Here is a 72,089-nt window from a genome sequence, read left to right as displayed (position 1 = left end):
TTAGTGTGTATTGACCCCCAATTATCTGTTCTGATCACTGCCTACATAAATCAGAACTTTCTTCCTATAACTTGTAGAAATCCATTCTGTTTCTCAGGATAATACTGTCTTTCTGGTCTGTGACCTAACCTACTTATGTTTATATGTTTTCATGGACAGATCTTTCTTTCTCTTCCTCTCCTTGTCTCTCTTTTGCCCTCCCTCCTCTCTTCCTCCCTCTCTCTATTCCTTCCTTCCTTTCTTTTTTAAAGACAGGTTTTCTCAGTGTAGCTCTGGCTGTCCTGGAACTTGCCCTGTAGACCAGGCTGGCCTTGAACTCAGAGATCTGCCTGCCCCTGCCTTCACCCCTGTGTGCTGGGATTAAAGGCCTGTGCCCGGCTCAGATTTTCAATTTTTAAAGACAACTAATTTCTTAGATTTTCTTTTTATTGTTATTGGTCTTTCTGACTCACGTCATGAAGACACATGCCAATCTGAGGATGCCCAAGTAACAGTCTCTCCAGCAGTGGCTCTCAACTTGTGGGTCATGACCTCTTTGGGGGTTCATGTATCAGATATCCTGTATATCAGATATTTATGTTACAATTCATAACGGTAACGAAATTATGAAGTAGCAATGAAACAATTTTATGGTTGGGGTCAGCACAACATGAGGAACTGCAGTAAAGGTTTGCAGCGTTAGGAAGGTTGAGGACCACTGCTCTAGGGAAAGATTGATAACCACTTCAAGTCGCTATGTACGGCAGGGATGCTGTCCCTGGTGTCTACTGTTGCCTCTGCACACATTTTGTAAGTTGCTGTGTTTCCTGTGTCTGTGCTGTGTATCACAAGTCAGGACTTCCATGGCTGTGTCTTAGAAATCCTCCCATGGGGGGCTAGAGAAATGGCTCAATGGTTAAGAGCACAGACTGCTCTTCCAGAGGACCCAGGTTCAATTCCCAGCACCCACATGGCAGCTCACAACTGTCTGAAAATCCAGTTCCAGGGGATCTGACACTTTCACACCAATGCACATAAAATAAAAGATAAATAAATCATAAAAATGAAGAAAAAAATAAAGTTAAAAAAAATCCTCCCATGTGTGGATCTTCTCCCAATTTCCTTAATCTCTCACTTCTCCTCAAGTTCTCATTTTTCTAGAAATCTTAAAAAGCTTGTGTCTACTTTTCATACACCAATGAGACTCCACATCTTTAATTGTCTTTCTTTTTATTTTATTTTATTTTATTTTTTACATACTAATTCAGTTCCCTCTCCCTCTCCTCTCACTCTCCCCATTCCCTATCTGCGCCTCAGAGAGGGTAAGACTTCCCATGTGGAGTCAATGAATTCAATCACATCCCTATGTTAAGGCAGGACCAAGGCCCTCCCCCTTGTGTCTAGGCTGAGCAAGGTCTCTCTTCATAGGAAATGGACTCCAAGAAGCCAGATCATTACTTTTCATTAACATGAGATAGTGAACTTGGAGCTACTGCCTCAGTTGACCTTTGGTGACAGTTGAATGCCTGTCATCTTAGGATCCTGAGTTATGCATAATTGGGCTGTGAAAAGTCACCTTGTACTTTATAGTATGCTTTGAAAACGTGTAAGAGTTTAAAGCCACGATTTTATAGTGAAAGGTTAAGCCAGCCCATGGTGGAAATCAAGGTATATGTAAACTTGTACAGTGTGTCCTGAGCATGCCACCTTGCGTCCGTCAGATGCTTGAATCTCATGTGTGGGGTGGTAACATCAGAAGTTTGGGCTTCTTGTTATACTATTCCACATTTTACTCTGATTATTCCACTATGCTGTGGTGATGGTCTGATAATAGAGGTTCTCTGTGCGGTCTCCTGATCCACACCTTCATTAAGTCTGTAATTTTAATCACATGGTGTTATATCACATTGACATTTCATGTTTGCTCTTTTGTGTTCTCAGTTGGATACAAGTCTCAAGAGCCCCCACTATTCTCCCCTGTATTGCCCAGTATATATTGCCATGAAGTTTGTGGTAATTAAATCCATTAGGTGGGACCTTGAAAGCCCCCATCCCCTTCTGATCTGCATGGTATGTGTATTCAAGGAGCTTCCGCTCTGGTCCAGTCTCTTTGTCCTGAATTCAGGACCTTACCATGTTACTGCCAGTGAAGGATAAATTCCAGCATCTTTGGATTGAAACAACTTCAAGCATCCCTTCTGACAAAATCCCTGGCATGCTGGAATGACTTAGAAGTAATGGTTACTCTGCAAAGGTGACCTGGCTCTGCGTTTGGTTTCGTGTGTCTGTTACATTGTGCGAGTGGAAATAGATGCAAAGCATGGGCCTATTGCAAACATCAGTGTTATGAAGAATATTGCTCACATCCTTTGGTGCACATGCGCACACACTGTTTTTCCCAGTATACTTTAGGGTATAAGGGTACTGGGTCCTGGAGTATGAGCATGTTTAAACTTTTGTAAACAGTTCCCAAAGCTTCTTTGCAAGAGTTCCCACAGACTTATATGTGTGTGCACAAATGATGTGTGTGAGGTCCAGTTCCCACCCACTCACAGCAGTACTAGGTGTTGTGTCTTTTGATAACTCCAGTGAAGGCCTAAATATTAGTGCTTGTTTTTAACATTTCTATGTCTGGGGTTGGAGAGATGGCTCAGTGATTAAGAACACTTACTGTTATATCAGGGGACCCAAGTTCAGCATACATACAAATGTCTGTAATCCCAAGGACTTATAAACCCCTCTTCTGGCCTCTGAGGGTGCACATGCACATAAAAATGTCTGCTGTTTTCCTGCTGACCAGTAGAACTGGCATGCTTCAGTAGACTTGTCAGCAACTTTGGCTATATAGATTTGATCCAGTCAACTGACCTGTATTTCTACGCAGACATGTTTATGAATTTATACGCTTCATTTTTAAGGAAGTTAATTTAGTGGTATTCCTTTAAAGATTAAGTTTTAATTTTTTTTTTGTCTTACTTAAGAAGTCTTTCCAGGCTAGGGAGATGGCTCAGTAAATAAGAGCTCACGCAAATATCATCACAGCCTGCAGATAAGGATAAGGTGTGTTAACTTTGTAGCCTGTCATGGAACTTGATCTTGTAGACCAGGCTGGCCTCAAATTCACAGAGATCTGCCTGCCTCTGCCTTTCGAGTGCTGGGATAAAAGACTTCTACCACTGGTCCGGGCTGGCCTCGAACTCATGTTCCTCCTGCCTCTGCCTCCTTCAGCAAATCCTTCTGGCATGTACCACCACAACCGGCTGTGTGTGTGTGTGTGTGTGTGTGTGTGTGTGTGTGTGTGTGTGTGTTTATGTTCATGTTAGGGAGTGTTCATGATGGAAGTGTTCATGATGTTCATGCATGGAGGCCAGAGGAAGATGCCTGGCTGCTGAATCATTCCAACATGAGACAGAGTTGCTTGCTGAATCTGAAGCTAGGCAGGAACCAGCAAGCCCCAGTGATATCCTGTCACCACCATCAATCCCCTACAGACCTGGAGTTACAGGCATGTGTAACCATACCCAGCCTTTGACATGGATATTGGAATCAAAATGGCCGGCTTTATTCCCATAACATTTGTGTCAAGTCCTGACTGCACCAGTGGGTACCACTGGCCACAGACATGCTGGTTGTTGTTGTACTTCACAGGGTTCTGAACTGGGTAAACTGCTCCAGCAGCCTCCACATAGAACCTTCCAGAAGTATGAAAGCTACCCAGCAGGAAGGAAGCTTCCTTGGTGCAGGAGAATTGTCTATATTCTATCAATCATATTTTAAATAAGCACTGATTGACTAGGCAGGAAGTATAGGTGGGTCAACTAGACAGGAAGTAGAGGCGGGGCAATGAGTACAGGAGTATTCTAGGAAGCAGGAAGCTCCCTCCATAGTTCTGCCCAGACCACTGGAGAGGCAAGATGTAAGCTGCTTCGCCGAGAAAGGTATTGAGCTGTGTGGCTAACATAGATAAAATAATTGGTTAACATAAATTATAAGAGCTAATAAGTAGCCTGAGCTAAGGGCCAATCAGTTTATAATCTTATGGAGTCCTCTGTGTGATTTTCTTTGGGGCTTGCAGGCTGTGGGGTATCGGGAGGGATAGAAACCCCAACAAGCTGGCCCTTCATGTTACACCTCCTGGTCACTACCAACTACCGAGTCGTTTTCCCCATGACAAAGCGTGTGGTGGCTTCAGCAATAGGTCTTACCATCAAATTCTGGTGGGCGAGTCAGAGCAATGGCAATAGACTGTGTTGCTTTGGGAAGTCTCTGGCATAACCCTGGTCAAAAGTTAGGTGGGGAGGTATCTCACGCTGGCACTGGGTGTTTTGTTGTCAATTTATATCTTCTAGGAGGAGCATAATTCTTGCATAGGGTAATTCCAATTAAACTCATATACATGTGTAAGTCTTAAAGACCTTTAGGGTTAGTCAACCCTCCCCAGCCCCTTCCTTGCCTCAGTCTCCCACCCCTCTCCCCACGTAAAAGTCCCTCCCATTATACCTCCTTTCCCCTTCATATCGCTCATAGAACAAAGTTTTTAAAATTGTAGTGAGGTTCAATTTATTTTTCTTAGGTTGTATATGTTTTGGGTGTTTTATTGAACAACTTTCCTTAACCCCAAATTATGAGCTCCCTCACCTAACTTCCTTCCAAAGAAGAATGTCACAGTTCTAGCTCCTATCTTTAAGCATTTGATACACTGAGTTACTTCTTCCATTATTGTTTAGTGAAAGGTATTAATGTAGTTTTAGAATGTTCTGATTTATGATTGTGTTGTTTACAAGTAAAGCTTCGTTCCTTCCTTTTGATGTACACTTATATATTTGTCTTGACTCATAAGCTTATTAGATCAGAACCTCTAGTGAAAACTTGATTTTAAGCTGTGAATGATTGCTGTTTCAGCACAGTCTGAATGCTCTTGTTTTGTTTCTGTGCTGTGGGACAATGGTCTTATACTCTGTAAAGATTTGTCACTTGTATTGGTTTAATAAAACGCTGATTGGCCAGTAGCCAGGCAGGAAGTATAGGCAGGGCAATGAGAACAGGAGAATTCTGGAAAGAGGAAAGGCTCAGTCTATAGTCATCACCCAAATGTAGAGGAAGCAACAAAGACAAGAATTATGGGTTAATGTAAGATGTAAGAATTAGTTAATAAGGAAGCCTGAGCTAATAGGCCAATCAGTTTATAATTAATGTAGGCCTCTGTGTGTTTCTTTGGGACTGAATGGCTGTGGGACCGGGCAGGGCAGAAAACTGCCAACATGGCCGGGCAGTGACTACGGTGGGCAAGAATGTCCCTGAGGAGTTATTACACAAAGTGAACTTGTAAATGTGAGCCACTTAACCCTTCTTTAATAATTTATTATTTGCCAAGTAATAGCATTTATTCCTTCTGTATAGATGCCTAAAGGAAGAAAACAAACTTGTTTTGCCAATTTGCTAAGTGTCGATAGTAATAATCATAATTTAAATTTTTAATTAGTAAATTTGTGGACTGGTTTCATCAAGCATCTTGGTTTGTGCGATGCTGACTGTAAATGGATTCAGTCAGGTTTATCGGCCTGAAAAGGCTGAGAGGCATGCTTAGGACCATGATAAATTAATCATTCTAACACCACCTGTGAGGCCCACAGGGAACTAGGCCAGTCAGGCTTCTCCTGGAAGCACTCTCTCCCATGTGCGTATTTTCTGCAAAACTTCAGAAAATTCACTGTGATGATGTCTCCATCATCAGAGACCACAGAACTCATCATTTCATGGCGTTGTTTCTCCATACCTGTCCATTTTAGGGAGTCAGTGTGTTTAGAGGAGCAAAGAGACGTGTGTTTCACAAACTTCCTGGGTGACATTTTTCATTGGATAAGTTTAGGAATCACGCTAATTCCAGTTTCTTTTATCTCTCCTACCAAATGTTCCATCTTTATAAATTACTGCATTTCCAGGATTTCCTGACCCCAATTATGTTTTATAAAATTTGCTTACATTAAGGTTCACTCTTTGTGCTGTAAGGTTGCATAGACTTAACAAATGCATAATGTTGTATGTTTACCATTATAATATTCCATAAAATAGTCTTTCTGTCACCCCTCCTTTCCAAACTTCTGAGCTTCACTCATTCAACTCCCTTTGGACCTGATTCCCCAACATCCTATAGTTACTTCTTATATTACTGCTAGTATTTGGCTTTCCCTGTGGTTGGTTGTGAGCTGTCATATGTGGCTTTTCTTGGCTGGCTTCTTTCACTTAGCCAATACTCGTTTCATATTAACCTGTGTCTTTTTGTGGCTTCAATGGCTCATTTCATCGCTCAATACTGTTCTGGTGTTTAGACATTATACCACAGCTTTTTACCCACTCACCTCTTGGAAGACATTTTGGTTGACCATGAATAAACCTGCTAGAGATGTTTATGTGCAGGCTTTTATGCAGGGTGCACATTCCCAGGTCCATCTGGTAAACACCTGCTAACTGCTGCACTGTGCGGCAGAACTAGGCTTTGCTTTGTGAGAAACCGCCACACAGTCTTCTAAAGTGCCCTGAACTATTTTCCCAGCCCATCAGCAAGAAATGAAGGTTCTCCATGCTCTTCATTCTCGGGAACAATTGGTGTCGTCTGGTTTCGGATGAAGGCCATTCCAACAGGTGTGTGTTGGTAGCTTGTTTTAATTTGTAATTCCCTAACAACCAAAGATAACAGCCATTTCATAGGCTTTCCTCTTATGCTCCAAGTCTAAACATGATCTCTTTTCTTAGCTGTTAATTTTAAAACTTTATATACATGTTTTGGATGGATGTGGTTAGTGTCAATGGCCAATCTGATACAATCTTGAATCATGTGGTAGATGGGCCTTGGGGTGTGCCTTGTTTTCTTTTCTTTTTTAAAATTTATTTATTTATCTCTCTTTTTTTTTAAAAAAATGGTCTTTTCTCATTTTACATACCAATCCCAGTTCTCCCTCCTTCCCCTCTTTCTGCTTCCTCCATCTTCCCCCACACCCCACGCTCCATCCACTCCTCAGAGAGGTCAAGGTCTCCCATGGGAAGCCACCAAAGTCTAGCACATTGCTTTGAGGTGGGACCAAGCCCCTCCTCACTATATCCAAGATGAGCAAGGTATCCCTTCAGAGAGAATGGACTCCAAAAAGTTAGTACAAGCAGTAGGAATAAATCCTGGTCTTATTGCCAGTGGCCCCACAGTCTGCCCCAGCCATTCAACTGTCACCCACATAGTTTGGTCTCATGCAAGCTCCCTGCTGTCAGGCCAGAGTCAGTGAGCTCCCATTAGCTCAGGTCAGCTGTTTCAGTGGGTGTCCTCATCATGGTTTTGACCCCTTTGCTCATATTCTCACTCCTCCCTCTCTTCGACTGGACTTTGGGAGCTCAGCCCAGTGCTCTGCTGTGGATATCTGTATCTGCTTCCGTCAGTTGCTGGATGAAGGTTCTATGATGACATTCAAAGTAGGAATTAATCTGACTACAGGGCAAGGCCAGTTCAGGCACTCTTTCCACAATTGCTTAGGGTTTTAGCTGGGGCCATCCTTGTAGATTCCTGGGAATTTCTCTAATGCCAGGTTTCTTGCTAGCCTCAACCAAGATAGCTCTTTTCTTTCTTTCCCTCTCTGTTCTTCCCCCATCTTGAACATCCCATTCCCTCAAGTTCTCCTTCCCTCCCCTTCTCCCCTCTTCATTCCCTCTTGCCCTTCCCCCTACTTTCCCAATTTTCTCAGGAGATCTTGTCTATTTCCCCTTCCCAGGGGGGATTCATGATGTTTCTTTTAGGGTTCTCCCTGTTACCTAGTTTCTCTAGGGTCATGGACTATATAGGTTGTTTATCCTTTGCTTTATGTCTAATATCCACTTATGAGGGAGTACATATGCTTGTCTTTCTGGGACTGGGTTTCCTCACTCAGGATATTTTTTTCTAGTTTCATCTATTTGCACGCAAATTTCAAGGTGTTATTGTTTTTTTCTACTGTGTAGTACTCCATTGTGTAAATGTACCATATTTTCCTTATCCATTCTTTGCTTGACAGACATCAATGTTGTTTCCAGGTTCTGGCTATTACTAATAACACACATTTGAGCAAATGTCCTTATAGTATGATTGAGCATCCTTTGGCTATATGCCCAAGAGGGGTATTGTTGGGTCTTGAGGTATTTTGATTCCCAATTTTCTGAAAAACTGCCCTGATGATTTTCAAAGTGGCTGTACAAGTTTTCGCGCCCACCAGCAATGGAGGAGTGTTTCCCTGACTCCACATCCTCTCTAGCATAAGCTATCATTGGTGTTTTTGATCTTAGCCATTCTGACTGGTACAAGATGGAATCTCAGAGTCATTTTTATTTGCATGTCTCTGATGGTTAAGGATGTTTAACATTTCCTTAAGTATCTTTCAGTCATTTGAGAATCTTCTGTTGATAATTCTTTGTTTAGCTCTATACCCCATTTTTAAATTGGATTATTTGGTATTCTTATGTCTAATTTTTTGAGTTCTTTATATATTTTGGAGATCAATCTTCTGTCTGATGTGGGGTTGGTGAAGATCTTTTCCCATTCTATGGGCTGCTTTTTTGTCTTATTAACTGTGTGCTTTGCTTTACAGAAGCTGCTCAGTTTTAGAAGGTCCCATTTATTTATTTATTGTTGTTCTCAGTGTCTGTGATACTGAGGTTATGTTTTGGAAGTGGTCTCTTGTGCCCATGCGTTAAAGTGTACTTCCCACTTTCTCTTCTATCAGGATCAGTGTGGTAGGATTTATATTGAGGTCTTTGATCCATTTGAACTTGAGTTGAGCTTGGTACATGGGGATAGATATGGATCTATTTGCATTCTTCTACATGTTGATATCCAGTTATGTCAGCACCATTTGTTGAAGATGCTTTCTTTTTTTCCATTGTATAATTTTAGCTTCTTTGTCAAAAATCAGATGTTCATTTATAGATGTGTGGATTAATATCCAGGTCTTCGATTTAATTCCATTGGTCCACCAGGCTGCTTTCATTACTGTAGCTCTATAATAGAGCTTGATGTAAGGGATGGTGACGCCTCCAGAAGTTCCTATGTTGTGCAGGATTGCTTTGGCTATACTGGGTTTTTTGTTTTTCAATATGAAGTTGAGTATTGTTCTTTCAAGGTCTGGGAAGAATTGTAAGAATCTGAGTTTTATTACTCAGAACTCATGTGTTTTTTTTTTTTAAGGCGGTGAATGAAACAGTGCTAACATGCATAAAAGGAGATTTAAAGACATAGAAGGACATCGATTGTCTATGTATTGGTAGTTTTCATATTGCTAAGATGACCATACTTCCCAAAGCGATCTAGAGATTCAAAAAACCCTAATCAAGATATCTATAGCTCATTTTTTTTCTGTAGTAGTTAAAACAGTCTTAAATCCACGTGGGTACCTCACCGAGGCTGATATCCTCTCAGCACTAACAGGTACTTGATCTGCCGATACTAAGTCCTCAATACTGCTCCATTTCTCAGGATTATCAGCCAGTTACACTAGGTTATCACACTAGGCCACTTAGTTACGGAATGGGCGGCATTGTGCCTCTAGCAGAATGGACATTTACTCTGGCTACAGATTTATCACTCTTGCACATAGTACTTCTAACAAAGCCAGCATCCACAGACTTACAGAATGCCTTGTGCCGTCATGGTTTTCCCTCTAGCGCTGTTTCTGATCCAGGAACTCACATCACAAAGAATCCAGCATAGCAATAAGCTATATTCCATGACTGGAATGTGTGTTCCATGTTCCTCTCATGTCCTCTCTGTTGCCTTCAGCTGGTTCTCACTAATCTTGTAGGAAGAACACACATCAGACAGGACCCAGGACACCCTATATAACATTTTAAACCTGGGTAACAGAGGTTCTGTCTAGTTACCGGTATTTCTAATTGCTATAAAAAGGCAACTTCCACATCTTTTCACAAGAATCAGTTTAAAAACCTACAAAAGCAAGGAAGGTCATTAGTATCATAGTGAGAATTTGTCTTGACAGCTGTACTTAACTCCAAGTCCCTGTTGCTGCTGAGCATAGGGCTGTTTGGGTCAAGGATGGCTCAGGGATAGTTTGGGGATGTTTCTCTTGATTATATATATATATATATATATATATATATATATATATATATGTTTAAAATTCTCAGCTTTCCTAGAGGATATGCCATCCTGTCTCTCATGGAGCTTACTCTTGCTGAAGTGGAGTTGGGGAGTGGGCAGGTAGGTTTTGGTACCTGGATCTTCCTCAGGTAACTATAGCAACATTTCCCAGCATTTAGGTAGGACTCTACTTTAAAATGGGGTTAGGATACAGGTCATAATGTTCAACATCCTGTGCTCTCATAGAATACAGTCCATCTCAGGCATGTAAGTAGGGGCTGATTAATTATCAATAGGTTGTTATAGAGAGAGTTGGATCATAATTGCATATTTTGTTTGCTTCTCTCTTTGGAGGTAGCCAAAAGAAATCCTTAACAATTGTTTCAGGCTTTCCGAAAATTGTCTTTTAAGGATGATACTGCATGTACTATCTGGAGATGTTGTTGGAACAGATGTTATGAGGCTCTTACATGCTCATATGCCAAGAATGCCCATGTATCCCCCTGGCAGTATCTCAGAAAATCCTCGCACACATTCATAGCACTATAGGGCGTTGCCTTCCACTTGACCCTTCCGTTTTCCTGATTGTTCAATGCACAAGGGTTATTAAGAAGCTGAAAGATGATTATTATGCTCCACTGTGGATGCCAGCAATGTGCTGGCAGATTTTTGCAAACAGACTCAGGAAATTATCGTAGGTTAACGATATAATAGGATGAGGGAGATTGTAGTCTTTGAATACACTAGACTGTTTTACAGAGAGAGACCTGGGATGCTAAAAGGAAGAGTGTATTGCAGAACTTCAGCACAGCCTGTGTGGAAAGCTTCCGTTCACAGGCAACTTAACCTTGACTTTTCAGTTTTTCCGGAGACAGAGTCTCTTTAAAAGACCTAGTTGTCCTGGAGCTCTCTCTGTAGACCAGGCTGAACTCTAACTCAGAGATCCATCTTCCTCAGCCTCCCAAGTGCTGGAATTAAAGACATGTGCTGCGGTGCCTGGACCTTGACTTACGTTAACTGTAGCGCCTCAGTCTCCTCATATGAAAAATGGAGATGATAGTAGCGTTCACTTCCATAGGATTAGTGATGGAATTCAGTAAGAAGGGCAAGGTACTTAGCAAAAATGTCTGACACCTACACTTATAGGCTTAGGGTTTAATATGTATATATATATTTGGTATTTCAAGACAGGGTTTCTCTCTGTAGCCTTGACTTCCTCTATAGACTAGGCTGGCCTCGAACTCAGAGACCCATCTGCCTCTGCCTCCCAAGTGCTGGGGTTAAAGGCATGCATTACCATCACCTGGCTTCAAAATGCGTTTAAAGTTTCATTTACTTTGTGCATGTGTTGAGCTCAGAGGACAGCTTCAAGATTCAGTTCTCTCCTTCCTTCACATGGGACCTGGGAACTGAACTTAGGCCATTAGGTTTGGTGACAAGCACCTTTATTTGTGTGTGTGTGTGTGTGTGTGTGTGTGTGTGTGTGTGTCTGTATTTGAAAGTCACAGGACAGCCTCAGCTGCCGTTCCTCAGGTGTCTTACACTTTCGTTTCCTGAGTCTCTCGTTGGCCTGGGGTTCATCAGTAGGTTAGGCTTTCCTGTCTGCGTGCTCCAGGGATCTGCATGGTCTCTGTTTTCTCTGTACTTGGATTACAAGTATGTGTCTTTGTTTCTGGCCTATATTATTATTATTATTACTATTATTATTATTATTTTAATGTGAATTCCAGGGGATGGAACTCTTATGCTTGGCAAGTACTTTACCAACTGAGCCTTCACCTTGCGCCCTCTCAGTATCTTATTTTAAAAAGCATTTATTGCTCTTGCCGGTGGCTTTCCTACTAGTCTTAGCATCTCAAGGGCCCCAAATCGGCTGTCTTGCTTATTTATCTTTGCATGTCCTGCACAGTGCTTAGCACGTGTTAAGTAGGTGCTTAACAAACATTTGCCAAAGGAATTAAGAGTATACAAAAGGGTTTTCCTTGCGAGGAGCAAAACCTCAGCTGCTGGGGCATAGCATACCACCTACGAGAGAGTATTTATGTTCTGGACCGTAACAACTGTGGAAGAGGAACAGGCTTCTGAGGGAAACCACAGGAGGCTTTGGACAGGTGAAATGTAATTATCCACGCTGGCCCTGAGCCAAGGATTTGCAGAGCCACCTCAGGCCAGGGCTAACCGTGAATGGGGACGATCTTCATCTCGCATCTCTTCTGAAGACTGGCTTCTCTGGCAGTGCAGAGCCCCCGAACAGCTTGCTAGGGCCTGGGGTCACTCACAGGAAAGAGGCGGCAAGGCCCGGTGACCTGGTCGAGCTGGCTAGTTGACCCTCCATCCCCTTTGGTTTAAACATGCGGCCGGGTGCTGGAGAAGCAGCCTGTGATCTTTCAGTCTCTTTGTGCGGCTGCACTGCTGCTTTCCTTCCGGCTGAAGTTAGCAACATGCCTTTGCCTTTCAGAACAAGGACCCCAGCGTGTAAGGATCACTTGACATCATGTTACTGGCAGCCAGTTTCCTCTCTCTCTCTCTCTCTCTCTCTCTCTCTCTCTCTCTCTGAGTTTGTGTGTATGTGTGTGTTTATGCTTATGTCTAAAGCCGGTAAATCTCTCTACCAAAATTACAAAGCAATTCATGCATACATGCAGAGAATCCAAAAGCCTTTTTTGCAGCTGATCATAAATCCCTTTTTGGAAGAAAATGTAGGTTATATAAAAAAACATCTGAGCTGAGACTTACACTAAAGAAGTGTGACTCCAGGGTGAACTCGTAGACCCCTGACTTTACTGCGGGTTGGACTCCTGGAAGATCTACCTGGGAGGGTTTAGGGGCAGCAGAGGCCAGCAAACATAGCAGGGACTCCCGAGGCCCCTGGTTTTTTAATCTAACTAAAGCCACGGAGTCTCTGAGCTTCCACAAGTAAATGACCTTGGAGGTGGCCACAGGAGACAGGCGGGAAGAATGCGGAGGGGAGAATCAGGCTGTCCTTACTTCAAAGCAATCTTACATCTCTTCAGCACCGGGCCTCGCAAGCGTTCTCCAGGCAGGGCTATGCCCAGAGCGCAGCCATCCCCCTAAACAGCAATATTCCTGTATGTTCTACTTTTCATTTTCCTGATTCTCCCTGCGAAGGTCTCCAAGCAATTTACAAACTGCAGGTTGTGTTTGCGATGCGGACCCTTAAAGTTTATCTTTCTCGCAGCTCTTCACTTGCCTTTTGTCTTTTACGAGGGGGATGGAAAAGAGGAAGGAGGGTTGGGAGGCCAGAGCTCATGAATGTATATGAAACCATTATATCCGTAGGGCGAGGGAGGTGCAGGCGCGGGCAGTCTTTACAATGCTTGTCACCCCATCACTGGAAGTGCTTTGCCGCGTTCCCTACAATTGCACAAATTCATTATTTACTCCGTTACCGCACCTCTTTATAAGTCTGCATGGATCCTCTGGGACACACAGCTCGGGCTCAGAGCCGGTGGAATGAAGCTCAGTCCCCTTCACTTTGATGCACCTTACTGCCACTGCAGCCTGGAGGGTTGACAGTGTGCCCACCTCCTTTTTGGAAGGTCAGCTTGTCTGAGGACAAAGGATTTTTAAATTGTGCTCTGTGGAATCCTGGAATCCAGAGTAGGCATAGAGTCCTAGTAAATAAATAACGAAATTGGCCACAGATACACACACTGTCGTTTTTCAAGACACTGTGGTTTCTGGTTCGGTTGTTTAACTTTCTCTGGGGTTAACAATCCATGTCTCCTGCAAGGAGAGCACACGTCCTGAAGTTTCTCTTCAAAGTGGACCACAGACAGGTAGGGAATGAGTAGGTTTGGAGGAGCTGAAGGAGAGCAGGCACTGGGCCAGGTCTGGGAAGGGACGGGGGCTGGAGATAGTGACTGAATGAACTTATTAGAGCATAATTTTCCTCCAAATCTTACACTGATCTAGACCAAGGAAGGATTTTTGTTTTTCCTTTCTGGTGCTGGCAATCAAATTCAGGATGTGCAATATGCTTCGTCATAACTCCAGCCCCAAGGGAGGAATTTTATTAACAGTGTGTGTGAGCGCATGCATGTGCATGCGTGCTTGCTTGTGTGCATGTGTGTGTATATGTGTGTGTGTGTTTAGGCCAGAAGCTAGCAGTGAATGTTTTCTCTAGTAATTCTTCACCTTATTTTTCAGACAGTCTCTCTCTCTCTGTCTCTCTCTCTGTCTCTCTCTCTTCTCTCTTTCTCTCCCCCTCCCCCCCCCCCACTGAACTTGAAGCTCACTGATTTGGCTAAGCCAAAGTTGGCCAGCGAGTCTCAGGGATCCACCCATCTCTTCGTCCCCAGAACTAGGACTGCAGACATGGGCTATGGTGCTCTCAGCTTTTTCCATGGGTACCGGGGATCTGAATTGATCCTCACGCTTGCACGACAGACACTTTACCGACTGAGCCGTCTTCCTGGTCCCTTATCAGCAGCTGTATATGACTCATATGATTAACATCAGAACCCCTGGGCCCAAACAGGGACAAGGGACACCTTTGTGATCCCTTGGCTGACCCTGTCATGCTGTGAGTCTTCTCAGATATGTAACATTGGATCCATTACCCTTGGTTTTAAGTCTACTCTTTCCCTCTTAGTGATGGCTCCTAACCGCCTAACCTGGTTCAAGGGTAGGAGCTTTGAGGTCCTGTCACCTGTGATCTTTCCTCCAGATGAACGCCTACAGTGAGATTGAAGTTAGTAATTGAGTCAGCAAGCAAGTGAATGAGAGAAAGGAGAGAGAGAGAGAGAAATAAGGTGGAGAATGAGTAGAGAAGATACCCATTGTTGGCCCCCCCCACTCTCACGCACACACACACACATGCACACACACACACACACACACTCTCTCTCTCTGTTAATAAAATTTCTTCCTCTATATTATGTATGCCAGAGTTAGTCTCAGTTTTTCTCTTCAGGAACTCACGACACTTGACAACTTGATCGCCACACACCTGGTCGAGTGAGTACACAATAGTCAACGGTTAGCATACTTTACCTAGAAAGGTGGTGACCAGAAAGGCTCACGGAGCAGGTGTCAGCCCTGGCATGCTCGCTGTCTATAGTCACGTGTGTAGCAGATGAACAAGGTCCCCTTTCTCCCTTCACTCCGTCATTTTTTTTTTTAAATAAGCCGAAGCTTAGGGGACAGCGCCATCTCCCTCCATGGGGTGCCTCCCAGCCACTCTATGAGGCTCCCTGGTGGTAGGTGCAGAAAGGCAGGCAGGGAAAGGACAAGCCCCTGGGAGGGGACTTGAGAGAATCTGCTGAGCCTGGGGAGTTCCAGTTGGGAGAGACAGTCTTAAGTAAGAGTTACTGGACTTTTAGAAGAATAGAGAGATAAGCAGAATTTAAGAATTATTACTTGAATTATGTCTGTGATCTCTCTCTCTCTCTCTCTAGTATTTTTCTAAGAGCAAAGTAAAAAGTTCAAATTACTTTTGGCTGCTAGGCTAGTTTACTTGATTGAGGCACCATGTGGAATTGAACTACTTGGGACTCAGGGATTTCATTCAACAAATAGTGAGCGCCAAACGCCGGTGATACAGTGGTGAGCAAAACAGACTCAAATGCTTCCCTTGGGGGCACATTAGAAGAGAAAGAAATTAAGTAAAATAGTAAATTATGTCATATATTGTGAAGTCATAAGTACTATTAAAAGATAAAGCCGAACCGAGGCTCCGAGGGGCTAAGCTACACAGAGCTCCGAGGCAAAGCCTTGCATCCCACTGACAGCCGGGGTGTGCTTGTGAAGTTGTCAGTATGGCTGGCGTGGCTGAAATGAACAGAGTGACGATTGTAGGCAGGGATGTGTGCTTAAGGGGGGGAAAAGTTCTGACCAAAGAGAACTCTAACTCACGTGGGGACCTTTGCTCTTCCTCTGGAGAGCTCTGGGCAGAAGACGGAAATATGACGAAAGTGTTGAAAGAGGAAGGAATGGAAGAAAGGACAAGGTAAGGCGAGAAGTCACCATTGCACAAACCTAGGTTAAAGACAAGAGGTTGCCCATGGATACGGTGAGGAGTGTCCCGATTGCCTGACACTTCCATTTACTGACCAAAGTAGTTAATTTAATGATCATTTCATAAATGGCCAAAGAAATGTTTATTTAGTTCTTAGGGAAACTACAATCTGAAATAAACGGTCATAAATACTTAATGACCATAAGGCCAGTTGCCCCCAAATTCTAAGTGGCCCCAGGATTGGAGACACCAGTGCTTTCCTCTCAGAATCTGCTGAGAAGTACAAACAGGGTTTGATAGGACTGTTCCACGTGACCACCAACCAGGGGCAGGGTCTAGGGCTGAAGGAGTCCCTTCTCTTTCTCTCTTTCCTTCATTCAGGAGAATAGGACCCTTCCTCTCTGACATCTTGTCTTAAAAACCCGCAACCTGATTTCTGCCGTGGACAGAGCAGACTTTGTCTTGGCTTCGAGCTGCTGCTGTGTTTTGACCCCTGCCCCCGTTTTTCTCTCCTTGTCTGGACTTGTTCCATACATTTAAGTTCTCGCTCTGGTGGCTGACTGTTCCCTCCCCGATGTCCCGTATGAGACTCAGGGGTCTTTCCGTTCATCTCCACATGAAACAGTTACACCATAGTCTCATTTCCGTGAAACCCTAAACCACTCTGTGTCCCCGGCCTTCTCTTCCTTTCCTGTGTGAAGTCTTTCCTTCTTAGCCTTAGCTCTCGCACCTCCTTCTAAACTCCAGCATCTCCTTTCTTCTTATATTATCTCCTTTTGTGATGGGCACAGCAGTCACGGAAGTGTCTAGGGAATGGATTGGAAAAGCAGGTGGGAAACTCCTTGTGGAGCAAGGGGGTAGTTCACACTTATCTTCATTATTTTTTTCTACTTTTTATAAGAAGTCGGGGGGGGGGCTGGAGAGATGGCTCAGTGGTTAAGAGCATTGCCTGCTCTTCCAAAGGTCCTGAGTTCAAATCCCAGCAACCACATGGTGGCTCACAACCATCTGTAATGAGGTCTGGTGCCCTCTTCTGGCCTGCAGACATACACACAGACAGAATATTGTATACATAATAAATAAATAAATATATATATAAAAAGAAGAAGTCGGGCACTGAATTTTAGATTTGATCTGAACTGAGTGGAGTAGACCTACCAGCTCTTCTTCCTAACTAGATATTTTCACTTCTTAAATTTTCTTTTAAAAATACCTTTTTTTTGTCCCCCTTCCAACTTGTGTGTGTGTGTGAGCGTGTGCTCGTGTGCATGGGTGCACGTGCACACATGGACCATATGTAGGTAACTGTGTAGAGTTGGCGTTACTGGTGGTTGTGAACCACCCATTGTGGGTGCTGGGAACCAAACCCAGGTTCCTCTGGAAGAGCAGCCGTCATTCTAACTGCTGAGCCATCTCTCCAGCCCCAAGATTTTCAGTTTGCAGATGATGAGTTTTTGCTGCCAGCAATTCAAACTTTCTGGTAAGAAAAACACCCGTGTTTTTGTGTCTGTGGTGGTTCCAGCCGGGCTCCTGGGTTTGAAGACAGTCTCCAGCTGGTGCTGCCATTCCGGAAGACTGTCGAGCCTTTCGGGGTGAAAGATGTGTGGCACCAGGAGCAGGCCTGTGAAAGTCATAGCCGGAGCCTGGTTCCTGGCTACTCTTTGAGCCCACATCGGTCATGAGGAGGCTACACCATGCTATGGGCAGATCCGCTCCCCCACCGCGATGAGCTGTCGTAGCGCGTCTTGCTGCCGTACTCCGTGGTTTGCTCATTACGCGCAGCTAATTTCCTTAGGCAGCCCAGGCGCACCCTCCCAGGGACAGAACCACTCACAGTGGGCTTGGCTTCTTACATCAGCCAGCAGTCAATCAGCAGGCAATGCCCTACAGACGTGCCCACAGGTTAGTCTTATTTAAGCAATACCTCTGCTGAGGTCTGCTTTGCCCAGGTGAGGAACCTAGGATGTTTCAAATTGACAGTAAAAGTAAGCCAGCATTCCATCTGAAAATGCTTCCTCGAGGAGCACATGAGACTCGTAGGGGGCATATATGTGTGCTTTGTATGATGCAGGGGATTAAAAGGAAAAAAGCCCCTTACAAATCATCATTGTACCTATGTTGCTTTTTCAAACTCAGCAGATAATCAACTAAATTTGGAAATTGCCCCTGCAATAGGCACATATGGCCACCAGGTGGCAGGAGAAATCTGTGTTCCGGTTAAGGAGGCCAAATGTGCCAAGAGAATTAGTGAAATAAAATAAATGCTGCTGGTTAAGAGCTTCAGCCGGCTAGTGATTATTAAATAAGCAACAAAGCCTATTTGTAAATCACGGCATCCCCGAATGCTGCAAACATCCACTTCCGACGCCGTGACCATCAAACACAGCTTTAGACGGGCGTGCCTCTCGGCAGCCGGAATCGTGCGCACAAGTCCACACAGATCAAAGTGTCAGTGCTCCTTCTGAAGCTGGGTAGGGACGCTGGGACACCTCCCTCTTCCTGCTCGTTTGTCCTTGAGCCTCCTCTGCTGAACTCTAGGTCTTCACGGGAAAGACTTTTAGATCATGGTTCTAATAACTTTTCTTCTTCACACCTTTAAAAAAAATAGGCTTCTACAATTGCACTAAATACTTAGGACCTTTCCAAACTAATGACTTTAAAATAGTTTGTATAAAATATAAATTATGAATACGTGTAAACAAACATAAATTATAACTTACTTCTGTGTTATATAGTATGTAAAATATGACGTTTTCTGTGTCCTACATAGACTATAGACTGATTGTATAAACAGAACATTTAAAATTCTGGAGTGAAGGAAAGGTGATTTTTTTAAAAAAAGACAATTGAAGAAAGTGCTTAAAAAGAGAAATCTTAGTATTCTAGGCTGCTCTGCAATTTTTACTGGAACTGTGGTGTGTGAGAACTCCCATCTCTCAGAGTCTAGGGTACCATGAAAATGAGCCTGGTACCCGGGGATGCTGAGCAAACTGTTTGATCTACGGCTGCCTTGTCTTTGTTTTCAAACCCCTCTCTGTCCTCATAGACATTTCCCCTAGATAGCAGGAGTCCTTTCTAGCTAAAACTGAAGGGAGAAGAGTAATTTTTTTTTAAAAGAAATCAGGAAATCGCAATTAGGCACGACAGTGTCTGTATGGCAATCTAGAATAGTCTTCCTCCTACAGGCAGGTGGTCAGTGGCATCAGTGGGCATCAAGGACGGTGCCTCTACCTGCTCCCCATCCTTATGCTCTTCAGAGATGCTGGTTGGTGAACAGCACCCCTACAGGTAGGATCTCATGGTCCCCTCAACTCAGGCTGGCAGTGAGTGAGTGAGCAGATTCCCTGAGAATCTGTAGTAGATCTTTCTTAAGAAATGGGATGGCTACCCGGTGGCCACCAGCATCACGCAGAGGCTGGGCCACATGAGTTGCTCTAGGGAGAGCAGTGGTAGTTTCGGGAAAAGGGGGGTAACTTGGAAAAAGAATGTCCAAGATGTGAATTCCTGAAGAGGCTGTGCTCATGAAATCGAAGAGACTATTAAGGAGACCTAAAGGTTGCTTCTTGAATGAAGGCTGGTGCTTCGGCTGTAGGTGCCCTGGGCCAGGAATGATGCGAAGGAAACTTGATGATTGGTGTGTCTACAAGTGATGGTTTGAGAGTGGTCCTCAGGAGCCTGGATCCAAGCGCTTCCTGTGCTACAGCAGGAGCCCTGACTTTATCCTGTGCTTCGGCAGCAGCCCTGACTTCATCCTGTGCTACGGCAGCAGCCCTGACTTCATTCTTTGAGCCTTATATTCACTTCCTTCTGGCTCCAAAACGCTGGGGGACTCGGGATACATCCAAGGAGGGCACAGCAGGAAGCCTTTGCCTATTTGATTCCCTAGCCCCTGGAAGCCCCTAGGTTACTTATTCTTCACATTTTCAGCCTGATGCCCCTCCTTTCCTCTTTTGAATCTGATGATGGGAAGTAAATGATTTGAGAAGATCCTTTCGTCCACTACCCTCGCACCCAGTCTCTGACTATTCCCAGTCTGGTTCTTTCTTGGCCTGGCTTCAGTACTGGACAAATAAAGATAGTTCCTAAGGCTGAGATGCTAGGGAAATCAGTGCAATGTTTCTAGAGGAATTCTGCAGCCCAGGAGGCGTGATGATGTACTGTAGCTAAGCATATTCACCTTCCTCTGAAATAGATCTTAAAAGAGGAGGAGACCTTAAAAGTATCAATTCCTAATAAGATACATGTGGATGCTTTCTTCCATTAAAAGGCCCAGGCTGTTAAGGGGAGGAAAGAGGGCAGGAAAATAAAAAGAGGCATAGAAATGAAAAGAAAATAGTAGCAGGAAAAAAAAAAACATATGTAGGTGTTGGAGACCAGGGTGTTGCTGGCAACTGTTGGCCAGAGAGCCTAGCAAAAGGACTGCAGACTCCAGGATCACCAGCAGACCCTGTCCCAAGAGAATAAGATAGACAGTGCTAGAATTGGAAACCTGGCATCCTCCTCTGGCCTGTACATGCATAAGAGTGTGAGTCTGTACACACACCTGCCCACTCCCTCTGCAATACCACATACACTTGCATGTGTACATTCATATGTACATATGAAACGCAACATGTACATGCTACAGCTTAGCAAGATAGAGCTATGAAATGTGAAATTTCCTGCAGTGACCTCTGAGTTTGCTAAACACAGTCTAGCAATAGATACAGTTGTCATTACAGTCTTTATAGTTGATAAATAAGTACAGATTTTGAAAGTTTTGGCTGCCATTTGCTCCTAGAAGTCCAAATGTTTGCAGGAGGTTAAAGCATAGAGCAGCCCACTGGGAAAATTAGGATGGAAAGAAAAAATATATATAAAAAAAATAAAACTCAGAACGAATAAGATAGTGTGACAGTGACCGAGCATAAAGTGTATGAAAAGACATGTGGACAGTCCTTATCTACGTAATTAAGTTAATATTCTCTCCAATTAGGTCATAAAATACAATTCAGTGGTGTGCTAATATGCTTAATATACTTTGTCAGACTTCACAAACACAAATAAAATGCCAAAATATATTAAGAAAACAGAAAATTCAGAATGAAGCCTAGCACTATAGCCATCATTAAATGAACCATGTAGTCTCAGTTCATCCTGGACTGGGGATGTAGTTCAGTCTGTAGAGTGCTTGTCTTGAGTGCAGAAAGCTTGGGGGGCGTGGTGGTGCACACCTGCGATCCCAGCCCTAGGAAGGTGGAGTAGGAGGATCGGGAGTTCAAAGTCACCTTTGACTATAAATCAAGCATGAAACCAGTCTGGTCTGTGTGAGATCCTGTGTTCAAGCAGTGCTGGACTAGATCCATGATGCTCTGATTGGAAGGTGATCAGGATGACCTTGAGGCCTCTGAAAAGCCATCTCTGGACCTACCCACAGCTTCCAGTTCTTCAGATCTGAGTTGGGGTGGGATGTGGAGTTTGCTGTTGGGCGAGTTCCTACAGGAGGCAGGCGCTGGTGGACCAAGGTCTGTGGAGCTGAGAAAGGAAGGTTTACTACTCGTGAGATCTTGTGTTCTAAATAATAATGTGCAAGCATGCATAGTAAACATGATAGTATATGAGAGCAAACCTCAGCAGCTTTGATATCAAATGTAACAATTTAATAAGTGATTAAATTATCTGAATATTTTAATCAGCATCATTACAGTAACAGCATAAAGACAGAACATATACACTTTCAAGGGTCCACAGGTACATAAAATTTAAACATGGATTTCTACCTTAATAAATATCTCTTTATAGGGATTAAGGTAGAAAAAATACATGATTAAAGTTCTTGGCATATATATTTCATACATGTATATGCATGTATGCGTGAAATGCACATTGGAACTAGAAGAAGACCAAGAACCTAATTTCTGAAAAGCATAAATAGGGGTAGAGACTGTAGGTCAGTGGTAGAATGTTTTCCTAGAATGTGTGAGGCCCTGGGTTCAATTCCAGCCTCAGAAAAAAAGTACAAATCTGCTAATTCAAGGAAATTCAAATAAGAATAGAGAGAACAAGGACAGTAATAAGTATGGGACCTAGTTCTGATGAAGCAGACAAATTGGGGAAAGTATAAAAGGATGACTCAGAACAGTCATAGAAAAGCTAAATATCAGCAGATTAGAAGTCAGTGCATGGGCAACTGCAGCAGTGAGCTAGTTTCTCTAAGAAGTGATTGGGTTCTTGGAAAGAGAATAATAGCAATCAAATCTCACCCTTGTCCCAACTGTGGGCTGGCGGTAATTTTGACTGTTCTGCCCAGACTGACAGGGATCAGAAAATTCCTTTATCATTTTGCTTTTCTAGAACACAGAACCTGGGCTGGAAGACAACTAAAATAAAGCATAATTTCTATATTCTCAACAGTGGTAAATGGAAAGATGGTCCACGGGCTGACATGTGAGTCTTTCTGTTTTGAAAAATGATTTACTTTGAAATCTTCAATCTCTTAAAGAAACAGGACAAACGATGACCCAACAAAACCAAATACTTTATTCCACTTTAAGGAATTTATTGTAATAAGCTTTTATAGCCATTATAATAAGATGTTTTTTCAAACAACCATATAATGGCCTTAATAAATGCTGGAAAAGTGTATTATAAAACATACTGAGTATTGAGTCTATTTTACTAGAAAGTCAGCCTAAACCCTACACGGTGGACATCAGTTGTGATGGTGCTGGAATTCCATTAATCTCGCAAAGTTGTGGGAATGTTTACAAAAGACAGCATCTGGTTGGACCCATTTGCCTAGTATATGGATATGCCTCTGAAGCAGAGCCTGTCAAACCACATGACAAGCCCCTGATTCCCTTCATGCCTTTGCAACAGCTGGCTGGTGCCATCAATGAGTAAAGAAGTAACTCAAGTTACAAAGCAAGCAATGAAGATATTTCTTCCATTCCATGTGGCTTTAGCCAGGGTCCTCTATGGAAAAGCCAACCTTGGGATCCTTTCCTCACAAGGAAAATGAATGGCAAGGAATTTCTTTTGCAGTACACAGGATTCAAGGACATCTGTTTCTGATACACACAGCAGCCAAGAAAACTCAGGAGCAAGAGTTCAGGATAAAAGATGAGGGGTATGAACAGATGCCCTCCACTGTAGAAATCCATACATTACTGATAATGTCACAGAATGTTCTGCAGCTGTCAGGGGTTGAGGCTTTAGGCTGATGTCCTTGGCTATTAAGGGACATAATCACTCAAAAGGTAGATTGATGTTGAGGAATTGATTGGATATGCAAATACAAAAGAAAGAGGTTTAATTATTTTTTTCTTTTGAAGAGAAAGTGGGTATTTATTTAGTGGGTTATGGAGGGGAAAGGGAAGGGGGAGGGGAAAGGGGGAAGAGGAAAGAGAGGCAGAGAGATAGAGATATAGATAGATAGATAGATATATATAGAGAGACAGAGACAGAAAAACAGAGAGGGGTGGGAGAGGAAAGGAGAGGAGCCACGGCAGCAGCCATCTCTTCCAAAGAGAGTCGGGGCAGAGAGAGCGAGGTTTGATTCTTGCCACACACAGTAGACAAAAATTAACTTACGATGTAAGGTGCCCAAGGCAAACTTACAAATTTTCATGCTCTTGGATTTGGCAAAAATTTCTTATAGTACTAGGATAGGCATCAAGTGCTGGGGACGGGGTGTGTCTGGAGTCCCACTTTGATACATTTGACTAGTTCCCTATTAGGTTTTTTGATTCAAAAATTTTCAAAGGATGCTATCAATGAAGGAAAAAGTGAATATAGAGTGGAAAGACATGTCAGGAAGCCATATATCTAATAAAATAATAAAAAGCAAAGTTTAAAATCAGTAGATGATCTAATTGGATAATTTCTCTGAAGGAGACACACAAGTGGTCAAGAAACACAGAAAGAGATGCTCAGCATCATGAATTATCAGGAAAATCAAGGCTGCTGTGAGTCCTTAGAAATCCAGATGTTCAGTTCCTTCATGGCACAGCGGTGCACACTTAGGAAAATAGCAAAAAAGATGGAAACATGCACTCTCCCCAAAAAAGAGGGGGGAAGGAAAGCAAACCACAAAAAGTCTCTCCATTGGAGGCAGCGACCTCCACAGGAGCAGGTATGAGGGAATGACCACCAACGGAACAGGCCTGGACAAGCAATTTCCATGGGAGCAGGCCCAAATGACCTGTGGGATTGCAGAGTCAGAGTGATCTCCAGGACCACCAAGTGACCTCTGGAAATGCCTAGAGACCTCCAGGGTGACTGGAACTGTGACCCCAATTGTACCCCGAGAAACAACCATCTGAGCCTTGGATCCACTGGCACCTGGAAGAATGATCATCAGAGACACAGTCCCAACTACACCAATCAGAGGAAAAGATGGGTAGACAAGGTAAGAACACAGGCAACACCACAAAGAGCAACACAACACCAACAAAAACTAGTGGCCCTATAACAGAAAGACAAGAACACTTCAATACAGATGAAGCAGAAAAAAATGACTTAAAAAATAAAAAATAGGAGAATGTTTGAGGCCCTTAAAGAGGAAATGAAAAGCTCCCTCAAAGAAATGGAGGAAAAGACAAACAAAAAATTGGAAGAAATCAACAAATCCCTTAAAGAAAACCAAGAAAAAGCAATCAAACAGGTGGAAGAAATGATTCAAGACTTAAAAAAATGAAAAAGAGACAATAAAGAAAACACAGACTGAGGGAATTCTGGAAACAGAAAATATGGGAAAACAATCAGGAACCACAAATGGAAGCATAAACGGCAGAATATAAAAGATGGAAGAAAGAATCTCAAGCGCTGAAGATACAACAGAGGAAATAGACTCATCGGTCAAAGAAAACATTAAATCTAACAAAAACTTAACACAAAATATCCAGGAAATATGGGACACCATGAAAAGACCAAACCTAAAAATAATAGGGATAGAAGAAGGAGAAGAAGTCCAATGCAAAAGCCCAGAATTTATATTTAACAAAATCATAGAAAAAAACTTTCCCAACCTAAAGAAAGATATGACTATGAAGATAAAAGTAGCTTACAGAACACCAAACAGACTGGATCAAAAAAAGTTCCCTCACCACATAATAATCAAAACTAAACATACAGAATAAAGAAAGAATATTAAAAGCTACAAAGGAAAAAGGCCAAGTAACATATAACGGTGGACCTATCAGAATTACACCTGACTTCTCATTGGAGACAATGAAAGTCAGAAGGTCATGGTTAAGCGTTATGCAGACATTATAAAGACCATGGATGCCAGCCCAGACTACTATACCCAGCAAAACTTTCAATCAGCATAGACAGACAAAACAAGATATTCTATGACAGAACCAGATTTAAACAATACATAACCACAAACCCAGCCCTACACAAAGTCCTAGAAGAAAAACTCCAACTCAAGAAAGTTAGCTACATCCACAAAAACACAGACAATAGATGATCTCACAGCAGCAAATCCAAACAACAGAAACTAAAATAACAGGAACTAGTAATCACTGGTCATTAATATCCCTAAATATAAATGAACTCAACTCACCTATAAAAAGACACAGACTAATAGACTGGATATGAAACAGAATCTATCCTTCTGCTGCATACAAGAAACACACCTCAAGCTCAAAGACAGACATTGTCTCAGAGTAAAGGGTTGGGAATAAATTTTCCAATCAACTGGACCTAAGAAACAAGTGGGTGTAGCTATCCTAATATCTAACAAAATAGATTTCAAGCTAAAATCAATCAAAAGAGACAAAGAAGAACATTTCATATTTTTCACAGGAAAAATCCATCAAGAGGAATTCTCAATACTGAACATCTATGCCCCAAATACAAGGGTACCCTCATATGTAAAAGAAACACTACAAAAGCTTAAATCACACACTAATTAACTCCACACACTAATTGTGGGAGACTTCAACACTCCATTCTCACCACTGGACAGATCAGTCAGACAAAAAATTAACAGAGAAATAAGGGAACTAACAGATGTTATGACTCAAATGGACTTAACAAACATCTATAGGACATTCCGTCCATACATAAAAGAATGTACCTTCTTCTTAGCACCTCATGGAATACTCTCAAAAACTGATCCCATACTAGGTAACAAAGCAAACCTCAACAGATACAAAAATTTAAATAACCCTATGTATTATATTGGATATTCATGGCTTAAAATTAGAATTCAATAGAACACTAATTTCAGAAACCCAGAAACACATGGAAATTAAACAGTGCTCACCTGAATCACCAATGGATCAAGGAAGAATAAAGGAAGAAATTAAAAACTTCCTAAAATTCAATGAAAATGGCCACACAACATACCCAAATTTATGAGACACAGTGAAGCAGTGTTAAGAGGAAAGTTCATAGCACTAAATACCTAAAGAAGATGGAAAAACCACACACTAGTGAGCTAACAGAACACCTGAAAACTCTAGAACAAAAATAAGCAAACTCACCCAAGAGGATTAAACAGCAGCAAATAATCAAATTGAGAGCTGAAATCTACAAAATAGAAACAAAGAAAACAGTACAAAGAATCAATGAGATAAAGAGTTGGTTCTTCAAGAAAACCAACAATATAGACAAACCTTTATCCAAATGAACTAAAAGGTAAAGAGGGAATATGCAAATTCACAAAATCAGAAATGAAAAGGGGGACATAGTAACAGAAATGGAGGTCATCCAGAGAATCATCAGGTTATACTTCAAAAACATGTACTCCACAAAATTGGAAACCTTAAAGGAAATGAACAATTTTCTGGATAAATATCACTTACCAAAATTAAATCAAGACCAGATAAGCAAATTAAAAAGACCTTTAACTGTTAAAGAAATAGAAACAGTCACCAAAAGTCTCGTAACCATAAAATGTGCAGGGCCAGATGGTTTCAAAGTAGAATTCTATAAGGTTTTCAAAAAAGAACTAATACTAATACTCCTCAAATTGTTGCACACAATTGAAACAGAAGGAACATTGCAAACTCTCTTTATGAGGCTACAATTATTCTGATACCCAAACCACACAAAGGCACTGCTAAGAAAGAGAATTACAGAACAAACTCCCTCATGAACATTGATGAAAAAAATGCTCAATAAACTTCCTCAAACTGAATCGAATAATACATTGGAAAAAATCATCACCATGACCAAGTAGGCTTCATCCCAGAAATGCAGGGATTCAACATATGAAAATCTGTCAGTGTAATCCACCATATAAACAAGCCGAAAAAAGTCTCGTGATCATCTCATTAGACACTGAAAAAGCCTTTGAAAAAAATACAACAGCCCTTCATGATAAAGGTCTTGGAGAGAGCAGGGATACAAGAAACATACCTAAATATAATAAAGACAGTATACAACAAGCCAACATCCAACATCAAACTAAATGGAAAGAAACTCAAAACGATTCCAGTGAAATCAGAAAAAAGACAAGGTTGTCCATTATTCAATATAGTACTTGACATTCTAGCTAGAGCAATAAGACAACAAAGGATATCAAGGAGATACAAATCAGAAAAGAAGTCAAACTCTCACTATTTGCTGATGATATGATCGTTTATATAAGTGACCCTAAAAATTCTACCAAGGAACTTCTACAGCTCATAAACACCTTCAGTAATACAACAGGATACAAGATTAACTCAAAAAAATTAGTAGCCCTCCTTTATACAGATAATAAATGGGCTAAGAAAGAAATCAGAGAAACATAACCCTTCACAGTAGCCACAAATGATATAAAATATTTTGGAGTAACTCTAACCAAACAAGTGGAAGACCTGTATGACAAGAACTTCAAATCTTTGAAGGTTTGAAAAATTGAAGAAAACACCAGAAAATAGAAAGATTTTCCATGGTCTTGAGTAGGTAGAATTAACATAGTAAAAATGGCAATCTTACCCAAAGCAATCTACAGATTTAATTCAATGCCCATCAAAATTCTAGGAAATTTCTACACAAATCTTTTTTTCAGAAGAGGGGGTTTGAGACAAGGTTTCTCTGTAGCTTTGAAGTCTGTCTTGGAACTAGCTCTTGTATACCAGTTTGGTCTTGAACTCACAGAGATCTGCCTGCCTTTGCCTCCCGTGTCTGGGATTAAGGGTGTGCGCCACCATCGCCCAGCCTCTACACAAATCTTCAAAGTACAATACCCAACTTCATATGGAAAGCAAAAACAAAACAAAACAAAAACAAAACCCAGGGTATCCAAAACAATTTTTTTAAAATATTTTTCACGGTTTATTTAACTTTATTTTATGTACATTAGTGTGAAGGTGTCAGATGTCCTGGAACTGGATTTTCAGACAGTTGTGAGCTGCCATGTGGGTGCTGGGAATTGAACCCGGGTCCTCTGGAAGAGCAGTCAGTGCTCTTAACAGCTGAGCCATCTCTCCAGCCCCTCCAAAACAATTTTGCACAATAAATTCTGGAGGCATCACAATCCCGACTTCAAATTCTACTATAGAGCTACAGTTCTGAAAATAGCCTGGTATTGGCCTAAAAACAGGAAGATCAATGGAGCTAGATTAAAGGCCTGGATATCAATCCACACACCTATGAACACTTGATCTTTGACAAAGAAGCAAAAAATTATAAAATGGAAAAAGAAAGCATATTCATCAAATGGTGCTGGCATAACTGGATATCAACATGTAGACGAATGAAAATAGATCCATTATCTATCACTATGCACAAAACTCAAGTCCAAATGGATCAAAGACCTCAACATAAAACCAACCATACTAAACCTCATAGAAGAGAAAGTGGAAAGTACACTTGGACACATTTGCACAGGTGACCACTTTTTAAATATAGCCTCAGTAGCACAGACACTGAGAGCAACAACTATTAATAAATGGGACCTCCTGAAACTAAAAACCTTATGTAAAGTAAAGGACATAGTCAACAAGAAAAAACGGTATCTTACAGAATGGGAAAAGATCTTCACCAACCCCACATAGGACAGAAGGTTGATCTCCAAAATATGCAAAGAACTCAAGAAATTGGCCATTAAAAGAACAAACAATCCAACAAAAAATGGGATACAGTCTAGTGCTCTGATACAAGTTTCTGCCTCTGTTTCCATCAGTTGCTGGATGAAGGTTCTATGGTGATATTTAAGATATTCATCAGCCTGACTACAGGGCAAGTCAAGATCGGGCCCCCTCTCCTCTATCTGAATATGGTTGAGAGTTACTTGGCTGGGACAGACTGAGGGGCCACTGGCAATGACACCAGGATTTATCCCTACTGCATGTACTGGCATTTTGGGAACCTATTCTCTTTGAATGTATACCTTGCTCAGCCTAGATATTGGGGAGGGCCTTGGACCTTCCCCAAAGCAATGTGCCTTACCCTCTCTGAGGATTGGATGAGGATGGGGTGGGAAGGTGTGTGGAGGGAATGGGAGGAGGAGAGGGAATGGGAATGTAGATTGGTATTTTTTAAAAATCTAATAAAAGGAAAAGAAAAAAAATGGGATACAGACCTAAACAGAGAACTCTCAACAGAGGAATCTAAAATAACTGAAAGACAGTTAAGGAAATGTTCAACATGCTTAGCCATCAGAGAAATGCAAATCAAAACAACCCTGAGATTCCATCTTGCACCTGTAAGAATGGCCAAGTTAAAAAACATATGACAACTTATGCTGCAGAGGTCGTGGGGTAAAGGAAACACTCCTCCATTGCTGGTGAGAGTGCAAACTGGTACAGCCCCTTTGGATATCAGTATGGCGATTTCTCAGAAAATTAGGAAAAAACCTACCTCAAGACCCTGCAATTCTGCATTTGGGTATACACCCAAAGGGTGCTCAATCATATCCCAAGGATATGAGCTCAACTCTGTTCATAGCAGCATTAGAACCTGGAAACAATCTAAATGTCCCTCTACTGAAGAATGTATAAAGAAGATACTGTACATTTACACAGTGGAGAAAAATATAACACCATGAAATTTGTGAGCAAATGGATGGATCTAGGAAACATCATATTGAATGAGGTAACCCAGACCCAGAAAGACAAATATAATATGTAGTCACTCACAAGTGACTTTTAGACACAAAGCAAAGAAAAACGAGCCTACAGTTCACAACCTCAGAGAACCTGGACAACAAAGAGGACACTAAGAGAGACATACATGGATCTAGTCTACGTGGGAAGTAGAAAAAGACAAGATCTCCTGAGTAAATTGGGAGCATGTGTAGATCATGGGACAGAATAGAAGGGTATGGGGGAGGAAGAGAGGGGAGGGAAGAAAAATATATAGCTCCATAAAAACAATAGAAAGAAAGTTGACAAATTAAAAAAGCCTTTAAATCAATTATTTTCACAGTAACATTATTCTGACGATTCTGAAGATAGAAACAAGTCAACTGTCTATCTACTAATAAAAAATAAACAAAATATATATTTATACAGTAAGCTACAACTTGGTCATAGAAAGAATGAAGTATTAATACATGATACATATACACTATATCTGAAAATATTATTAAGACTGTCTATTTAGCTAGGGGTGTAGCTTATTGGTAGACTGCTTGCTGAGATCAAGCCTTGGGTTTGATTTCATGTTCACCCCATATTGCTTGATGCCATTTATATGACTTGTCTAGAATAGATAAAAACACAGAAATATAAAACATGTCCATATTGTCTATGTCTATCTAGGGATTTTCTTGGCTGATGAAAATATTCTAAAACTGATTCTGGTAATGGTAGCATGGTCAGCATCGCACTGTGTCTCTTAGTGGGGGAAATATATGACATGTGGGCTCCATCTGAAAAAAATTGTCAAGGAAAAACTAGAATACTTTGTACATAATACTTAGACTCAATTTCTTCAGCTATTTACCATTTCTTACATTAAAAAAAATGTCTGTTTTTCTTCTTAGACATTATAGTTCTTCATTCTCCTTCCATTTGGGCAAATTGATTTCCTGCCAAATCTACCTGTTTTTATTTCTTTTTTCTTTTCTGTGCTGAGGACTGAACCTGAAGCCCTTTTCCTGTGTCCCTTTACTGATCTGTATCCTCAGGGCCACAATTGGTTTCTCATAGCCTTTCCTATTGTTGGAGTATTATGTCATTACAAATACTTTAGTTAACAGATGCAATATATCTTTGGATCTTTCTGTAATGAGTTTAAGGATTGTTTCAAATTTTGTTCTAATTTTGGTGAAAAGTGTTTTTTATGAAATTAATTAAAGAAGCACTTCCCTCTTTCCTCTGCCTTCGAGTACTCTATCCTGTTTGGTAATTGTACTGTTTTGTCATTCTCGGGGTCTATGAAGTACCAGAAACAGGCACTCAGGTTCTGTAAATATGGGCTGGGGTGCGACGCCAGTAATGTTACACTACAAATTGCTAATCCACTGTCAACTAGAGTTTTCTTACCTTTTTCGTAGAAGCTTGAAGGTAAGGATACCTGTTATGTTAGCTAGTCCTTGTTCTGGTTAAACCTTTTTTGCTAGAAAGTTTAAAGGAGATTTCCCCGTGGACAGTCTAGGAAGGCTGAAGTTCCTCAATAGATGTTTTGGGAGGAATTCAAATACAGGTGATGCTCCATGACTTATGATGGGGCTATGTCGTGGTCAACTCACTGCAAGCTGAAATCTGAAAGCATCACAAGCTGAAACTGTGTTTAATGCTCCTAACCAGCCAACACAACAATTTAACAACAGTACGCAGTACACACAACAGTGTGCAGTACACACTACAGAGTATTGGTTCCTCACTGCTAGCATTTTGTGTTAGACTAGGATTTGTGGCCTGGTGCCACCATCCAGGATCTTGAGGGAGGATCCTACTGCATAGAGCTAATCCAGGAGAAGATCAAAATTCACAGTGCAGTTTCTGCCGAATGGATACTGCATGCATGCCATCAAAAAGTTGAAAAATCTTGAGTTGACTGTCAGGGATCATCAGGGACTGTCTACGATGGAAAAGTACCTACAAACCTTCAACCCGTCTCGTGGTAGTAACTGTAGGGAGATGCAACAAGGAGGCTTTCTGTCAGAAATAATGCTGGCTAGGTCAGGTAGATGTAAAATTTCACGGCTGCGTCGCAGCAAAATGAATTTGAGATGCATTTAAGAGGTAGAAGAATGGAATAAAAAAAACAGAAAAGGAAAATAAAGTTTCTATTTTGCTCCAGCAGAAGATATTACAAAGTATTAAAGTAACAGAAAAGTCATAAAAGTTCACAAGTTTGGGGACATTAAAAAGAACAAGAGTAACAAAACTTAAAAGGCAAACATACTTGGGATGCATTTTCCGTGAACGTGACCATGTTGGGGTCACAATGTTTCATGCCTATATGGCGCCTTAGGAGTTACTGTGGTTGAATTTCTTCTTACAGGCTCTGCAGAATGCTAGCTCCCGCTGGACTCCAGGACTGTGGCTAAATTTCTACAAGAAGGCAATCAGCGTACTAGTTGAGAGCATAGCCTGACTGTCTTTAGGCCTGGGTTTTGGGTTCAGCATTACCACTCTAGGTGTGTTACTTAGGCCTGGGTTTTGGGTCCAGCATTACCACTCTAGGCATGTTACCTCTGAGGCACTCATTTTCAGTTTCTTTGTCTGTGCAAAGAAGGAACATGATGATGTCAACCTCACAAGGTGAAAGTGGGAGTAAGAGGAGACACATGACGGAGGTCTTTTAACAATGTCTGCTACATCAACAGAATTCAACAGACGGAATTGGTTTAGCATTTTCATGTTTGTCATGTTCACTGTTAGTTATCGTGACCATCACCACCATCATGCTCCATCATCATCGCCATCATCAGCCTCATCATCACCATCATCATCACCATCATCATAATCATTGCCATTACCACTGTTATTACCATCATCACCATCATCGCCATCACCATCGCCATCACCATCATCATCGCCATCATCATCATCACCATCACCATCTTCACCATCATCATCGCCATCACCATCATCACCATCATCATCACCATCTTTGCCATCATCATCACCATCATCATCGCCATCACCATCATCACCATCATCATCACCATCACCATCCTCGCCATCATCATCGCCATCACCACCATCATCGTGTTACTGTCATGCCTTCCCCATCCATCACTAGCCATAATCATCACCGTAGTTCCATCTGTCACCATCAACGTAGTAACGTCTGTCACCATCAACACCTTACTCACCACATTTGAACCCAGAGTCACAATTTTCTGACACCCAAAGTCTTTTAACCTCTTCAGAGTTAATGAAGGAGGCATCTCCAGAGAAGACCACGCCCATTGGGCCAAGCCGCCCCGTACAATTGGCTATGGGACTGAATTCCCACCACACAGCATGCTCCAGAGAAGTAGCCCCACCAGCTCAGGAGGTAAGGATAGGGAAAGATAGGGCAGAGGGAGGCCAGATATCACACACCCAGACTTTGTTTTGCGCTGACTTCCTCCTTCCTCTGTTGCATCCCCTACTCGATGCTCTACACTGCTGCTTCGATTACTCCACCATGACCCAGGACACTGTGTAGCTGTGACAAGGCTATAAAACCTTTCCCAGTCACAGGCTCCTCACTTTGAATTTGGGATAATAATTCCTCCGGACTCATGGCTGTGATGAGGACTTTAAAAACATACATAATTATGAGAATTAACTTAGTGGCAGATAGATTGAAAGTTCCCCAAAAGTCCAATTTTGAGAGCAGGAGACTTGCTCAATGTCATCTCTTATTGAATCAAGGAATGCCTGTGGGAATCGGGTCCCTGACTATTGTTAGAGTTATGGCCCACTCTTGTGTTAAATATGGAAAGATAGACTGCTTGGATCTGCAGTGTGGAGCCCGGTTCTCTCTGACCTCCATCTTTGCTCTCTTCTCAACGTCCTAGATTGGCTCTGATTTACCAACGGTAATAGGCTTTTGATTTTCCGTAATAGCTTTCTTTTTCCTTCTTCCTTCCTTTCCTTTTTTGTTCAAATTACTTATGACCATTTAAAAATACATAAGTTAAAGAACCAAATCTGACACCCCTCCCCCACATGACAGTTGGCAAAGACTACTGAAAATATGCTAACTTTTAATTTTATGTGTATACTTTTTTTTTTACCTCCCAAAGAAATAATAAAAGAATCATACTTGCAAAACACGTAGTATAGGTCTTCAAACAAGCAATTAGGTTTCTTCTGCCAGATGTCTTTGACAGCACCCAGGAAGGTCAGGACTCCTGGGTTCCCTTCCCTGTCTATACCCACCTTGTGTCTGGACTTTCTGTGTATGTAGGGTCCGGCTTGGATGTGGCCCACCCCTTTGGTACGCTGTTACTGGTGTGAAAACGCACTATAACGGACATTCTTTTTGTTCCAAACAGCATGTTTCTGCCTCAGTGTCTGACGGTGAAGCAGACCTCCTCTGGAAAACCAAGTCTGTCTCTTGTGTAGTTCCTCTGCAAACCCCTCCCACCCTTGCCATATGCTTCCCCCCTCCCCCAGCTAATTCCCATCTTTTGGATGCCATACGGTTTGGCAGAATCTTGGCATGGGGCTCTGAGATCTGAAATTATACTGGGTGTGGCATCTGACCACTCTCCCGGTCTATTCCATTTTACTTTCTGCAGCAACAGGGATGTGCCTGGAAACAGGGGTTTAGATTTGTTCCTCCTGTGGCTAGAACCAATCGCATCTCATTGACATTGACACACTCTCTCTGATTTAAGGGCTGCATTTCAATTCGATGAAGTTTACTGAGAAGGTATTCTGAGCATGTGTTCCCAAATGATATTATTCTTTTGTGCCGGGATTCAAGACAAACCGTTTCAGTAGGAACTGCATTGCACACCCTGTGCCTTGACTTGCTCTCCTCACAGTGCACGGGGGATAGATGGGCACTCCTGAGCTAGCTGACTTGCATTTGCCTGGACCCTCTGCTGCAAAACTCCAGGTCAGCTGAGAAATACCATAGCCACAAGACCAGCTGATCTCTGCCTTCTCTGAATTCTCCCGTCTTTTGCAGCTTCACCCTGGGATCCATGGCATTGTTCTCCTGTGGTATCTCTCTGTCCTGGGCCAAGAAAACACCTGCTCTTTTCTCCTTGTGAAGGAGTCAACCTTTGGCCCATATACAGGCTTCACTAGGCAGCCATCACTCCCTGGTCTCTTCTCGGCATCCACTGGCATACTTGCTATTGTTGATAGCCAAATGCTGGGTCTAGGCAGTGGCCAGGAACTAGTCCACTCCACCCAGCTCTTCATCCATCCCAGCCTTGCTTTGCCCACTCATGAAACATTGACCACATTCCTGTTCTCAGAAAGGTTCTCCTCTAGACCTGGAAGAGGAGATGGGAAAATAAAGGGATAATTACACAGGCATGGGCTAGGGACTAAATTAGAAGGAGGCATAGAATGCCATGAAAACAGAAGCATTGAACCTGGGAACTAAGGAGGGAAGAGGGGCGCATTCCCTGGAATGCACACTCATGAGACAGAGTCTCTCAGTTTATTTTTCTTCCAGTTCCATCTCCACTGGCTTTGCCTTGTACTTTATCGGTTATTGCAACAATGTCCTGCCTTTGTGTGTGGCCACCTTCCCAGGCTTCTGTCTTCGTGACTTTTTTATTGTCATGAAGAGGCACCATGATCAAGTCAACTTGTGAAAGAAGGAATTTAATGGAGGGTTTTCCGTTCCAGAGAGTGAGTTCTTGACTACCAGGGTGGAGAGCATGGCAGCGGGCAGGCAATTATGGCACTGGTGCAGTAGCCGAGAGGTTATATCTGACCCGCAAGTACTGGGCAGTGGCGGGAAAGAGAGAGAGAGAGAGAGAGAGAGAGACAGAGAGAGAGAGACAGAGAGACAGAGAGAGATATGGAGAGAGAGACAGACAAACACAGAGAAAGAGAGAGAGAGAGAGAGAGAGAGACAGACAGACAGACAGACAGACAGAGAGCATCAGAGAAGAAGGAGGAGGAGAAGAAACCAACAGGGACTGGCATGGGCTTCTGAAACCCCACAACCCACCCCCAGTGACACACCTCTTCCAACTAGGCCACACCTCCTAACCCTTCCCACACAGTTCATCAACTGGGGACCAAGCATTCAGACATATACAGCTATGGGGGCTGCTGTCACTCAAAGCATACAAACCCCGTGATTTTGGTGAAATTACTTGGCTTCTGCTCCCACTCTGCTTCCCTGTGGTTGCTGTGGCCACCCCAGTCAGGCTTGCTTCTTCTTGACTGGCTCTTGACTCTGAGCTGCAGACCTGTAGGGCACCAACATCCTTTTGAAATCTCAGCCTGCCCAGCGTAGGACGAGGCGAGTCTGACTCGGGAGGTCGGCTCATCCTGAGCCTGTCTGTTCTCTCAGGTCTCACTTCTGGCTTTTTTTTCCCCCAGATTGGATTCACTTTTAACTGCTCCTCTGCCTTCTCTATAACTATTTACATATGAGCCTTACATATACTTACATATAACTTACATATACTTACATATATATATACATATATATTTACATATAATGCTTTACATATGAGCACATCTTACCTACAGATGTAGCCTGCCACCTGAAGAATAAGCCAGAGTGACCCCCCCAAAAAAAAGTTTATTTTAATCCCCCCTCCCCTTGTGACTCTTCATGGAAGCTCTACTGGGAATCTCTTTTCAATTCCTAGATAATATCTCATGTGGAAGTATTAGCTTGTCAAGGATCGCAACAGACCCTTTTGGGGCTTTTAGACATTCCGATTTGATTTAAATTAAACTTTCAATCTCTCCTCCAATTTCAAGTTTGCCTTCTAATTCTCAGCTTGGGGGGCGGGGCATGGACCCAGACCCAGCTTCCTGCCTCCGGAAGAGCACATAGCCTGTGGTTTCCAGTCGACCCTCTGGGTCTTTTTTCTTCTGATTCACCTGCTACATCTAAATGGCAGCGACGGGTGGAAGGGGAAGCTGAGCTGACAGCTGCTAGTGTCGCTGGGCCAGAGATGCCATGGCAGGAGTCCAGCTGCTCAGTGAGATTCTCAGGGCCCCTTGAGCGGTGAACTCTCTGACACAGAACAGGCCCCTACATGGATAATACATTCTCTACTGGCTACCACTGGTACCTTCCCCCCTCTCCCTGCAGCGTCTCCTTGGGAGGCATTTCTCCAGAGCTTGCTGTAGGAATCTCTAGTCTCAGTCCTCCTGTATGGGGGTCTTTCCAAGATGGCTTTGGCTTAGCCATGTCTGAAGGCCATCTCACCCACCAGTAAATGTCTGTGTAGCTGAGTTCTCACTAGGACCATGCTCCTGGGAGAGTTGGACTCAGAGAGCAAGCAGCTCACTTCTAAGAGGGAGCTTGTGGAAACCCGAACTGACAAGGCCAGCAACTACACCCACGCAGCTGCTGCCACCGCAGCCGCAGCCTATTCGCCTGGATCCTGGGAGTCTCCTGAAATATTCTGAGCTCCAGGATTTGCAAGGATTCTAGAAAAAAAGTACGAGTCAAATGGAAAGGTAGGGGCATGCAACACCTATTGCCTAGGGTAGACCATACCTATGCAATGATGGTAAGACAGGACACAGGCGAGCTGGCTAGAGTGAGGAGCACATGTGTGCTGTATTTGCTCTGTCACCTAGGCCTCAGCCTGTAATGACAGGGAACGCAAGCACATATGTGTATTGCAAATGCATGTGTGTGTATTTGCACATGCGTAGTTGGAGCATGCATTCATGAGTTAATACTTTTAAGAGAAACACTGTGAGTGGTAAGGGTATCATTACGACAAAGAACTTTCTGGGAAGAGAATTTGTATCTGTGAGGTGTGTATGTGAGTGTAAGGGACAGGGAAGAAAAGGGAGGGAGAGAGAGAGAGAGAGAAAGAAAATGAGAAAGAGGAAGAAAGAGAAAGAGAAGGAACATGGGAGAAAGAGAAACAGAAAGGGAAAAAAGAAAGGAAAAGAGGAAGTGAGAGGAAGAGAAAGAAAGGAACAGAAAGGAAAGAGAAAGTGAGAGGAAGAAAGAGAAAACACAAAGAGAAAGCAAGAAGAAGACAAAGCAAAAGAGAAAGAGAAAACACAAAAAGAAAACAAAAGAGAAAGAGAGCAGAGGGAAAGGGAAAGAGAAAGTGAAAAGAACAGAAAAGAAGAGAAAGAAGAGAGAAAGGAAAAGAGGGAGGGAGGGAAGGATGGAGGAAGGGGGATAAAGTGAAAAGACAGAGAAAGATGGGAAAGAGAGCATTCGGGTGAGCCAGGGAGCAGGCCCTGACCTCCTGCACACCTTTACGGGGCTCACACTGTGTCCCAAGGGACATAACTAATACAAGGACTTTATTGCTAATTGTGACTTTGTATCAGTAGACAGGCGCTGCCTGGAGGAGCTGGTGCCTAGGCTGAGGGTCAGAGAACTAGGGAGGGGGCTGCTTAGGGGGAGCTACAGCTGCAGCGGGAGGCACTGTATCAGACTTTGCTATCAGCTGGAGCAGAAAGGGCAGAGGCTGATCCTGGGCACAAGTAATGGGTGCTGTATGACGGCCCTGGCCATGCTTACTTGCGTTCTTGAAACTTTAATAATTTCCAAGTCACCTGCTTCGTTAGAGTCCTGGCCCTACCTGGGTAGCCACCAGTGAGCTTGCTCAATGTCATAGTCCGCCCCTCCCCACTTTTTTCCCCACTCAGTTGCTGGGTCAGCCTGCCCAGAGACATCTTTGCTCTTCCCCTACATCTACAAGGTGGCTGGGAGGCATGAACGGAAACCCCTGGATTTCCTGAGTGGGTGTACTCTGCCCCCTCCTGTGCTGTCCCCACCCCCCTGTGGTCCCACGAGGAATGCTGAACAAGGGAAGAAGCCACAGGTTTGCAGGGGAGCCAGGGTTTGATCTTGACACATCATTTCCTGGTAAAGTCCCTACCTTTGGAGTCCAGGTTCCTCTTAGACCCAGGCTCAATTGTGAGCCTGGCACTAACTGGCTGTTAAGGGCCAGCTGCTAACAGGACCCCAAGACAATAGAATTCAGTGCTATACAGAATTGTGTTTGCCACTTATGAAGCATCAAGAAATTATTTTTGCAAGGCTATGGGCATTTTAACCTTTCCTGAAGACAAGACTCTGCAGGATGAAGGTGGAACTTTTATAAGAAAATATAGATTGTTGTCAGGTGTGGTGATGTACACCTTTATTCCCAGTGCTAGGGAGGCAGAAGCAGTCAGACTTCTGTGAGTTCAAGGCCAGCCTGGTTTACATAGTGAATTCTAGGATACCCAGGGCTATGTAGAGAGCCCTGTGCCAACAACAACAACAAAACAAACGACAAACAAAAAACAAAAAAGAAAATACAGGTTTTGGGTTCTGTTTTAGAGCTAGTGGGTTATTTTTTTGGGGTGGGGGTGGTTTTAGGGCGTGGGTTAAGTGTTCCCTAAGAATTCTGTCAGCAGGCCTGAGGTACAGGACTGTGAGATGTCTGTCCGGGACCCAGAAGAGGGAAGAAGGGTGAGGGTGGGGAAATTTACTAGGCGAGAGGCTGGAGCTTTCTGTCAAATACTAGGCGACTTGGCTGTCACTATTAGTCCTGGCTGTGAATCAGTCAGGAGCCCTCCCACGAGGCGGCCCTTCTCCTTGAAGATTAATGTCTGTCTTCCCCTGTAGCTGCCAGCAGGAGGAAGTCAGAACGCTGAAACCTGACGACAAGGAAGTGCTGAGAATTAGCCACTGCGGCAGCTTTTGGGGTAGTGGGTCAAAGTGTGGGGGAGGGGCAGAGTCCTTTGGGGGAGGTTAGATATTACTTGACAGTTTGCCTACCACTCCTTGTCCCTGGTGGGTGCTGAACCTGTCGCTGGTGCATGCCACCATCACAGCAGAGTCTCCAGGCAGGGCAGTAACCTCTTCGTGAGGATGATTCCTTTGTATCCAGATCCCTTTGCTACCAGTCCTGGCTGGGTGCTCACACTCAGGTGTATATGTGCGCGCTCTTTCTCTCTCCCTCCCTCCCTCTCCCCCCCCCCTCTCTTCCTTCTTTCTTTCTTTCTTTCTTTCTTTCTTTCTTTCTTTCTTTCTTTCTTCCCCTCTCTATCTCTCTGGAGACACAGTGTCACTATGTATCATAGGCTAGCTCTGAATTCACTTTGTAGCCTAGGCTGACTTTGATTTCACAAAAGTTCTCCTGCCTCAGAGACCGCCTGAATGCCGGAGGCACAGGCTTGTGCCACCATGCTTTGGTTAGAAAGGATGTCTGCTGTACCCGGGTCTGGCTGTTCCAACCGCTCTACGGTATTTCCAGTTGCCTTTCGCCGTGTGTCTGAGCGATCATGGTACCACACGGTAGAGGTAGAAGAATCCAGACTCTTGACACCAGTATGAAGAACTTGGCAGACCTGCGTGGGGCTGGGACACTAGAGAGGACCGCATCACTGAGAGCATAGCATTTTCACTATGATCGGTCATCCCTACAAACCCGTGGTCCTGTCCCCCTCACTTTCGCTGTCCCTACGGCTGGAACAGGGCCTGGGTTTGAGTAAGTGGTTAGGTCATGAGGAGTCATGAGTACTGGTGGTCAGAGTTGGGCTGGTGACCTCTGTTCTTGGAGAAAGTGGCACAATAGTAAAAGCACAGGTTAGGAGTCAGATGCAGGAGGTCTTAAACCTTCAATCTGATGCTTATTGGTTGTGCCTAAGATTGAGCCTTGGAACGCTCAGTCATTCCATCTGTAAAATGGGCACAGAACCTCCTGTTTGCTGCCGTTGATTAGATGACATTTCAACACAGCTTGATGTAGCTTGGCTCTTCCTTGTGACTGTCCCCACCTCCATTCACAGATTATTTTGAGTATGGAAACAAAATTTTATTAAGCTTTTGGCCTTTCTTATGGCCAGAAACCTTAGTGATTACAGAGGTTTCTCAGAAACAGGGAGCCTAGGCACTAGTCAGATCCCAGGGGCCACTCTATCCCTCAGTCTGTCCCTCTCTGCGCCATTCTTCATGTGTCTCTTGTCACCCGGATCATCTTTCAGCTTTCCTCTGTGGGAAGTCCCCTCACCTAGAGACAGAATGAACTCAAGTCTCCAGTCCTGGGGAGAACTTTCTTCTCTCTAGTACAGATAAGCTACAATCAGCCACCTAGCCCTAGATGTCACCTAGCCCCTAGATACCACCTGGCCCCCCAGATGCCACGTAGCCCCCAGATGCCACCTAGCCATTGAATGCCTTACCCCCTGGATGTCACCTATCCCCAGTGGCTACCTAGCTTTTAGAAGCCATGTAACTCCCAGATGCCACCTAGCCATTGAACGCCATAGTCCCTAGATGTCACCTATCCCCAGTGGCTACCTACCTCTTTGATGCCACCTAGCTCCTCGATGTGGTGGTAAGTTCTCTCCAAAATTGTCTGCTGAGCATCCCCTGGGATTTTGTTCAGTACCCAGGTCCCCCAGCTCTGGTAGTACTTTCTGATACCTCCAGAGTAAATGAACACCAGTGGCTGGAGGTCTGGAGTCCATCCTGTGCAGAAGTAGTCCCCAGCAAAGGACGAACTGGCAAATGCTTTCTTTCCCTGTGGACTGGCTTTTAGATGCCAGCCATAGCAGGTGTCAGTGACAGCTCACATTCTACTTGTAGGAATTGTGCTAAGTGCTTGGCCTGAGGCTGGGACCCAGGAGCTATTATAAGCCTCATTACAGAGGAGGCTCAGAGGGTGCAAGGAACTTCTTTAAGGACACTCAGCTAGTGGGGAAGGGGCCCTGGGGTTTGAACTCGGTTGCCCCACTCTAGCCCTAGAGCTACCTCCTATAGTGCTCTCTGCTTCTCAGGGCAAAGCCAGCAAAGACGAGGAGGATTCATTTCCCTGGAGGACTGTAGCAGCTGTAGTTTGAAATGATACTTTGTAGACAAAGTAGAACACTGGAGAAAGGGAGGCCAGCCAGGGGACCAAGGGAGATACAGAGCGTAGATTAGAGTGGCCTCTAGGCCAGGGAACGGAAATAAGGAGGAGAGCACAGCCCCTACCAGCCTCACAGTGGGGGAGGAGGATATCCACTTTGATTTGTTGTTTTCCGGATCCACAGGGACTTGCTTGTCAAGTTGACACATTGCGACCCTGCAAGTTGCTGCCTTTGGCAGCTTGTGGGGCTGGTTCCTGGTTAGGGATAAGGTCATTTCCTTTCAGCCACGAGCCTGCCTTGACAGGCCCTTCCCTTAACTGCACGTTTGAGGTTTAACTGGGCTGTCGTTATCGTGTTCCTTTAAGAGCTCTTTCCTGCCTTTCTCTGGCTCCTCCTAAAGTCCTCATCCTCTCTGACTTAAATTTTCTGTCATTTAATCCACCACAGTTGCCCTCCTCACTCTGTTCCAGTTCACTCCATCCCAGAAATTCCTTCCCTGGAGTGGCTGCAGACTGATGTGTTGGAAAGAGCCAGATGCTACGCCCTGAATCATAGATGGGGAGGGACTAGTAGGGCCCCATTCCACACAGGGGCATTGGAGAGCTGTTGGGAGTGAAATGCAAATCCCAGTCTGTGGCCTCCACCTTGCACCTTGAAACCCCCTGGAGGAAGGTCAAGGTGAAAGACTCCCCGCTGGGCGTCTTCCCTCGGGAGAGACCCTAAGCCCAAAGATCAGTCGAAAGCACACAGCTGGATGCAAACAGCAGGAGGTTTATTGGTGGATACACAGGTACCTGGGCGACAAGTCTCTCGAAGAACTTGCGCCCTGCAGGTTGGGGATGAGGGGTTTTTATAGGGGAGCAAAAGCGCGGGTACAGAAGCAGAAAAGCTTTTATTTCATTGGTCAGTTCAAATAAGGCTAAGCTGAGTGGCACATTCTTGACCTTTTACCTAAATACCAAGGAGGGGGTTGTCCAGACCCACCTGGATACCAAGGAGGGGGCTGTGCTACCTGTTTTTCTTATCTCTTCCTGCCTTCCTAGCTTGGCTGGCGACTAGATGTCTGATTTGCACAGCCCCTGACTCGTGAGAGGCCCGCTCTGTACGTGACTCAGGCCTCACAATCCTCTCTTCCTCCCTTGAAGTCTTTGTTCCTACTCATGTCAGTTCATAAATCTCCTGTCCTGCTGCCAGATAAGGCTGTCCTCGCTCTAATCTCAGGTGTCTTTGCTTTAGCATTGTGGAGGTCCTGAATTAAGCCTGTTATTTGTGCAGCACTCTGGAGGTCCTGACTCCGGAGGCCTTAATGGAGCTTGCTATCTGAAAACCTTTGCAGAGCGTTATAACTGTGGTTAAAGTTAAAACCACAGTTTTAACTGTGACCCCAATGAAGTTGGGGTCCTTCAAAGGTAGCCTGCCAAACCTTGATTCCTCCCCAGAGGAAGACCACTGGTCCCTGGAAAGTCAACTTGTGGTGTCAAGTCCGGTGTGTGTGTGTGTGTCCCGTGGTTGAGTTGAAGGCTTCACGGTTCCCCTCCGGGCCACCTGAGAGCTTAGGAGTCCTATTGAACCTGGATATCTTTTAATTCGGCTTGTTTTGATTTGGCACGATTGAAATTTTTATGTCGACGGAAAGCCCGTGTTAGAAAATATTTCTAACATGAAGAAGCCATTGTCTTCAATGATGTAGCTACTGATAATCAGTTCTTTAAGCTCCAGTGGATAGCTTCATATCCGTGCCCACAGCATCGGTCCTGGTTAAACCCAGTGGGTCACAAAGCAAAAGCAAAATTAAAGCAAGAAGGCAACCGTAGGATGGGGACTTGGGAGGAGGTAGGGATTGACGGGGATGAGGGGAGGGTAAATGTGCAGAGGGGTCTGGTAAAATAACTCAGTGGATGAAGGCTCTCGAGGCCACGCCTAGTCCTGAGTGTTACTTCCAGAACCCACATGGTGGAAGGGGAAAACCTTCTCTGACTTTCACATGCGCACTGTGTCGTGAGCATATCTATACATGGTAAATAAATAGATGAATGAATGAACGAATATGTTTAAAACAGGAAAGATACAAGGTTCAATGTGATCCGGATGCATCATAGACATAGATGGAATTGTCAATGAGTAAATTTATAACCCCAAGTGTCCTTGATCATTGACTAGATAGGGCCCTAGTCTCCTTGTCTGTAAAGTGGGAAATTACTTGCCTGGAAGAGCTGTCTTGAGAGAGTTGTGTGCACAGGGCACAGTGCTGTGAAAGGTTCGCTGGCTCTGCTTGCTGATCACCGTTCTTCGCAATGTTGCCCCCATCTGTAATCTCCTCCCCTGGTCTTGCAGCTCCCTTTCTCTGTCCGTGGTAATGCTCCGTAACAGGAGGCACCAAAGTACAGGACAGCCCCGGGCATCTCAGGACATGTAGGGCCTGACATAAATCATCTGGCCAAAGTGACACACTGCATCAATCCCTCTTTCCTAGACAAGGTGGGATAATCCTAGCGTCATTCCAATATTGTCACCACTGCTCAGGGAGACAGACACATTCAAGGGGTAGCAATTGTAATTATTCAGCCATAGATAAGGCTGCACTTCAGGGTTCTAAAGGCAGGCATGTGAGGACAGGCCCTCGGGCAAAAGGACCCCGTCTTGCATCCATGTATGACTCAGCTAAACCCTTGAGCGCATGGGTGAGTCGCCTGTCATCTGCGTCATCAGTGTGACGTAGTCACATCAACCCTCTGTGCGCATGTGTTAGGCAACTTTTAAAAGCTGTGGGCGCCATCTCTCACTCTCTCTCTCTGCACCCTGATCTCCAGGCCTGTGCACACTCCTCTCTAATAAACTCCTAAGTAGGTTTGTTGGCGTTCCGTGTCTCCTTCTCACTCGCGCCAGGTAATTTCAGCCATAACTTCCGATTTCTAAAAGTTAACTAGAGTAGAGCTGGGTATTGTGACTGGCATGCACCCGTAATCTCAGAACTAGGGAGGCTGAGGCAGGAGTGCTGCCATGAGTTAGAAGCTAAGATGGACTACATGCTGGGTTCCAGAAAGCTTGGGCTATGGAATGAGACCTTGTTTCCAAAGAAGCTAAGAAAAAGTTAATTTAATGATAGCAGTATGTTCTTCAGATAAGAGAATTTTCTAGTGATTGTCGGTTAGTTGTGTTGGCCAAATTGGTAGCCTCACTAGTAGGTAAAATGGTTTTACGTTTGCAAGTTGGGTTTAGATAGTGATTTGAGTGTTGCGTGATCCTAAGAATTACCTAGAATGTGAATGGAAGCGCTGGTTTCTTACCCTTGTCAACAGAGGGTGAATCACTCCCCAAGAGATTCTTACCAGGTAACTTGGGAAAACACTGATTTTGTGTCTTTGGGAAATTTTTTTGATAGCTGTGTGTCAGGATTCTTGCTTCTTTCCAAATAGCAGTTAATGTAAAAGCGAGCAAGCTCAGTACATAGAACACATGGTGAGGAGAAGTATGTGGCAGTATGGCAGTGTGCATATATGTTTATGTATGTGCGCAGTGTGTGCGTGTGTGTTTTGAGTGTGTGTGTCTGTATCTGCACACTGTAAAAAGTTCAAACACTTTCCACTGTAGGTCAGAATAACAAATTTAGGATATTGGGTTGTGAAGCTAATTCAGTCCCTAGAGTCTTCCTGTTTATTCTTGACTTTAGAAAAAAAACAAAACAAAACAAAAAAAGGAAGATGAACTCCCTTGCTTTTCCTCATTCCCCAGAAGGCTTTGCTCAAAGAAACAATTCCTTGTGTCTACAGAAGAAACTGTGGCTATTAGAAGCTACATTACCATTTCAATGGCTTCTGACATTGAGGGGTTTTCAAACCATTTCAGCAGGGCTGATTTGAAGGTTCAGGCTGAAAGCAGGCACTGTCCTGGGTGTCCCCTCTATATGAGCTTATTTAAATTCGCAGCACTTTTTGGGGGATTGCTGCCACCATTTTGTAGGTGTGCAAATAGAGGCTGTGGGGGTCGAGGAGTTTGAGAGAATTTGTACCTGGGATGCGGCCATGAAGTCCCGTGACTTCTCTGAAATCTTTAATAAAATCATTGCTATCTCTGGAATGAGGTTCCTTAGAATTTAATAAGCCGGCATTGAGTGGACTGTTTTTTAAATTTTGAAATTAACGATTAACTTTACTATTGTAAGTTGGTAACATGCAGGGACTCTTGTAGTGGCATGGGAGAAAATAGGCTTTTGTAGCAAGATAAAAAAAAATGCGACTTAGGAGTTACATGACTTGAATAAGACGTTGATCTTTTCCAAAGCCCAGCCCTAAACTATGAAGACAGTCGTGTCTGATTCACTCTTCAGACACGGGTGGGTGAAACAAATGATTAAAGGGGTTTTAGTGCTAATCTCATGGTTAATCAAGTTTAACTCTGCCTTCCTTTTAATTTCTGGTCACACTTTGAGTATCTGCCTATTATTGCACATTTTCTTCTCAGACTTTCTGCTAGCCTTGCCACAGTCGTGTTGTTAGTGAGAATATTTACAGTGGTAGGGAAAGCCTGCCTGAAGGCCTGGGGTGAATCCCTCACGTCAGACATATACATGTGTTATGTTCAAATCCATGAAGTCCCTGCAAAAGCCAACAAGGAGACCGAGCCCCATATGTAAAAGCAAAGAGCCTTTATTTCATACAAGTTTGCAAACCCGGTCTCTCCACATGTCCAATGTATTGGAATAAATGGAGAGCCCTGAGCTGAGTTAGAATAGGGTTTGATAGTAGTAAAGGTGGGGGTGACCCCTGATTGGCTGACAGCTGTCTAGGATGTCCTGGTAAGTGTGTGCTGGCAGGTGATCCTATCTACAACGATTGGAATGTTTGGCATTTCCTTTGGATGGTCTGTTTTTGGGTGGTGCTAGGTAATCTCATCTTGTGGTTCTTCCTGCAACCAGGTATTGCCTTAGGGTAAACAACTGAGACTCAGGCCTCTTATTAAATTTATTGATGGCTGAGTCCTACTGTGGCAGGTGATAATGGTTGGAAGTAAAGAATTTCCTTTGGGTGATCTGTTCATATTTAGCTTATCTTGGCTGGCTCCTACACATGTATGTGTAATAACTACCATTTTTTTGTTTTGCAGGTATTTTCTCTTTGAGCTCTGAGCACAGCATTATAAGAATATCATTATGACTAACATGTCTTGCTCCAGAGCCAGCTGCATCTAAAACCATTAGCCTCAAGCAGCGCTGTGTGGAAATATATAATGGAGTCTTCTAACTGGGGTGGTGAGCCAGAGCAGACTGGAAGAAAGGAGTTGCGAGCTGAGCCAGGAAGACAGAGCATTTGCCTAGCATGCTTGAAGCCCAGTGCCTAGAATGTGTATGAGGGGGATGGGAGGAACCCCAATTCCATAAGCGACCAATCCCATGAGGTTCCTCATTCACAAACACCCAGATGTTACAAGACCCAAATATGCAGCCTTCCAGGTTTCTAGGTTGTTGGTGTAAGACTTGGCTGTTGGGGGAAACTTGTGTCTACAGTTCCACACTTGACATTCTGATTCATCATTCTGGTCAGTTTTTCTTTAGTACTTAATACTACTTGATGATAAATTACATATTTAGATATTGGCTTGTTATCTGTTTTCTTTCAATAGAAAGAACAAAACAAAACAAAAGAACAGCAAAACAACTACAAAAACAAAAAATAAAAAAACAAAGAACCAACCAGGGCAACAATTCCATGGGCTCACTGTTAGTGCCTGATGAATCTTTTTAGGCTACTATTGGTACGAGCAAAATAGATGCCCACAAATAATTTTGAATGCACAGGCAGCTTCCCATCCTGTCTTTAAATCTTAATTCACTTAACCAATATTTCCTGCTCATACGTATCATGTACCCAACAGGCCCTGGCAATAGAACATCTTACCTCGGCAAGCAGTAGTGAAGGTGGAGACCAACTTGGTTATGTTCAAGTCCCAGTTCCTTCATATGGCCGACATCCAGAGAGGTTTGTTAGGTGGGAGAGCGGCTTAGCCTGCGAGGATGGCAGTCGCATAAGGTGCAGAGGAGATGGAATTGCGTGGTTTCATGTTAACATTGCCAGTAAAAGGTCATGCTTGCACGCAAGCATGGAGACACTTCCCTTTAGTGATCCGAGAGACAGGCTGTGGGTTGTCATGGACTTTCATCTGACTCTATGTCCTTTGAGGGCAGGCTCATGCCTGTGTCTTTAATCTCAGTGTCGTTAGTACCTGCACATGGCCTGGGCTGAGAGCAGTGGAACTCAATCTGTTTATGTGTGAATGAATGGCTCCCAACGAGCAACTTTTGCAAAGGTGTCTATGACGAACGTCCTTGACCATTTTACCCTTGAAGGAACACCGTGTTGCCATTCCTTATTTGTGTCCCGAAGGCTGTGGTTGTCTTCCAAGGCTCCCTTGAACTTTCTCCTTCCTTGTTTGAGGGTTGTAAACTGAATACCCACACAGCTGTCCACATTCCAGTGACCCAGATAGCGTTAACAGCAGATTACAATCCCTCCCCAACCCCAGGTGGGTGATAGTACTTCAAGATTTTGGTCTTTGGTCTTGAGTATTGGGCTGTCTGGTCAGTTTTACACATCCACAGTAGCTGAGAGAACACTAGCTCGCTGTCTAAGTGGTTACTCAACATGGCTGGGTTAGGAAACATCTGAGGGCATTAGTGAAGCACACCTTTAGCTATGTGCCTGTGGGAGACCACAGGGAGGGTTAACGGAGTAGGGTAAGACCCGCTTTGATTGAGGGCAGCAGCACTATCTTGTAGCATGGGGTACCAAGCTGAACCAAAAAGGAAAGGGGAGAAAGCCAGCTGCACACCAGCACCACCTCTCTGCTTTCTTTCTTTTTCTCTTTCTTTCTTTCTTTCTTTCTTTCTTTCTTTCTTTCTTTCTCTCTCTCTCTTTCTTTCTCTCTCTCTCTTTCTTTCTTCCTTCCTTCCTTTCTCTCTCTCTCTTTCTTTCTTCCTTTCTCTCTCGTTCTTTCTTTTTCTTTCTTTTTTCTTCCTTCCTTCCTCTCTCTCTCTCTCTTTCTCTCTCGTTCTTTCTTTTTCTTTCTTTCTTTTTCCTTCCTTCCTCTCTCTCTCTCTCTCTCTCTCTCTCTCTCTCTCTCTTTCTTTTTTTCCCCAGACGTGAGCAAGCTCCTGTTGCCACAGCTGCACGATCCTCTTACCACCATGCCTTCCCCACCGAGACGCACTACATCCCCTTAAACGGGGATCCAAAATAGACGTTTCCTCCCTTAATTCGCTTTAGCCAGGTGTGTTATCACACTCTTCTCACTACAGTTTTGCGTAGAAACACAGTGTATGGGACTTGGCAGGCCCTAGAGGTGTTGTAGGGAGGCTGCTAGTTTATTTCTCTACTGCCCGGCTACCGCGCCAGCACGATCTGGAACCACGAGTCTCGGCGGAGGGTGACCAGGTTGAATGAAATCCACAGAGCACGAGGTTGAGGTGAAACAGCAGCTCGTTTATTGTTCTGCTGGGGCTAGCTTTTATACCATGGCACCAAATGGGGTAGGGGCTGCGAAGGGACTGTCACCTGACCCAAGGAGGAACTCTTACCTGACCCCAGTAGGGGTCAAGGACTGATCACATGCACTCCACCTTCACCTGTCCCCAGTAGGGACTGTCACCTGACCCCAGCAGGGATCAAGGAATAATCACGTGCACTCAAACTTCCTCATCCAACTCCAGGAGCAGAGGGAAGTTAAGATTCTTTGCAGATAAGCACCTCAAATGGGGGCAGGGAAATATAACTCGGGGTAGCAATTTCCACAATTCCCCCAACTTTATTTTATAATGAGGGGTCCTGCCTTAGGCCCTGTAAGGGAAGTACCTTCCCTTACCCGTCACTGGGCCCCCCGATACCCTGTCTTAGGTGGGAGGGTCACCCCACAGGTTGTCCGTCCTTGGAGACCCTCATTTTTTTAGCATCTGCAGCCATACCTCATGACTTCCGGGAGAGTCATGGGCCAGACTGAGTAACACCTGACGGCGGACAAGCTCAGTCTTGGTGAAGGTGTTTAGAAGTCGTTTTAAGAGGAGCAGACCTACTGCTACCCCTATTAGTTCCAAGATCCCCAGGGACAAGGCACCTCCCCATCGCTGTGCCCAACCACCAATCTGGGCCATGGCATTCCACCATCCCTCAGCAGATATAGGTTTAACATGGGTTTCATTAATTGCAATAATCTGATGTACCAAAGAGTGGGTAAAGTTTACAAAGGAATCATTCCAAGGCCCTCTAAGGTAAGCATTAAGGCGTTGCACCTCAAAGGACATATTTTTCATTTCCATAAGGGTCACACAGGCAGAATGATAGAAATGAGAACAAGAAGCTTGTTGCACCATCCACAACACATTAATCTGTTTCTGCAATAAGGCTGTTTGCTGATTTAAATTTAGCATCCCTAATTGAATATGTGAATCCATGGTATTTTGAGTCTCTAAGGCCTGGGTAACACGGGCAGCAAGAGTGTTAACAGTCTCTGCAGTCGCTGCATTCTGGGACACGGTGATTCCCGCAACGGTGGCAGCTGTGGCTGATATGGCGATGGCTGCGATGACTGTGGCGGTGATTCCGAAGTCTCTTCTCTCTCGATACAAGATAAGCTCGCGTCCATCATGTGGGTCTTCTACCACCAGGGGAACCAGAGCAGGAATTCTCACCATCAGCACGGACTCATCAGTCGGGGACCAGCAGTTGCTCAAAAAGCAGGAGCTGGAAGAACAATCAAGGACACCATCCTCCCCGACCGACCCATTAAAGGAGACAAACATAAAGGGAGGCAGAACACAAGCCAGACTGACAATAGAGAAATTCATTCCTGCTGCATAGTTAATCTGGAGGGATGTTTCAAAGATGTCTGATGTGTTCCATCTGGCTGTAGCATTGAAAGCCAAGCCCCTTTGAAGGGCTAAAGGCCTAATATCTGTGCATGCACGAGGGCCACAGAGAAACATGCCTGCGAACGTAGGTGAAACTCCTGGCATATTTGGATTTCTATAAGAGTAATCAAAGGCCCCTCTCAAGGAGTTTTTAGAGGTAGGTCGGTGACCAAACCACCATAAATATTGATCTCCCTCCAATTTCCATGGTTCCTTGGGAGCACAATTTCCCCAAGATAATGGTAAGTACAATCTGAAGGATTGTGGCGTCTTTCAACATAAGGGAGCTGGTCTCGGAGGAGTTGGAAGTCCAGAAACATTTCTTTTAAAATTTATTGGGTAAAAGATATCTCTCAATCCATAACAAGGATGCCCAGAAGAATCAGAAGAAAAGTCTCCCAGAGAATAATTACTAAGGACCACGCATGGTCCAGAAAGAGAGATACTAGGCATCTCTGAAATATTGCTAATCTTCTGAAAGCAGAGGGCATGAGATATATCAAACATTAGATTACCCAATGAAGATCTTTCTAATGCTATATTTGCTGCAGGAACTCCCAAAGTATAATTGGTGGAATAAAAGGATGGAAAAACAGAGCTTACTTTACTTACTGGCATCAGTATGGGTGGATTCCTCACCAGTGCCCATCTCAGGGCTCCCTTGATGTTCTTCACTTGAATCCATATTGTCAGGACCAGTAGGGCCTGGCTCCACTAGCCGAACATTCTGCTCCGGCACCCAGATGGGTTTTTTTGGTTCCTGGAGGGAAAACACAAATGGCCCCCCTCACCCTAGCCAACATGGGTGTGGGTGACTGCCACTGTCCTGTGATACTATCCTTCCATCTAACCCAACCCAGAGATTGGGAAGGTTTTTGCCAATGTCTCTCCATTGCTGATAGACCTTGTTTATCTACTGTTAAAAAATTTAAAATGTATAAAATTGTAGATAACTGGGCATTTGGGGAGGTGATATACTCCCCCTTCTTTATTTTACAAAAAAAATTGTTTAAAGGTAGCATACCCGGCAGGCAGCTCAGACCCGAAATACTCACACAGAAACTATATTATGTAAATCATTGTTTGACCAATAGCTTAAGTATATTTCTGGCTAACTCTTATCCTAAATTAACCAATTTCCATTAATCTGTGTATTGCCATGAGGCTGTGGCTTACCAGGTAAAGTAAAAGCTGATTTAAATAGTTCACACTGATAGGTGGGAAAGCTGGGAGTATTTTTGTTTAGAGTGGGGGTATTTTCTGCATCTTAAAACTTTGGTACTCTTTTAATGGATGGTTATTAGAATCAAAGGAGAGAACTCCTAGACACTTTGAAGCCCGAATAGTCTGTCTCTTGCCTGTGTTGGTAATTAGCATCACCAGCAAGGGGGCAGATGGGCAGTGTACTCTTTTGGAATGATATGTTTACAAGCACGGTATTGCTAATATCATAGCACAGTTGTAAAATCAAAACCGGGATGATTTCATGAGAGAAAACGTCAATATAAAGGACTTGGCCTTGTGCCCTCAGCTTCTGGGAATGACTCTGTGTCATATCTGGCGGAAGTGTCTTTGCTCAGGGTAGGGACTAGCGATGCCAGCCACTGACAAGGGTGGGAGTTTGGATTGCATTGCTGTCAGTTGCCCTGGAGACAATCAATAAATCAATCATGCCCGAGTAATGGAGATGAAAGCATGCTGGACACCGAGACTTGAGTGAGGGTCCTTCACTCAACACTGTATGACACACAAGGTTCCAGGAGACTGCAAGTTGACTCCAAGGGAAGAGGCCCACAGACATGTCAAGTCTGCAACGTATCATATATGTATCAGCCGATTTTAGTCCCTGTGTTTCTTATAGTAAATTGTAAATGAGTCTGATACTTTCTGGTGAGTTCAGTCGGTCCTTCTGGAGAATCATTAAAACTTCCAAAAGTTTAGAGAATCCCTGAGTCTTGAGTTGGCACCAGATATGAGAATAGCCCTGAGGACTGTGCCCTCAGAATGCACTTAACTCTGGGTAGGCAGAGAAACTACCTCTCAGTGTTCCAAGAGAAACTTTTTATCAAAGAAAGTGAATGGTACTCTTTAAACACTGTGGATATCATAAAAGGCAAAGCAGGGCTGAGGGCCTCTCCTGGGGAGGCAAGTCTAGGGGGCTGGGTAGCTCAGTGCCAATCATAAGCTTAGGCTTAGTTTTTGAATAGGAGACAAAAATAAACCCTCTAAAGGACATTTGAATCCATCAGTAAAATTGGAAAACAGACAGTACATTGGAATAAAGAATTAGATGTATGCTAGACCTGCAGAAACCAGTTATTGTGGTTCTGCAGGAGAGTGCCCTTACTACTCTTAGTGAACACGCACCGAGGCATTTAGAGGTAAAGGATCCTAATGTCTCAAATGGTTTATAACAACTACATACAGAGAAAAGAAGAGCACATGATACAGTAAAAGGCACAAAATACTGATGAGAGATGAGCCTGGATAAAGAATAAATGGATTTTCTTTGTGCTACATTGCAACTTTTCAAATTGTTTTTTTTTTTTCACACAAGGAGTTAAATAAAATACAGACCCTGAACCCAGCACCCGGGTCTTGTTTTCTGAAAGCTTTCTCCAGCTAACTAGGGCTTCTGGGATAAAGAGCTTATTCTAGGACTAGAGCAAGAAAAGGATGATGGAGGATGAACTTGTGGTGTATGTCAAGGTGCTAGGAAGTAGGGAAATACTGAAGTATTTACAAACAAGCAATAGAGCTGGCGAGATGGTTCAGCGAAGCAGACGGTATCTGCCAGTGTCTGACAACCCGAGTTCAGTCCCCCGGACCCATGTGTCGAAGAGAAAACAAACTCCCACAAGTTGTCCTCTGACTTCTGTAAACATGCTGTGACCCCCACACACCCATATACACATACACACACACATAGATACACACATTTAAGGTAAATGAATTCAACAGACAATGAAACTGATAGGATATAGCCAAGAGACACAAGCAAACCCAACTGGCCAAACTGCGGTAATTGGTCAAACAGAAGAAGCTAGTGCTAGATTATAGCCTGAAGTGCAAAGTGGAAGTTCTTGGTCTACCTCCATCCAGCAACGGATGGAAACAGATGCAGATTCATAGCTAAGCACTCAGCTGAGCTTCTGAAGACCAGTCTAAGAGAGGGAGGAGCAAAGGGTTCAAGACCATGACGGGGACACCCACAGAAACAGCTGGCCTGAGCTAGTGAGAGCTCACTGACTCTGGACTGACAGTGGGTGAACCTACATAGGACCAACCTAGGATCACGGAATGTGGGAGGCAGTTGTGTGGCTGGGGCAGTCCGTGGGAACACTGGAAGTGAGACCAAGATTTATCCCTATTGCTTGAACTGACTTTTTGGAGCTCATTCTTGTTGGAGACTTCATTAGACTGTATTGACTCCCCATGGGAAGCCTTGCCCTCTCTGTGGAGTGGATGCAGGGTAGGATGGGAGAAGATGGGGCGAGTTGGAGGAGGGGAGGGAGCAGGAACTGGGACTGGTATGTAAAATGAGAAAAGATTGTTTAAAAAAATATTCATTTGGAATAAGCCAATTGTGAACAGTTAAAAAAAAAGTTTTGGTCTATGATACTGCACAATGTGGTCCAATAAATAAGTGGGGAGAAGAGATGCATTTCCTGTGTAGAAGAATTGTAGACAATTAGTAGACACCCTGCCCTGGTCAGGGTTGGACATAACTTTACTCTTTAGGTGTGAACTATACACTGTGACTTCCAGCAAAGGTGATGCGGAGTTGGATAAGAAAAGAAGGAGCTTATAGCAGAGCCAGCTGCAAACAAGATCTCAGCCAGGTGAGCAAGCTCATCCTCAATCACGCCAGCGCCACAGGCCATTCAAACTGTGTGAGGGAAACAGCGCTTGAACCCCATTACAACCTGGATGAAGACTTGAAGCAGATTCCAGCGGAGGGGTACCCTGTGCAGTACCTGATCGGTGCGCTTCAGTATTGTCAAGGTCATCCTCTGGGAGAATTTGCGGAACGATCACAACCAGGAGGGATGTGCTACCCTGAAAGGAAAGGATTCCTGAAGCAGGGGAAGACATTAAGGGGCATCAAACTTGCTGCATCCATCTGAACAAACGTGCTCTGCTAATGTAAGATGACAGCGACTCGGGAAGCTGGTGAGGGAAATATAGAAACGTCGTACTGCTGGTTTACAGAAAAGCCAAGAATAAAGTTGATTTTCAAAGTACTGCTGGCACTAGGTTAACTTCCTGGGAGTAGGGTGGCAGCTGCCCATTGTTGTTAGTAGTTTAATGGGACCAGATGTCCTTCAGCTGCTCCCTTTCTCCCCCCTGGCTAGACAAGAGTCGGTCACGGGTGCTGAGGATTTGCCTCCTCTCTAGACCCTGAGCTAGCACAGTGCCTGGCCTGCCTACGTGCCCACAGACACTGAATGCAGAACGAGCCATCTCAGCAACCACTTTCACACAGAGAGGAATAGTAAAACAGCATCCTTCTGTGTTTACTTACAAGGAAGCTTCATGACCCAGACCTTGTTATCTACCGCAGATCAACACATGTTTACCCTGGGCACTGCAGCACAATTGTTTCCCATTCCTCATTCCCATTGACCTGATCCTTCAAAGAGAGGCCATGTGGCTTCCCTGCTGCTCTAAGGAAAAGCTGAGACCTCCACAGAGTTTGAAAGTACATGCTTGGGGCAAGAGGGTGCTTTCTGTTGTAACATCAGGTGAGGAGATTGCGTAGCAGAGGCCAGCAACCGCCAGGACCGCCTGTTGTTTATTTCGGACATGCTCCCTGCCTAAGCCCAGATCCCAAGGAAGCTCTGTGGAAAGCCCCATCAGGGCTGGTAGCTCCTCCTTCCTGTTGAGGCTTCCCCTAGTGGATCTCATTTCCTCTCATTTCCTTCCTGTGTTGGCTGCTGTGTCCTGGGCTTGATCTTTGACTGAACTGTATGTAGTCCCTAACATCCCTTGCGTCTCTGCAGGCTGAACCTGTGTTAAAGACACTCTTTGCTGGGCATGGCTCTGGGGCCTCTCCTTACGTTTTGCTTTTTGAAGGCCAGGTCCGGGATATCGTGCGACTCTCAGGGTAACTGAAAGCAGCTTTGGAAAAGGACCGCTACAGGAGGAAGAACAGCAGTGCTCTCGCTCCTGGCCAAGTGCTTTGTGTATCATTCTAGTTCCCCTTAAACACAGCCCCGTGGGGCAAATGTGCTGATGCCTGTGTGCAACCTCAACTCTTGGAGGAGGAAGCAAAACTGCTGTGAGCTTGTAGTCAATCTGGTCCACACAGTGACTTCAAGGCAAGCCTATGCTACAACACAATCCTGTCCAATTCTCTCTCCCCCTCCCCCCATCAAATAACTAAAAGCAAAACTACCTCAGGCCAGGGAGGAAGCATCAGAATACATCCATTTTCCAGAAAAGACACTGGAGTGTAGAAAGGCTCAATCCCTTGGTGCTGCAAAGTGATGGAGACGTGGTTTTGATGCAGGTAGTCAGGGTACCACCCTATAAAGCAGGCAGGTGTATATAGAGACAGAGACCAATAGTGATTAAGGAAACAGGAAGGTCATTTCCTTCATACATGTCCAAACGATGTGAAGGATGGAGAGGTGGGTACATCCAGGTCTGCATACAAAGATTCATTTTAATATCTGTGCCTGTCTGAAGCCTCTTCCTGAAACACTCTTTCTTGGGTATGAAGTGGGCTTACCGAGCTGGGGAATGAGTGTCCCTTTCTCTAATTTTCCTCAACTAAACTGACAAGCATTGGCATGCAAACCCTCCAGCTTTCCTGGCAGCTAGAGGGAGATCTCAGCGTCACTTTCTACACTTTCCTGGTGTGCCCATGGTGGCTGCCCTCCTGCTGCCACTGGGAGCGCCGCTGTTGACCACACCCCCACTCGTGTCTTTTCCCTTGTCTGTTCCTCTTCCTTAGGTGCTCCTGTGTATCCTGCAACCCCCTCTGAAACCCACTGAAACCCTCATCTGCAGAGAAACCCACAAGGAAACTTAGGATAACCTCATAAACCTTCAGGATGCTTCATTCCCCAGGGTTCCGTCCTGGTCATTCTGGGTCAAAGTTGACTTGCACCAATGTGTACATTCTCTTTCCCCTGAGAAAGCTTAACAAGCAGAGAGCATAATCCTGAAATAGTAAGTACACTCACCATCTCTTATTTCCCACCACCCATCATCAGGTCACAAGGTCATGCCTAGCTGCAAAGGAGTCCTTGCTTTCTGCTAAAAGCAACGGTGTTGGTAATAGTGTCAGTAGCCACAGCACTATGCTATGCCTCTCAGCAATGAGAAGTGGTTAATCTGAGTAAAATTATGAGGCTGACCTGGTATAGAAAAGAAAGGGGGATTTTTTTCCCCCCAGAGTCTTGCTATGTAGCCCAGGCTTGCCTTGAATTCACTGTAATGATTAATATTGATTATTCACTTGACAAGATATAGACACAACAAGCAGGCAAAGCTACCAGGCACACCTGTGAGGTGTCTAGACTAGGTTAGCATCTTGGCATGCCCACGAGGGATGGTCTAAATTAGATTAATTAACACGGGAAGTTTACCTTAACGTAGGTGGGTGGCATCATTCCCCGGGCAGGGTCTGGACTGCACAAAGAGGCCAGCGTGAACTGAAGGCTGTCATGCATTGTTAGACCATCGTGGTTTAAAGCAGCCAGGCCCCTTTTGGCGCTGACAGTGGAGTTGTAAGCATCATCCACGTGATAACTAGCTTTGCAGGCAAGAAGACAAGATTGAGGAGGGCATGGAGTTCTGTCTCATGCTTCCAGAGAACCCTGAGACCAGGCAGTGAGATGCAAGGAGGCCATGGGAGGCCATTGTGTGAAGCTGCAAAGGCGAATCCTAAGTTGAGTGTAGACTCTATGATGTTAGAGATGCCAGAACCGTGGGACCATGCTGCAGCCATGGAGTAGAGAAGGCTTGAGAGAGTGTCTACGTGTTCGGCAGAAGTATGGCTACTCAGGAGCTCTGGAGCCTAGATAATTCTATGACAACCCCTGAAACTGCAGGATCTGGTGATTCTCATGCTTTGGTCCAATCCTCTCTGCTATGCCTAAGTCTTCATTTTGGGAAGGAGAATGTCTGCTTGGTGCCAGTGTATATTGGAAGTGTGTAGTTTTTTTTTTGTACAGGAGCTCATCCTTAAGGGACTCCTTGAGTTTTGTCAGGGACTGTATTTAACCTTTGTGAGCAGGGTTGGAACTACTGAGGACTGTGGGGATGGGTGGCTGATCTTTGCAGAGACCTGAGTCAAACTGGGACCCTGCAGTGGAGTGCTGATGAAGTGGTTAACTGGAGACCAGTTAAGGGTGGAGTTCCGGGAACAGGCTGGGCTTCTGCACTCTGTCCTTCGGTGGCTGGAACCCTTTGGTTCTTCCAGCTCTGCCTAAAGGTTATTTCTCTGTTGTTAGGAGCCGCTTGTTCATTCCAGCCGCCCAGAACAGAAATAATCACACAGAAACTGTATTAATTAAATCACTGCTTGACCCATTAGCTCTAGCTTCTTATTGGCTAACTCTTACATATTAATTTAACCCATCTCCATTAATCTGTGCATCACCACGAGGTTGTGGCCTACCAGCAAAGTTTTCAGCGCATCTGTCTCCGGAAGCAGCTCCATGGCTTCTTCCTGACTCCACCTTTCTTTCTCCCAGCATTCAGTTTAGTTTTCCCTGCCTACCTAAGTTCTGCCCTATCAACAGGCCAAGGCAGTTTCTTTATTTACCAAAGGTATTCACAGCATACAGAGGGGAATCCATCATTTCTGTATGGGTGAAAGTGGATTTTCTATGCCCAGAACCTTTACTTGGCAACAGAATGACCTCAGTTAAGCTTCTGCTCATAAGGCAGGAAATTCTGATCTTTCATTGGATGTTTCTAAATAGTGACTTGAGCAGGAGCCTTTGAAGTTGGGTTAAATGGAGAACACAGAATCAATTCCGAAACTGGGATGGAAGAGCCCTGAAAAGAAAGCACATTAGGGAAGGGCATCTTTAAGAGAGAGATGCACCAAGCTTTTTATTGTAGACAGTATATTTGTTGGAAAAGCTCAAACTTTGATGCAAAGGAAGAACTCCAGACTGTGCTCTCCCATACCCTTGGCTGTGTGACCTCAGCTATTGCTCAGCCTCTCTGGGCCTCAGATGTCTTTTCGGGGGAGGGGGAGAAGAGATACTCATCTTTTCCTTACAGAGGTATGAACATTTGTGAAAGCTGCCGGAATGCCAAGCACTCAGGGGTGCCAATTCCCTTTAGCTTTGGTCTTTGTTTAAGAGAAATCAGAGGATCCGGCAGACCTTGTTGGCTTCAGGAAATAGTTACCACAGAGAAGATGAAAATCATTCCATCTGATGTCTGGGATTTGATCAAGAGAACCTGAGTGTGTGACCCAGATCTCCTCTTTTACCAGCTGCTATATTGTCACGGTCTGGATTTACCGCTCTTCAGGGCCACTTGCCAGAATGCCAGCCAGAGGTGGCTCTTTGGAAACACAAGGCCCAAGTGAAAGGGTGATATGGGAAATAAAAGATGGGATGACAGGAACTCAATGGAATAGCATTTCCACCCCTGCCTCAGGGCAACGACTCCAAAATTGAGGGGAATGGATCCACGAGGAGGAGAGAGAGCCCCAGCCTGGTCCACATGCTCACGGCAGTTTACAGTTGTCCCTGCCTGCCGTCTGTTTATGATGCTCTTGATAGCCATGTAGCTTACACAGATGCATCCACATGTACGGATGCCTTCACTTAGGTACCAGGAGGAGGGATACGCATGACCAGCATCATGTGGCTCACAGGTCCCCTGTGCCTCTCTCTGCTCTTTTTTCTCTTCTTTGTCCCTTGATTTCACGTAAGCACATTTCTCAGTCATCGATATTTGGAACAAATCGAGAAAAGAGAAGGGCTCTAAAGTGTTGGGAATTTCTACACTGTGTTAGGCATTCATGGATACTTCCAACTTAACGTTTTATGCCATCATTACCATGATCCTTAGTAAGATAGGCCCAAGTATTCCCCATTTTATGATGAAGCATACAGGCTTACATGAAATCAGTTGTCTAGTTCATGACCTGGGAAATGGTGGCACCGGGAGTGAGCTCTGTCTAGCGGGGTATGGGGCTGCATGCCTGTAGTCCCAGTGCAGAGGAGGCAGAGGCATGAGGATCATAACAAGTAAAGGTCAACTTCCTCTGCACGGAAAAGCCAACCTGGTCAACTAGACAGCTCCCGGCCAGACAGAATTACCCAGTGAGTTCCTGCGTCAGAACACCAATTAAGCAAAGCACATACAGACACACCCACCACCACCACCAGCTACCACCACCACCACCCGTCCTTTTAGTTTGTTTTCTTCTGTTACATATGATCTATCTTCGATAGTCTGGGCGTACTCCCCTTCAATGCTAAAAATGAGCTCCCTCTAGTGGCCGAGTGTGGTTCTGCAGGCCTTCGGCTATCAGAGTCTTAACAATACATTACTGTGACTTTTCCACCAAGGAGAACCTAAGCCTGGGTTTACCCCTACTTCAAAGTTAGCTATCGTATAAATGATAACTCTATCTCTTCCACGGGAGCTGGAGGGACAGCTGGGTTCACACTTTCATAGAACTCCATGGTTTTCCAAGTGTTTCCCCATCTTCATGGCAGGATCTTCAGTAAACCCCGAGTTTCAGGTGTTTCTTATTTATAGGAGAGCAAGCTAGAGACCAGAGGTATTAGTGACTTATGAAAGGTTACACTGAGCAGTCCTTCTTGCCTGGAACTTGACATTTCAGACCAGGGCTCTGCTGCTCCTTGGGGCCCTTTCCTCCCAGAGCCTCGCCCTCATCCTGGTGTATTATCTTCCAGGTGAAGGGTGGTAGCCATGGCAATGATGCACATGGCACGGGGCAGGTTATATATTATGATATATAGTTACAACCTCCTGCTACACATTTCCCCTTCCTCTGCTTCATCCTTCCACCGCCCCAGGAAGACTAAACTCTAAAGCAAATGGTCTTTCGGAATCTCGTGTTAAGCCTCAGATCTCTCCAGAACCTTAAGGCAGGAAACCCAGCTCCTCCGCGTGCCAGGCAGTGTCTTCCACCATCTGGGCATATCGTCCCTCTGCAGGCATCTCTCCTACACGCCAAGCTCTGGGAGGCTCATATTTCCATCGTTGCCCCTCCAACACCAGCTCATGGCAACCTCTACCACCTCTGGCACCAGGAGCAGCTCAACCACCCCTCCCTCTCCAGGTGAGAAGGTGTCTCCCTCGGGAGGATGCTGAAAGCCCGTGTCACGTGCTTTCTAACTCTCGACAACTCCTTTGCTTCTTAGTTTGTGGACTTCAGTCCCCACTTCCCCCACTCCCGGCTTCATTTATGTCTGGGCCTTCAATGCGATACCTAGCCTAGTTACTGGTACACAGCTCAGTTCACTAAACAAAGGCATAAAGGGATGCTCTGGGAATTGTAGCAAGAATCAAAGTCGTTGGCCATATTACGGATGTATTAAATGGAGTCTATGGTGTCTTGACAACTTGTAATGGAAATTCATTGCTAGCCCATATTCAAATACCACTGGCTATGATGTTAAAATTGATATTAAAAACACAAAGTACTTGTGGAGCAAAAAAAATAAAAGCTGTCGTAAGGGCCATTTGTTTCCTTTCGGAACTCTTTTGAGCATCAGCAGAAGGAGGAAACTGTGGTTCCTTGTGTAGTCTTGGACACTTTGGGGGATTTTATAGCACAAATAAGAATTAGTTGACCACAGCAAGAAGGCTCTTGGGGCTGGGAATGTAGCTCACTGGTTGAGTGCTTGGGTAGCTTGCACAAGAACCTGAGTTCCACCCTCAGCTCTGTATAAAACTGGCCCAGTGGCTCACACCTATAATACAAGCACTTAGGAGGCAGAGGCAGGGGGATCAAAAGTTCAAGGTGTAGGGAAGTCCAGCTAGTTAGGGAAACTGAGGCTAGTTTTGGGTAAACGAGGCTGTTTAAAAAGGGGCATTTTTATAGGGGCTTCTCAATGTCCCTTCTCTGTGGGCAATTCCAGATCCTATAGGATCTAGCTGATCATCTTTACGTTTTGAGCATTTCCCCCACTAGGCTGGGCCTTGGACTCAGGCCATTCCAAATACTAGGCAAGTACTGTATCCTCTGAGCCACACCCCAGCCCCTGGTTTCTGCATTTTAATCACCAGCTAGAAAATCTTCCTATTAGCGTCTTTGACTCCTGAAACCTGTCTGAGTCATAAAGTGTGTGCCAAATCAGAGGGATACAGCTCATCCGTCGTTATTAAAGTACTCTTCAAAACCCTGCCTCCGTTAGCATCGTACTAACTGTTGACATGGGGAGCATGAAGCCTTCTTTGCCTCTCTCCTCAAAGTCTTTCCTCATCGCCAACTCTTGAACCCCTCTGTTCACAGACACAGCTAATGGCTACCCTTGAGCCATTTTTTGGGCAGGATGAGGTCGGCCTGCGGTGTGGGCTGCACACAGCTGTCGCTGTGAATGTGAGATGGAATCTAAGACCTGCCAGATACACACCAACACATCTTGCCTGCCACATCTTCCTCCAGTGGGAGATGGTCAAGCTGGAAAGAACAGTGGTAACAGAATTAAAACCACCCTCGCTCCCTGCCTTACGAAGTCAGTGGTGTTCTTCCCTGCATTCTGCCAATATCTAGATGCAGAACTTCTTGATAAGGTATGTTAATAAGGTGGAAATTTTAATCGTGCCCTTCTTTGCTGAATGTAATAATGTTTCACGTCAATTAAAAAGTTGCCTGACTTAAGTCAGGCATGGTGGCACATGCCTTTAATCCCAAGACTCGGGAGGCAGAGGCAGGTGATCTCTGAGCTTGAGGCCAGCCTGGTCTACAGAGTGAGTTACAGGACAGCCAGGGCTAAACAGGGAAACCCTGTCTTGAAAAAAATAAAGTCTGACCTATTTTAATGGCTAGAAGAAAATTCTGTTACATAGAAAGCTACTGATTTACTCAGTGACCCCCTAATGTTGGGCAAGTAGGCTGTTTTCAGGTTTTGTTTGATGTTGCTCTATCTTGCCTAGGCTTGGATTATGATGGGTATCCAATGCCTCTCTCTGCTTCTAGGTTTGGGGCTCTGATGGATACGGTACAATCAAGGGCTTGTTCCCCACATGGCCAGGAACTGCTACCAGGGACTGGCCTGGCTCTGTATTGTCATGGCTTTGACATACTCCAGAGGGTCTGAAAGAACCCTGGTCCTCTTGGTCTGGTATCAATAGACCCTAGCAAAGGCTCGGCTCCCCAGGGCCCATAAAATTCCCATCAAACACTGCATTTTGTTTCTGGACTCTCGTTCTATTTCCCATTTCTTCTTGGGGGCCTGACCCCGATTCCCTTAATTCAGACCAGAGACAGAATACTTGTGTGATGAACATGACAGTGGTCACCCAAATCACTTCAGGGAGGAGGAATGTGGGTTCCTCAGTCGCTCAGGGAGCTGCTTGTAGACAACTCTGCAGAGAACACGTTCATTAAACACAGGATAGTTGATTCAGGGGCTTGAATGAAAATGTCCTTCATAGGCTCCTGTATTTGAGAACTTGGTCTCTTGTTGACGGTGCTCTTTAAGGAAGTTTGGAAACTGTTGTCTTGCTGAAGGGAGTAAGTCACCAGGGTGAGCTAAAAATTTCCAACCACTTCTAGGTCTCTTTCTCTCTCTCTCCTTCATTCTTGTGGGTCAAGATGTGAACTCTCAGCTTCTTGTTCACGCCACCATGCCAGTAGCTTGTTGTTGGCATGCCCCTGTCCTACCATCCTGAACTCTGTTCTTTCTGGAATCATAAGCCCCCCAAAAATGTTCTCTTCCTTAAATTGCCCCTGGTTATGGTTTTTAATCATAGCAACTGGAAAGTAACTCACGCCGTCACCTCCCGAAGGCTGGATTCCCCTTGCCTGGAACATCTGGTCCTCTGTCTCTTCAATATGGGATGACTCTAAAGGATTCTGTCAGTGCCAGCCTTTATTAGGATGCTATCTGAGGCCTCCGTCAAGGCTGGATAGCAGTCCAACGTCTCCCCTGCTTCACTTCTGGTTCCTTCCCTCCTTGCTTCCATGGACTTCCATGCTGTGGTGGAGAAAAACATGTCCATAACTTCCTCCACTCAGACCTCCATCCAGCACCTTACTGCCTTAGATGCCAGCTGCTGACACCTGTCCCCGCTCTGAGGGCACAGCCGTCCTTTGCTGTCCTGCCTAGCCCTTGGCATGTGTTGCTGGTGGGGTATTCTTTCCTGTCCTGGGCCCGTCTTGGAGACTGCAGTAGCTCTGACCTCAATGCTGTCCTTACATAAGTCGGGCATCACTGACCTGACCTCTGGTTAGAGCCGCTTCCAGCTCTTCCTTTGAGTTGGTTTTCATGTCACTTCTTAAAACTCCAAAGATGCGCCAAGTTCTGGTGCCTGGGAGGTGAGGACATGCGTCTCTCACCCTTCCAGTCCTCTCTCTGCTGTCGCTCCCTGTGGGGTGTGGGTCTTCACTGTCTCCCTTGAGACCACGTCCCTGGGTAACCTATCTATTCCTGTCCCTTTGCTGTCCTCCGTATGACACTGGGAACTTCTAAGATTCACACTGGCTCTTTGACATGACATTCCGGTACCTAAAGGACACCCTTGACTCCTTATAACTCCTATGCATAACTCCCATGACAAAACCCAGGTTCCTAGCAAAACACAGGTGAGCCTCCGTGGTCCTGAACCACTTCCCTCTACGGTGCCTGTGGCCCTGAACGTTCCTCTGGCATCCTGCATACTATAAATGCCTGCGAGCTTCCTAGGGTCAGCTAAGGCCATTCCTTCTGCCCACAGTGTTCGTCCTAAACTTATTCACATGTGGAATTTTCCTTCCTACCAGATTTAGATCAACTGTCAACCTTTCCAGGAACACTTTTTGTGAACTTCCAGGCAAAGCTAAGCAGCCCTCCTTAATGATATAAATAGTATGCATTATTACCACTTACCTTTAGTACTTAATCGAGACAGCTTCCTCTTATGTAGCTGGTGTCTTTGGAAGGCAGCAAGTAAGACTTATTTGTGCCTTGGAACTCCATCACGTGCATGGCACTTGACATACAGCAGCCGCTTTTATAAGACCTAGCCCAGTGCCCTTGATTTACGGTGCTGAATTGTTTTGCAAAATATTCTATCAGCTCAAATTGTTACAAGCAGAGTGCAGATGAACCAACTGCATTATAACTTCCCTAAAGTTGGGCATTGCTAGTCTTAAATTTGATGGCTATAAAATGCTCTGCCTTGTTTTGATTGCATTTTTAATAGATATTGGGATTAAACATTTCCCCATGTGCATTACTGATTAATAGCATCTCTTGTCGTGTGGATTATGTATTCGTGTCCTTGCCTTTGCCTAATAACCAACTGTATCAAGACAGCTTTTTTCCCCCTCAGAATCACCATCAGTGAAAGGAGTATGTCCAAATGGAGCTAGCAGGAATAGAGCGCCCTGTGAATTTGAGAGAGAAATGGCTCTCTGCAAGCTAGGATTTTCTTTCTCTGAAACGACAGGTGTCTTTATTTCTCAATGGAATCCCATGGTAACTTGTAAAAAACATGGACTCCTGGGCTTACATCTTCCGATTTGTGTTCTGCCAAAGGAGCTAGGACTTTCCCAACACCCCAGGCGCCTCTGGCACTGCTAGGTTAGCCAAGTCTGACGACGGGGCCCGGGACTCACCCGCCTCCAGCTCTGTCGCGTTTGTGCCTCTGCGGAGCCCAGGTACTTGGATCTGAGCAAAGAAAAAAATGGGGAAATCTGTTGCTGTGTTCTGACACCCGAGGCGCTTTATCCAGTCAAGTGCTTTCCTATTTTGTGCGGCTCCAGCGGGAGACACAGCATGAACGCCTAGGAACTCCACAGAGGCCACTTTGGGCTCAGCAGATGTGGCAACTCGCTAAAGAGTCCCATTACCCAGCATAGGAGCAGTCGTCTCACCAGCTGGGGTGACGGTCGGTGCCACCTGATGCGAAACAGGCTCAAAAGCATGCAGTGGAAGGCGGCCCACAGGGTTTACAGCTTTCCGTCTGGAGCCTGTTCCAAGCTGGCTGTGTGACTTCATGCGTGTTCCTGGATCTCTCCTGGCCACGGTTGCTTCATCTGTAAAATGGGGATGTAATGGGTCAGGCAGAGGAAGGGCGTGATACAGGCTCCGCTTCTTGGTGTGTGCTCAGTGAGCGCCAGGCACTGATGTTCCTGATGGGTCCTTATCTCCCGTGCAGGAGCCCCTGCCCTCCCACTGTCCCTAGATGGGTTCCAGCCAGCCCCTCTCTTCTTTTCTGGGCTACTCACCTCTTTGCCAGTTTCCTTGGAGGTTTCTCTCTCAATCCTGCCTCATATCCATCTCAGGGGAGGCAGGAAGCCTAACCCTGCAGCAGGCATCTGTTTCCTCCCTGGTGGGTGGACTCAAAGTGGCATCAACCTTCTTGTTAGAGTTGTGGAACCAGTGCGATCTCGCTGGGTAAAGGCACTTCCCATGTAGGCCTGATGACAATCATTTGACACCTAGAACTCTCAGAGGGGTGGGAGGAGAAATCCAGCTCCATGGAGATATGGAGGTACTCTGGGGTGGCCTATGACACATTTCTGCTTCCCGCCTCCCTATTCCATATCAGGAAGTCCATGTCAGACAATGGTTCCACATTTGCTGAGTCTCACAAAAACTTGATAGATCTCAGCCCACTGGCTAGTCCGTGTCTGGTCCCCGTTCTAAGTTTCTAACCTAGTGCCTCCTTGGGTGTCCAGCTATCTCGGGTTTCCAGCTCCAGATCTGTTGGTTAGGTTCCAGTGCCATTGGCTGACCTGTCTTCTGGCTAGGCATTGTCTGTTTTCCTCTCCGATGACATCACCAGGCTGTGATGTTCTGTCTTGATGCATAGGAAGAATGGAATAAATATTTATTGAACGAATAAATTGTAACCATTCAAGGGCGGTGGGTATTGCAGGAGTGGTTTGTGATCAGGTATTTAGTTTCAAAGCCAGGAAGATTTTAAAAGTTTTGTTTATTTTCACCCAAACTCTAGCCCGTTAGAGGAGCATGCGGCTGATTTTCTTAGATTTTAAAAGGTGCCAGAGGACTTAATTTAACAGGCCGAAGCTCTTCCACTTCCAGAACAGTTACCCCAGACACTTGGGCTGTATTATCCCAAGCGCTGCTCACATTCCCGCCATTTGGATTTGATCTGTGTTTCTGTTCAGTTGGGGATAAACAACTTTTTAGTAATTCTTCAGTAAAACAACTCCATCCATTTCTGCTGTTTAAAAATCTGTGCCGACTCAAATATTTATTTAAACCCCCCCCCCCTTCACATGGTTTGAAGGAACTCGGGTGCTTTAGAGATTTTTTTTTCAAATCGAAAACTTCACTTTTCAGAGAAAAAAATTGTTGCTTGGTGTTCTGTGGGGGGGAAACCAACCACTTCAGTGGTAAAATGAAGGGGGAGCATGGTGTCTAGATACAAACCGAATGTGAGGTCACCTGAAGAAGGCCACAGAAGGTGCGGGGAGTGTTCCGCCAAGCCTTTCTCTCAGTGCCTCCTGCTCGACGCCCATAACCAAGGGAAGCTTGGTGGGTCCAGTCAAGAAAGCAGGCTTGCTTTCCAGAGCCTTATTCCTTGCTAGAGTGAAGCTGTCTCTCTTCACTCTGGAGTCTAATGCATTCTTTACACGGTCTATATTATGAACTGAGTTTCCCCCACTGAGTTTTCTCCGCCAAGTCCTTTTCAGTTGAAGATTCGGTGTACAATGTGGTGATATGAATGGATTGGAGCAGCGTGTGATGGAGGAAATGAAGACTGAGTGAGGTCAGGATTGGGCCTTAATCCCATAGTTGTGCTCCTGAAGAAGATGAAGGAGGCTACAGAGCTTCCTCTACACACCAAGACCAGGAGAGGACACACTGGTCAGGTACCATTCTCTAGTCAAGAAGATGTCAACAGAGACTGCCTTTCTGAAAGCACCTGGACCCTGGCCTTCCTGTCATGGGTAGCAGCTTAAGCCAGTCAGATGCTTTGTCTGAAGCCCAAGTAGAAGAATCTAGCCTTTCCTGGGTTTTCCTTTTCTCCTTTCCTAGGAGAGTAAGTTGCTTTCTTTGGTGGCTAATCTTGATTGTCAGCTTGATTGAATCTGGAATCAACTTAGAAATACACCTTGGGGCAGGTCTGTTGAGGGTATTTCTCAGAAAGATTGAGGGGAACAGACCTTTCCCCAGAGTGAGTAGTATGGTGGATAGAGAGGACCAGTGAGGGGCACAGAGGATAGAGTTGACCAGTGAGGACCAGTGAGTTGCATGGAGGATAGAGAGGACCAGTGAGTGGCATAGTGGATAGAGAGGATCAATGAGCTGCACAGTGGATAGAGAGGACCAGTGAGCTGCACAGAGGATAGAGAGGATCAGTGAGGATTAGTGAGCTGCACAGTGGATAGAGAGGACCAGTGAGCTGCACAGTGGATAGAGAGGACCAGTGACGACCAGTGAGCTGCACAGAGGATAGAGAGGACCAGTGAGCTGCACAGTGGATAGAGAGGACCAGTGATGACTAGTGAGCTTCACAGTGGGTAGAGAGGACCAGTGAGCTGCATAGTGGATAGAGAGGACCGATGAGCTGCACAGTGGATAGAGAGGACCAGTTAATAGTGCAGTGGCCAGAGAGGAACAAGGAGAAAAGGTGCCACTCCCCCGCTCCCCTCATATCAGCTGTGAGTGCACAATAGCTATGCTATCATCTTTTGCTTACTTTGGGCTCCAACATATTTGGATTCCAACATGTATTGAAGACCACTGATGGCCAAGGAATCTTCTAGGACTTTTGTGCCCAATTAGAGCTGCTGATGCATCCAACCCTGTGAACTGAGCAGTGTGACTTCTCAGCCTCTCTGATATGTGCCATTGTTGGACTATTCAGCCCTTATTCGTAAGCTATTCTAGTAAACACTCTCTCTCTCTCTCTCTCTCTCTCTCTCTCTCTCACACACACACACACACACACACACACACACACACATACGCATTCACACACTCTCTTACACACTGTCACACACAGTCTCTCTCATGCACACATACACACACACGCACAAACACACACACGTATCTTGATAGATAACGATGTCCTTTCAACACTTGTGTGTGTGACCTTGACTCACACCAGGAGAGATGGCTTTTATTATCATCTTCATTCTGCAGAGAAGAAAGGGAACTTCAGTGACCAGCTCAAGGACACATCCTGAAACAATTATCTAGGTGCTTTTTAACTCAGCATTTTGATTTCTTGTCTCCACATGCCCTCCTTGTGCTCCATTGACTCTGCACAGATAAAATGACGACAGTGTGGTATAACTATAAAGCTGCACCCTCTGGCCTGGCCCCAGGTTTGTGCACAGCGACTATGGATACCTGCATGTGCGTGTGCAGGTCAGCAGATGACCTCCCGTGTTGGTGTCTCTTGTGGTTCACTGTTGTGTACTCTAGGCTGCCTGCAGACACTGTGATGCTGTACCCAGCTTCTGTGTGTGCTCTGGAGATTTGAACTCATCCCATGAGGCATCTGAGACAAGGGCTTTACTCACGGAACCATCTCCCTGCCCCGGGTTTTGTTGGTGTTGTGCAATTCTCACTGTAACTCTGATAGGAGTTATTATGACTTTGGCCAGTGGCACCATGATTAGAATGCCTCCCCCTCCGTGCACAAAATGATGTGAGGATCTTTTTCTTTAGATACTTGATTTCATTCATCCACTCACCAGAGACTTCAGACAAATGCTGCCTTTGTCAATCAGACAGTTACAATTTTGCTCAAGAAAGATGACGGCACAGGTCTGCGGGGAAGGAACAAATGCCCAGTCAGGCCTGCCGAGTCCTGGGACTGATCAAATGATGCTACAATAATTAATGTTGGTATTATAATTAATACCCACTTTATAGTTGAGACTGAGTTACATCTCCCCATTTCCTGTATCTTAACCTGGATCACCCACCAGTCGCTGCTAGCTCTTACATGAACACTATTAGAAATGATTATAGGTATAGGATTGCAGGTTAGGTCCCTTCAACCTGCAGAAAGTCCTTTTGTCTTCACTGTGACTTACTGTTATTTCTATCTTAAAGAGAAGAAAATCAAGCTAAGTAGACCAGAGGCAACTTCTCAATTGAGAGCTTCGGCCAGTTTTGGTATAAGTGCTCCAGCATCCCCTTTTCCTGTGGAAACATTTCTTTTTGTGAATGCCCCTAACCTACAGAGAGTAGAGAACTCAGGGGACACCTGACTTTATCAACATCATCAAGTCTCATAGCAAGTGGGATGGTTGTCTTCAGTCAGATTTTTTCTAACCACCTCTAGCCAAATGCTAAACAAATGTCGCTGGGTTTCTGGTCAGTATAGGAAAAGTGGTTCTTGGATACAGGGCTCCCCAAGCTGTGTTTGCATGGCTGCATCTCCCTGATGGCTGCTGAGACCCTGCAACTGGACAGCGGTCCACCCAGCTGGCCTCTAGTGGAGTAGAGATACACAAGCATGTTACCATTTTTGAGATGACTGCCCTTCCCCTGCTGTGCCCCAAGCTTTCAGTGTTGGGCACTGGTGAGGTCCTTAGTAAATACCTAAGGCCTCTTTCAGCTTTGAGCATTGCGCTTGCCAGTGTAGAAGAGCAGGGTTGGCCTCATGTTCTTATGCCTGTACAGTGTCTTGAGTTCACATACTGTAGAAAGTTCCTGTCCTTGGTTTAAGGTTCTGCTGCTATTGTCTTGAAAGTCTCAAGCATTTTGAATAAGTTTTGCAGCTTGCCCATCTCAAAGTTATCCAACCCCAAATCCCGTGGCCTGGTCTTTGGGTATTGGATACCAAAATGGATGGATGGAAGTTTAATATTCCTACTTTCTCAGTCTTTATTCTTTCTGCCCTTGGCACCATTATTAGAATGCCTTCCCCGTCCGTGCACAAAATAAATTACCATCTGCATGTCTTTTTCTTTAGTTACTTGATTTCTTTTCATTTATCCACTAACCAGAGACTTCAGATAAACGCCGCCTTTGCCAATCAGGTAGTTAAAATTTTGCTCAAAAAAGATGACGGCACAGGTCTGCTGAGGTAGGAACAAATGTCCAGCCAGGCCTGCCGAGTCCTGGACTGATCAAATGATGAGACAAGTTGAATTCAGGACAGGGACTGACATAGATGATCATACACTAGCCTTAATTCCTGGCCCTAGGCTGCCGCCTCATGCTCTGTCTCTGGAACACGGGTGTGTTGAATTGGAGGATTTTGCTTGGAGTAAGATTTGGTCGAGATAGTCACCAGTGATTATAGCATGTACAATCTGTGGAAACTCTACATCAAAGTATGATCAAGGGACAAAGTCCCTGCCCTTTCTGAAATTGAGGGAAAGAGCAGACAGAGGCAAATCACCAAACAGCATACACAGAAATTCTGTGTGATAGACAGCTACACACAAAGAGGATGTGGGGGCACAAAAAGGCATCCAAGAGAGAGTGACATTGAGGAGAGAGCTGTCCCCACAGTTTCCGGGGTGGGAGACTACGGGTGGTGGAGACTGCAGCCTCAAAAATCTCTGAAACTGGAGAAGGTGTGGGCTGTTGGAGGCTTGGGACCCAGCTAGGGAGGAGCAGGGGCACTGAAGGCCAAGTGGTGAGCCTGACCCTGGAGAGGAAACAGAAATCAGGACTCTCGTCTTGGTCCTTAGAGTCTGAAGTCACTGAAAGATGTTAAAATTTCCTGTGGTCCATGTTAGTCCTGAATTAAGTGGAGGTTGATTGATGGGAAAAAGAAAGGGGAAGTGGTCCAGATAGGACTGTATGCTAGCTGCCTGGTTAAATAGCCAGTGGGAGCTCAAACTTGGTAGTGCATCTGTGAAAAAGTCTGAGGGGGCACAGAGGAGGGGCAGAGCGGGACTGGTGGTGGGCTGTGGAGCAAGACGTGGGATGGACCACGTCTGTGCACAGCATTCACCGAACGGTAGCCTTTTCCTTGTCTTTAAAACTGGGCCTCTGAGGCTGCCGTCCCTTGAACGCAGCCTTAGAAATGTAGGCTTACCTTTCTAAGCTCCAGCTTGGACAGCCCAGAGAGCCCAGAAGGATCCCTTCCCTCCTTTCTGGTTTTCATGCTTCAGCTGTGGGAGATGGCCACCTTGTTGTAGCACCTGGTGAGCTGTTCCTTCTCATACAGACGTTACTGTCAGTCAGGGCC

This window comes from Myodes glareolus, chromosome 16 (genome assembly GCF_982192425.1).
Source record: "Myodes glareolus chromosome 16, mMyoGla1.1, whole genome shotgun sequence".
Taxonomy (NCBI): Eukaryota; Metazoa; Chordata; class Mammalia; order Rodentia; family Cricetidae; genus Myodes; species Myodes glareolus.
This window is presented reverse-complemented; position numbering follows the sequence as displayed.